At 44.3% G+C, this 60,948-nt stretch overlaps 3 protein-coding genes, 1 long non-coding RNA gene and 1 other non-coding gene across 11 annotated transcripts; 2 read left to right on the top strand and 3 right to left on the bottom strand.

The window, feature by feature from the left end:
• Nucleotides 1-14,123: 14,123 nt before the first annotated feature.
• On the top strand, nucleotides 14,124-26,495 carry LOC111096677. Of its 3 annotated transcripts, none has more exons than XR_005362161.1 (4): nucleotides 14,124-14,207; nucleotides 19,710-19,864; nucleotides 20,165-20,316; nucleotides 26,130-26,495. XR_005362161.1 is itself a non-coding variant. In XM_038542657.1 (3 exons), the coding sequence occupies exons 1-3, from the start codon at nucleotides 19,063-19,065 to the stop codon at nucleotides 20,232-20,234; spliced, it is 246 nt and encodes an 81-aa protein (XP_038398585.1). In that variant the 5' UTR covers nucleotides 18,916-19,062; the 3' UTR covers nucleotides 20,235-21,306. The 3 variants fall into 3 exon arrangements, 1 of the variants encoding a protein (XP_038398585.1); XR_005362162.1 differs by having other exon boundaries at nucleotides 26,137-26,495; XM_038542657.1 differs by lacking the exons at nucleotides 14,124-14,207; nucleotides 26,130-26,495 and adding an exon at nucleotides 18,916-19,083 and having other exon boundaries at nucleotides 20,165-21,306.
• Nucleotides 24,222-26,508, bottom strand: LOC119872534. The gene is made up of 3 exons (XR_005362163.1): nucleotides 26,371-26,508; nucleotides 25,514-25,607; nucleotides 24,222-25,184 (listed from the first exon to the last, which is right to left on the bottom strand). It is a non-coding gene; the product is annotated as an uncharacterized LOC119872534 (long non-coding RNA).
• Nucleotides 26,509-26,572: 64 nt separating this feature from the next.
• TADA1 (transcriptional adaptor 1) lies at nucleotides 26,573-43,191 on the top strand. Its single transcript, XM_038542658.1, has 8 exons — nucleotides 26,573-26,860; nucleotides 31,106-31,197; nucleotides 31,485-31,550; nucleotides 35,853-35,950; nucleotides 37,596-37,805; nucleotides 39,276-39,427; nucleotides 41,380-41,542; nucleotides 41,987-43,191. The coding sequence occupies exons 1-8, from the start codon at nucleotides 26,787-26,789 to the stop codon at nucleotides 42,137-42,139; spliced, it is 1,008 nt and encodes a 335-aa protein (XP_038398586.1). The 5' UTR covers nucleotides 26,573-26,786; the 3' UTR covers nucleotides 42,140-43,191.
• Nucleotides 43,192-44,928: 1,737 nt separating this feature from the next.
• Nucleotides 44,929-59,892, bottom strand: POGK (pogo transposable element derived with KRAB domain). Of its 5 annotated transcripts, XM_038542663.1 has the most exons (8): nucleotides 59,661-59,860; nucleotides 58,443-58,509; nucleotides 58,263-58,287; nucleotides 58,048-58,181; nucleotides 52,341-52,467; nucleotides 51,289-51,387; nucleotides 48,527-50,018; nucleotides 44,929-46,798 (listed from the first exon to the last, which is right to left on the bottom strand). In XM_038542663.1, exons 4-7 carry the CDS (start codon nucleotides 58,177-58,179, stop codon nucleotides 48,547-48,549), a joined length of 1,830 nt encoding a protein of 609 aa, XP_038398591.1. In that variant the 5' UTR covers nucleotides 58,180-58,181; nucleotides 58,263-58,287; nucleotides 58,443-58,509; nucleotides 59,661-59,860; the 3' UTR covers nucleotides 44,929-46,798; nucleotides 48,527-48,546. The 5 variants fall into 5 exon arrangements, with proteins under 5 accessions (XP_038398591.1, XP_038398588.1, XP_038398587.1 ...); XM_038542660.1 differs by lacking the exon at nucleotides 58,263-58,287 and having other exon boundaries at nucleotides 59,661-59,892; XM_038542659.1 differs by lacking the exons at nucleotides 58,263-58,287; nucleotides 58,443-58,509 and having other exon boundaries at nucleotides 59,661-59,814.
• LOC119872738 lies at nucleotides 56,902-57,036 on the bottom strand. The gene has a single exon (XR_005362769.1). It is a non-coding gene; the product is annotated as a small nucleolar RNA SNORA52 (small nucleolar RNA).
• Nucleotides 59,893-60,948: the final 1,056 nt, after the last annotated feature.

The raw sequence follows: 60,948 nt of genomic DNA on the forward strand, positions 1-60,948 counted from the left end.
TTTTTTTTTTTTTTTATTTATGACAGTCACACACACACACAGAGAGAGAGAGAGAGAGAGAGGCAGAGACACAAGCAGGCTCCATGCACCGGGAGCCCGACGTGGGATTCGATTCGATCCCGGGTCTCCAGGATCACGCCCTGGGCCAAAGGCAGGCGCCAAACCGCTGCGCCACCCAGGGATCCCAGAAAAGCCCCTTTTAATATCAAAGGGACCCACAGAGCAGACCTGCTGCCTGAATGATGTCATGTGAATATCAGTGACTTTATTTTTTTTAAGATTGTATTTATTTATTCATGAGAGACACACAGAGAGAGGCAGAGACATAGGCAGAGGGAGAAGCAGGCTCCCTGCGGGGGGAGCCTGATGCGGGACTTGACTCCAGGACCCCCAGGATCACGACCTAAGCGAAAGGCAGGCGCTCAACCACTGAGCCACCCAGGCACTCTATCAGTGACTTTATTACGGTGACACGAATATGCTGAGACTGATGCGTCCATGTTGCCCTGTAGGGGAGCCAGGCAAAAGGCAGCAAAATAAAACCCTTTGGCTCTGGTTTCCGGGTCTTAGAAACCCAGTCTTTTGGTCTGGAGAGTGATCACAAAGGATTCTAAAACTGTCTCGCTTTTTTTGTAAGTCAGGCCTGTAACATTTTCAGAAACCAGGCCTTGAATATAAAAAAAACAAACTGGGACTGTGCCATAGAGGTCAAAAGGAGCCTCAGTCCAGAATGAGGGAGGTATGAGGAGGGAACTTCCAAGAATAGTGCAGTATTATAAGCCACACCTACTCTCCAGGCAGGCCCAAACTGGGTGGGCTGCTTTCTTGGTTAAAGAGTCTTGTATGTATGTATGTATGTATGTATGTATGAATAAATAAACAGATAAATAAATAGTCTTGTCAAAAGCTATTCACAGTTGACTTTGGAGAGGAACCGTTAGGAGAAGGTTTTAGTTAACCTTTGTGATAACCCTGGAAGCACCAATGATTGTCATATTGATGTGGGTTGGGGTCATCTGTTTTCCCCCCCGAGAGGAAGAGAGCAGGGTTTATTTCCTGTCACAGGTGTTGCTGCCAAAAACCTAAGAAACTTAGGGGATGTGAGGCATTTGCACATCACCCAATTAGTTTGCATGAGACACACAGATTCTGAACCCTTTTAAGCCCCAGAGCATACCTCAAGCCATCAACCCCAATTGCTAAAGATACAAGTAGCCAAAGAAATGAGGAAAAGCTATGAAGCTATCAGTGCTTCAGTTCTGATTTTGAGTCTTCTTTGGGCATGCTCCATCTATCATTTTATATTTCTTCAGGAAGATTTTGGCATATTGAATTCTAAAAATGAGTTAACAGTTACTACAAAGGTTGAACAAAGAAGGTAGGAAATCAGAGAACAAGCAACTTTTATATTTAACCTTAGGAATGAACTGGGATTTGTTTTTTTTTTTTTTTTTTTTTTTTTTTTTAATTTTTATTTATTTATGATAGTCACAGAGAGAGAGAGAGAGAGGCAGAGACACAGGCAGAGGGAGAAGCAGGCTCCACGCACCGGGAGCCTGACGTGGGATTCGATCCCGGGTCTCCAGGATCGCGCCCTGGGCCAAAGGCAGGCGCTAAACCACTGCGCCACCCAGGGATCCCTGAACTGGGATTTGTAACGTGGAGTAACAGTAACTTAGCATTACCTAACACTGAAGGCCTGGCCTTTCACCTGTTTTTCCTGGCTGTGTTGACCTCACCAATCCCAGTTAGTTCACCTGAGCCCACAGTCAGACTTCTTCCGTTTAAATCCCATCGTTGCCACTTTACACCTCCTTGAATTTGGACAACATGCAGGACCTTTCTGAGCCTTGGTTTCCCCACTTTTGAATGAGAATAAGAACACTATCTACTTCATAGAGTAGAACAGGCCATGACACAAAGTAAGAATAAAATAAATGTCAAAGAATATTATGATTAACCAATCCATTACTGAGTTCTGTCGATTTTACCTTTTAAATATGTCATGCATTTGCCCTCCATGGCCATCTTAAAGTATGTGCAGTGAGATGAAAGGCTCTGTACTGAGGAAGCTGCTTGTTGTGGGAGGACAAATCAGAAGGAAATATGCTCACCGGTGGGCAGTGGTGGAGGGGCAGACATGGACAGCTCAGGCTTTCTGAAGGGGGTTCTTGTGAGGCAGCACTGAGGTGGTAGGTATGAAAGGACAACAGAGAGAAGAGAAGCTGAGGCTGGCAGGTGTGTGGAACTTTGAGGCAAGAGATGAGCATTTTTAAGAATTTTTCTTTCTGGGGGAACCGGGGTGGCTCAGTGGTTGAGCATCTGCCTCTGGCTCAGGTTGTGATCCTGGAGTCCTGGGAACAAGTCCCACATCAGGCTCTCCTCGGGGAACCTGCTTCTCCCTCTGCCCATGTCTCTGCTTCTCTCTGTGTCTCTCATGAATAAATAAATAAAATCTTTAAAATAATAAAAAGAATTTTTCTGTTAATTTTTCATATAAACATCTCTATTGTGACTTCCAGTAAACCTAGAGTGAAGACCTACATTATTTTTCTCTGATATTTCTTAATTTAATTTACATTCAATTAATTAATATATAGTGTATTGCTAATTTCAGAGACAGAAATCAGTGATTCATCAGTCATATATAACACCCAGTGTGGGGATCCCTGGGTGGCGCAGCGGTTTGGCGCCTGCCTTTGGCCCAGGGCGCGATCCTGGCGACCCGGGATCGAGTCCCACATCGGGCTCCCGGTGCATGGAGCCTGCTTCTCCCCCTCTGCCTGTGTCTCTGCCTCTCTCTCTCTCTCTCTCTGTGACTATCATAAATAAATAAATAAATAAATAAATAAATAAATAAATAAACCACCCAGTGCTCATACTTTTAAAGTAATTTGGGGCAATATTTGGATTTCTTCTACACATGGCACAGTCCAAGACTGTCTTTAATTGACCTATTTTATTTGGACCACATGCAGTGCCCAGAACAGAACACAGCACTCAGGGCATTCTCAGCAGCATAGGACAGTGGAAGACCATCATCTTGCCTGAACCAGAGACCAGACTTCTGCCAGCAGAGCCTAAGACCACACAGACTTCTGTGGCAGTCACATCACACTACTGACATATCGTCAACTAAAATCCTGTAAGCAGTATCACATATGCTGATACTTTTGTCTTTCATCATTCATTTTTCATATGGAAGCTTCAAAAAACCTATTCTAGTCGCACTGGCCTCCTTTCAGTTTCTTGAACAAAAATTATTATTCTTGATTCCTTCTCATTTTTAATGGCTCAATTTTAAATGTCCCTTCCTTGGAAAAGCCTTCCTGGTCAGTCTATCTGGTGCCTCTCTTCATCACCCTATTTCCTTAATGGTGCAAGGTGCTATCTCATTAGCTCGAATATTTATTTGTTACTTCTTTAAAAAAAATTAAGATTTTATTTATTTGAGAGAGAGAAAGAGAGAGAGAGAGAGTGCGCGCATAAGCAGTGGAAGCAGCAGAGGGAAAGGGAGAAGCAGACTCCTCACTGAGCAGGGAGCCCTATGTGGGACTTGATGTGGGGCTCGACCCCAGGACCCTAGGATCATGACCTGAACCAAAGGTAGACGCTTAACTGACTGAACCACCCAGGCACCCCTATTTGTTACTTCTTTATTGCCTCTCTTTTCCAGTAATATAAAATGTGAGCTTACATGGAATATAAGCTTTATGAGGGCAAGAATCTTATTATTTTATCACTGTATTCCAACACTTGCTGGGAATTGTGTCCTGGTGAAGTATTTGCTTAATTAATTAATTAATGTAAAAACAGCAAACCATAAAGATTAAAAGATTTTATTTTATTTTTTTTTGATTAAAAGATTTTAAAAAGCTATTTTAAAAAATAAGTACTTGAGAGTGTTTTATTTATATGTCTTACTCTGTGTAGAGACAGAGCTCTCAAGTAAAAGACTCTTAGAAGTCACAAAGTAATAGTGCTATAGTTGAAGAGATCTCATAGAGAGAAACCTAAGGCTTAGGGGTCTGCCCAGAGCCACACAGCTTGCTAGGGTCTATAGTGTGTTGACTGGTGGCTCCCCTCAAAATTTGTCTATATCCTAACCACAAAAATCTGTAAATGTAACTTTATTTTGGAAAAAAAAATCTTTGAATCTCTGGGTTGACTAACCTCTGGTACCTGAGTACCAGTGGAGGTTGCTGTGGGTCTGCTGGGTGGCAGAAGTTTCTTCCCGTTTGGTGTTCTTTACTGGCCACGCTTCTTGCTGCCCCCTGACTACGCAGACTGGTTTTCAGTGTGAAAGCCCCAGCTGCTGCCCAGGCCTGTCTACTGCCACCTGCTCTCCCAAGATCTCTCTCTCTCTTTTTTTTTTTTTTTTTTTTTTGAGATTTATTTATTCATTAGAGAGACAGACTGAGAGAGAGGCAAAGACACAGACAGAGGGAGGAGCAGGCTCCTCACAGGGAGCCTGATGCGGGACCCGATCCCGGACCCTGGGATCACGACCTGAGCTGAAGGCAGGCGCCCAACCACTGAGCCACCCAGGCGTCCCTCTCCCAAGATCTCTTAACCGTCCCAGTGATGGCCGAATTGGGGATGTAGTGCCGAGGGCCCTCTGTCCGGTGAAGGACCTGCTGCTACTTCTCTCTTTCCACCCCTCCTTGGCTGATGACCCAGAGCCCACTGATGATGGCATTCTCCTGGCAAGAGAAAAGCCCTGTTGGTGGGAATGTGAACTGGTGCAGCCACTCTGGAAAACTGTGTGGAGGTTCCTCAAAGAGTTAAAAATAGAACTGCCATATGACCCAGGAACTGCACTGCTAGGGATTTACCCCAAAGATACAGATGCAATGAAACGCCAGGACACCTGCACTCCGATGTTTATAGCAGCAATGTCCACAATAGCCAAAATGTGGAAGGAGCCTTGGTGTCCATCGAAAGATGAATGGAGGGATCCCTGGGTGGCGCAGTGGTTTGGCGCCTGCCTTTGGCCCAGGGTGCGATCCTGGAGACCCGGGATCAAATCCCACGTCGGGCTCCCGGTGCATGGAGCCTGCTTCTCCCTCTGCCTATGTCTCTGCCTCTTTCTCTCTCTCTCTGTATGACTATCATAAATAAAATTAAAAAAAAAAAAGAAAGAAAGAAAGATGAATGGATAAAGAAGATGTGGTCTATGTATACAATGGAATATCACTCAGCCATTAGGAAAGACAAATACCCATTTGCTTCGACGTGGATGGAACTGGAGGGTATTATGCTGAGTGAAGTAAGTCAATCAGAGAAGGACAAACATTACATGGTCTCATTCATTTGAGGAATATAAAAAATAGTGAAAGGGAATAAAGGGGAAAGGAGAAAAAATGAGTGGGAAATATCAGAAAGGGAGGCAGAACATGAGAGACTCCTAACTCTGGGAAACAAACAAGGGGTGGTGGAAAGGGAGGTGGGTGGGGGGTGGGGGTGACTGGGTGACGGGCACTGAGGGGGGCACCTGATGGGATGAGCACTGGGTGTTATGCTATATGTTGGCAAATTGAACTCCAATAAAAAATAATTATTAAAAAAATAAATGCTAGATGAGAAAAAAAAGAGAAAAGGACTTGACTAGCCTTTCTGAACTTGAACAGTTTCAGATTATATTATATTTTATTTTTTTGTACAGGTTCTGATTCTAATACATTTCAACATGTTTTTTTTTAAAAAAAAAAATCAGGAACCTGGTTCCTCAGAGTGACTGAATAATGATGATATAATCAAGTTCCAAGTGGCAAACCAAACCATTAGCACCCAAGTCTACAGGCATTTACTCAAAACAAGTTACATATCGAAATCCCAGGCAAAACCTTTAAGAGCTAAAATCTGAATTCTGAATCCAGGGAAAGTTGCTTTCTTAAGCCACCAAAAGAAGAAATAAACTGGACTCTAAAACAGTCCTGACATTCAGGTAGGGATGGGTGGGCCTTGTCGCTCATGGGACCACATTTCTTCCCCAAACTCTATTCCAAGAAATTGAAACATTAAGAAACTGAGCTCACTTTGCTCACGGCCAGCCTGAATACAAAGCCCATTTTTGTACAGTTATGCTGAGCAAAGGTCTGTCTTTCAAGATTCTTCTCTATATCTAAGGTAGGAGAATATGTTTGAGCCAGAGGTGGACTCTTCTCTCTACCAGCTCATTAAAAATGCTCACCATGGGGCGCCTGGGTGGCTCAGTCAGTTAAGTGTCTGCCTTCAGGTCAGGTCATGATCTTGGGGTCCTGGGATCCAGCCCCATGTCCGGCTTCCTGGTCAGCAGGGAGTCTGCTTCTCCTTCTGCCCCAAACCCCACTCATGTTTTCTCTCTATCAAAAAAAAAAAAAAAAAAAAAAAAAAAAAAGCTAATCATGACATCAAGAGTCTTTACCAAGCAGTCAGTGTTTACAAGGGATGAAACTTAATTTCCCTTGCATAATTATAGCATTTCACAGAATTCCACAGGAAATTCTCTGAGCAGTGCTTCTCAAACTTTATTGTGCATTTGAATCACCTAGTGATCTTGTTAAAAATTCAGATCCTGGGGAATGCTTGGCTGGTTCAGTCAGTGGAGCCTGTGACTCTTGATCTCAGGGTTGTGAGTTTGAGCTCCATGTTGGGTGTAGAGATTACTTCAAAATAAAAGCTTTCAAAATTTTTTCAGATTCTGATTCAATAGGTCTTTATAGGACCTGAGGCCCCACATTTCTAACAAAGCTCCCAGGTAATGTTGATGCTTTGAAAGGTCCAAAGCAGCAAAGGAATAGAGCTAATTCTTGCATCATCCTTTGACTTAAGTGGTGAACTTTGAAACTCCTATAGATCTGTTTGGATTACACTTTTATGGAGTTGTCCCAAAATAACTCTTTCTCTTTCCCTAGACCACTTGTCAATATTCATAGTAGTGCCAGAGCAAGGAGAAAGGGGTATGAGTAGGGAAAAGCTAGTATAAGTGTAGATAGATAGGATGTGAAAAATGCTAACAAACAAAAGAAATAAATATTTGGCATCCACTGAAAAACCAAAAATGAAGAAATATTTAATTTTCTGAAATCCAGCTTCTTCTACAGACAAATGCTTGAGAAGACATCAAAAAGGTTCATGACTCATCTTGAACATACTAACTCCTGTCAGCTTATAAAATGAATTTAAGGGATCCCTGGGTGGCGCAGCGGTTTGGCGCCTGCCTTTGGCCCAGGGCGCGATCCTGGAGACCCGGGATCGAATCCCACGTCGGGCTCCCGGTGCATGGAGCCTGCTTCTCCCTCTGCCTGTGTCTCTGCCTCTCTCTCTCTCTCTCTCTCTCTGACTATCATAAATAAATAAAAATTTAAAAAAAAAGAAATATTTAAAATGAATTTAAATTAGATAACCTCCTCAGTTACACTTTGTACATAATCACACGATCAAAAGAATTTGGTTAGCATATAAGTGTCTGAATTCCCTCAGACTGTAAATTCCTTGAAGATAGCAACCATGTCTTTTCATCTTTATATCTTTAACACTAAGCACCTATTAGGTGCTCAAATATTTGTTTGGAAAAAAATATAAATGCCTTTGGCGTTTAAAATAATGAACTATCTCATCATGTTATATAATGCACAAATGATGAGACAAGGTTAACCTTGGAAAGGTTCAAAGTTGTGCCCTCCCCACCTCAGCAAGAGTGAAAAGGGCAAGAGTCATGTAGGCAGATTATCAAATGAGAATCGGTGAGAGTAGAAGTGAACAGCACACATAGTGTGGAGGGTGTGTTTAGAGCCACCTGGTTATCTATCCTCTCTACATCATTGTCTTAACATTTGGGCAGGAAGACAGTTTTAGGATTACTTCAGGCCAAAGTGGGAAGAGGATGAAGAGGAAGGCATAACTTGGGCGGAGTTGTGAAAGGAAAGGCAAAGCACAGGATGATCTCTCTAGCCAGAGGACAGGAGATGGAAGGAGCAAGGGCTTTAAAGGACACGAAGGCAGGAAAAAAATCCTATTTCAACATCCTGAATATGGGGCACTCCTAAATCTTCTTCTGTAGCCCAGATTCTCTTCTGAACTCCAACTGTGTAGCTTCCTAGACATTGCAACCCTAAAGATAATAGACTCCTTAAAGTTGACAGGAATAGCACCCAATCCATCCTCCCCTGCTCTGACTCAGACCTGCATCTCCTATTGAGTTCCCTTTATTTTTAACTTAGAAACTGTACAGTCATCCTCAACCTGTTCTTTCACCCTGCAATGCAACCCTGACACTAGCTAGACAGAATTAGGTTAAATATCGCAGGTTAAGGGCACATCCCCTTATATGACTGCTCTCATTTCAGATGTCAACTACAACTGGCTAAAAATTGAGGGGTTTTCCAAAACCTTTTCAGGTTTGATAATTCACTAGAATGACTCACAGAACTCAGAAAGTGTTATATTTCTGATTAGAGTTTATTATAATAGGATACAAATCAGGACAAGTCCTCCAAATAGACCATAGTACAAGGTGTGGGGGGGTGTCCCACATGTAAAGTTTCTGTGTCCTTAGGACACAACACCCTTCCAGCCCACTAGTGTGAAGAAAACTCACTCAAGCCTCAGTGTCCAGAGTTTTTATTAGGGCTTTATTATATAGGCATGATTGCTTGAATCATTGGCCATGTGATTGACCTCTATCTCTAACCCTTCCATCCCTCCCCAAGGTTGGGAGGTCTGGCTGATAACACTTAGCTCAAAGTCCAACCCCCCAATCTTATGACTGGTCTTTCTGGCATGGCCAGCCCCATTCTGAATCTATCTAGGGGCTTACCATGAGCCACCTCCTTAGCATAACTCAGGTGTGGTCCAGGAGTCCACCATGAACAACAAAGACACTCCTATCACTTGGGAGATTTCCAGGATTTTGAGGTTACCTCCCAGGAACCAGGAACAAAATTAAATTTTTTATTGTACAACACACTCCCAGAGCCGTTACTAAGCCATGCCAACTTCCCTTCCTTTTTTTTTTTTTAAGATTTTATTTATTTATTCATGAGAGAGAGAGAGAGAGAGAGGCAGAGACACAGGCAGAGGGAGATGCAGGCTCCATGCAGGGAGCCTGACGTGGGACTTGATCCCGGGTCTCCAGGATCAGGCCCTGGGCTGAAGGCGGCGCTAAACCACTGAGCCACCCGGGCTGCCCCCCAACTTCCCTTCCTAAATATATTTTCAATATAGCCCCTCCATTCCATCTCTACTACTACTTCAGTTAGGTCCTTATTGGCTCTTAAGTGAACTATATCAATAGCCTTCTAGTTGGTTAGTCACCTTCCTCCTGGGCGCACTCACCCATCAATCCATCTTTCACTCCATTTGTAGTTATAAAACCCCAATTGATCACATTCTTTCCTTTGCACAAAAACTCTCAATGGCTCCCAACTGCCTATAGCAGCACTGTCCAAAATAAATATTACATGAGCTAAATACGTAATTTTAAAGGTTCTCACAGCCTCATTTAAAAAAAAAAGATCTATTTATTTGAGATGGGGCGGGGGGGGGGGTGTGGTGGACAAAAGGAGAGGGAGAAAAGGTCCTAAGCAGACACTGCACTGACCATGGAGACTGGCTTGGGGCTCTGATCCCAGGGTACTGAGATCATGATCTGAGCTAAAATCATGAGTTGGAGGCTTAATCAACTGAGCTACCCAGGCGCTCCAGCCTCATTTTTTAAAAGTAAAAAGAAATAGGTGAAATTAATTTTAATAATGTATTTTTTAAAAGATTTTATGTATTTATTCATGAGAGATACAGAGAGAGAGAGAGAGAGAGAGGCAGAGACACAGGCAGAGGGAGAAGCAGACTCCATGCAGGGAGCCTGATGTGGGACTTGATCCCGGGTCTCCAGGATCACACCTTGGGCTGAAGGCAGCACTAAACTGCTGAGCCACCTGGGCTACCCCTTAATAATGTATTTTATTTAACCCAGCATACCTAAAATATTATCAACATGTTATCTACCTCTATTTATTTTAGACTATTTTCATTTTTAAATCTAAAAAAATTCTGTCCCTCAGTTGTTCTAGCCACATTTCACATACTCAAGAGCTATGTTTCATTAGTGGCTATCCTACTGGACAGCACAGGCCTACCGTACAAGGTCAATTTCCTGCCCATGATGTACAAGTCCTTGACATGCTGCCCCCTTTAATCTTTTCTCCTACCATCCCCATCCCTCTCCTGCCCGCCCCCAGCACAGACACCTCTTCTTCTGGCCACCCCAAACCACTTGTTCTTCCTCCAAACAAACCATACTCTTTCCCACTTCCACACTCATGCACACACTTGACCTGTCTGCCCTCAAAGCTCCCTGTGCCCCAAAAAGTCACATAATTGGTTGAATACTTTGCCTTCTGTGTGAAAACTTCTCAGACCCTCCAGGCTGAGTCAGTCATGGTCACCACTGAACTTTGGTGGTGTTTTTATTCATCTGTTAGTGCAAACCATATTTTCTGCATCCAAGATGGCAACACAGAATTTGACACGTCAACTGACAACTAAGCAGACTATCTGAAAATCAACCACATTGTTTTTGCAATTAGAGTACTTATTGTGTTATATGGAAATTGTTTGTACATGCCTGGGTGGTGAGCTCAAGGACACAGACTGCTCCTCTTCACAGCTGTACACCCCCAGGTCCCTGCCTGGTGACTGCTAGCCCCTTCCCACCTTATTCAACAGGACAGATATCTCTCCCTGGGTACAGCAAACACTCCTAAGAGAGGAAGAAAATGGACCAGTTATATACACTGCTCTTCCCCTTAGCCATCACTCCATTTTGCTTCATCAATTTGGAATGGAATTGGAATGTTTACTCCTATTCAAGGTGTACCTAATTGATGACAGTGGAAATTGTGACCAATCGTAGAGGGGTTTGCATTTTGACAGAGTTCAAAGAGTCAAACTAAGAAGATGAAACATAAGGGCAGAGGGAGAGACATCTTCAGTGAGAGAGGAAGCACTGATCACTCAGGAAAGTTCTGGAGTGTCTGTATACCTCATATACGTATAGCTTGGGACAAGACTAAGTCACTTCAAAAATACAGTGTGCTGTACCACTTTTAAGTTTGGTGGTTTCTGACAAAACTAAACATAATCTTACCATAAAACCCAGCAATTTTACCACTTGGTATTTACTCGAAGGAGGTGAAAACTTATGTTCACACAAAAATCTACACATGCATGTTTGTAGCAGCTTTATTCATAATTGTCAAAACTTGGAAACAACCAAGATGTCCTTCAGTAGGGGAACAGATATATAAATGGTGGCACATCAGACAATGGAACATTATTCAGCGCTACAAAGAAATGAGCTATCAAGCCATGAAAGGAGATATTTAGGGAACTTAAATGCATATTTCTAAATGAAAGAAGGCAATCTAAAAAGGCTACATACTGTATATTCCAATTATATAACCTTCTGGAAAAGGCAAAACTAAGGAGACAATAGAAAGATCAATGATTGCCATGTATTAAGAGGCAGGGCACAGAGGATTTTTAAGGCAGTGAGACTATTCCGTATGGTACCACAATGATGGATATGTGTCATTATGCATTTGTCAAAACCCACAGAATGTACACCACTAAGAGTGAAAGCTAATGTAACCTATGGACTTTGGCTGATAAGGACAAGTACAATGATTGTTACAAAGTACCTCTCCAATGTAGGATGTTGATGGGGAGTATATTATGTACATATAGGGGCAAGGGGTTTTTGGAAACAGTACATTCTGCTCAGTTTTGTTGTGAACCTAAAACTGCTATAAAAAGTAAAGTCTATTTAAATAAACAAACAAACAAACGCTGTAAAATGAAGCCAATTCTGTCCATGCACTTCTGTGGTACTTGAGGAAAAAGACTCTACACTCTCCCAGGTTCAGAAGTCCCGGGAATACCATGGTGAACTCACTCCACTGACCACCCCGACCAGGTGGATTTACTCATTCATCTCCTCAGCTAGGCTGGAGCCTCTTGAGGGCAGGGACTGCATTTTTTTCAATGTTGCCTCCTCGTTTGCCTGGCACAAGGCTTGGCATCTGTTTGGTGCTCAATCAATGAATCAGAGTGTGGGCAGCTACTTAGCTATGAGATTTTATGCAGTACATCTTTACATGGAAATATGTGAATGACATATAAATTAGGAAAAGTGAATTGCAGAACTATCTAAATCCCATTTTTGTAACAAGAGAATACTGTAATTGTGCATATGCACAGATGCATGTTTGTACCTTCCTTGTCTACATATAGAAAAAAAAAAAACAATGAAAAAATATCTCTGGGCATTGCAGTTGGAGTAGAGAAAAGGAAACTCCTGATGTCAGTTTTTTAAAATGACATATACAAAACATGTATAAGATGGAAAATTTACCAAGTAAAAGATATAAAATGAAAGTAAAAATTTCTGCCCTTGGGACGCCTGGGTGGCTCAGTGGTTGAGCATCTGCCTTTGGCTCAGGTCATGATCTTGGGGTCCTAGGATCAAGTCCCACATCAGGATCCCTGCAGGGAGCCTGCTTCTCCCTCTGCCTAGGTCTCTGCTTCTCTCTTTGTGTCTCTCATGAATAAATAAATCTTTTTAAAAATTTTTATTTCCTTTTCTTCACACCAGGTCACGTCCACTAATAACTGTTTCCTGTAATTTATTGCCAAAAATATTTTAATGCATATATCCACATCATATATGGATCTTTTTGTCTATTCTTGTGAAAGTGTTACACATTGTCCTGCAACTTGGTCTTTTGAACCTTGAGCATATACAACTATTTTATTCTTTTCTCAGGGCGATCCTTATTCATCATATAGATTTACTGGAATTTAGTAAATTTGACCCCTATTTTTGAATGCTGAATGTTTCCATTTTTTTTTTGCTGCTTCACAATAATGTAGCAATAAATATTCTGGCACACACATTTTGCTAAACATCTGCAGCTATATATATTGGGCAAATTTAAGGCAGAGGGATTAGTAGTAAAAGGAGATGAGAATTTTGAGTGTTCTGATGGATATTGTCAAAGCATCCTCCAGAAAGAACACACCAACGTACATTTTCTCAACAATTTGAGAGTGCTCATTCTCTCCTCAGTCTTGCAGAAGCAGGCACCACTAAACATCAATATTTGCCAATTAGATCAGTGAACCAACAATCATATCTTTTTATTAACTGTAGCTTGTTTGCATTTATTTAATTATGAGTGAGGTTGTACATCTTGTCATTTGCTTTATGGACTATTGTTCCTTTTTTCTGCCAACAATTTCTTTTGGCCATTTTCCTCCTGGCTTGGTCATCTTTTTCATACTGATTCATATAAACTCTTTAATAATTAAAGAAGTTTAACTTTTTTAAAAGACTTTATTTATTTATTTGACAGAGAGTGCTTGTGCACAAGCAGGGGGAGCATTAGAGAGAGGGAGAGGCAGACCCCCTGCTGAGCAGGGAGCCAGATGTGGGACTTGATCCCAGGACCTGAGATCATGATCTGAACTGAAGGCAGATGCTTAACTGACTGAGCCACCCAGGCACCCCAGGAGGTTTAACTTTTTACCAGTTTTCTTTGTAAATACATTTCCCAGTTTTTCATTAGTCTTTTGGCTTTGTTTATGGCATTTTCCCCATGCAGCTTTAGAAATGTTTATATGGTCAAATACATTGTTTTTTGATGGCTTCTGGAATTTGTTCTTACTTAAAATGATCTTCCTTATCACAGATTATAAATTCTTCTAGGACTTTTATAATTTTTTATGTTTAAATCATTGATCCAGCCAGAATTTATTTTGGTAAGGAATGTTTACCTTAACTTTGTAGGCATCTGTATTATTTGAGTTGTCTAAAATGAGGATGTATTTGCTTTGGCAATTTAAAAATTCCACTTAAGGAAAAAAGAATATAAAGCATAAAAACACACAGGACAAAGCCTGGAGATAGAAATATCAGGTAAGAGCTATTTTAATACATTGACCACCTATTATTTGTCAGGCCCAGTGCTAGGTACTGAAGACATAATAAGGGCCTGGACTGCAGAACTGACAATGGTTATGGGAAGGAGGGGAAGGATTGATGGAAGTGTTTAGCTCAAGAATGATCACCATGGCAACAGGAGCCTGAATCATCACTATGGAGACAAAGTGCTTGAAATTATGACTAGAGGGATAGTGTGACTCTGTTGGTGAGGATTTTGAAAAAGGTAAATAGGTACATTACAGATGTTTCAAAATGACACTGTTTCTCTCAGTAGAGGTTATTGGCTTTTCCCCCAGTGTTTTACTTCAGGGAGGCTAGAGACAAAATAGTTCAAAGATGACATGGATTGAGACAAGCACAAGCTTTATTTGGTCATTGCTAGTCATGAATGTACCAGCCAGGGAACAGCCTTTTATTCAAAGAATTTAGTATCTAATATAACATGTATTACATATAAAGTGTCCTGATGTCTTAGAGCACTTATCCCCAGGATACCTTCCTTGCTGGGAGAGAATGCTCATATATTTTCTTCCCTGCAGCAACCAGAAAGATGTCCATCTAACACTAAAGGCCAAATAGAAACTTACATATGGTTGGGAGTGGGGCTTTGTTTTCATGGGAAATTTGAGTAGTGCTTGAGGTATACTCCTGAGCTATCAGATTATACCAATATGTGGTAGGCTTCACCGGTTCACCAGTATAGGTTATTATCAACGTCCAAATAATAATGCCTCTTTTCCCGTCTCTCCTACCCCTTCATATAGAACCTCCAGTCTCACTTTCAGTGGTGATGGGGACTCGGGAAGTCTCCGGGGCAGAAGGATCTGTACAGTGCCAGTCAATCTCTGACACCACTACATTACTGTCACTATTAGCTGTGGACACTGCTCCTTGCCTTGCCTGGGATCTCTGTTCATGCTATTGCTGACTCTTCTCCTGCAGTGCCCAGCCACCATGTTATCCTAAACAAGATTATCGCTCCTCTTTCACCAGTTCACCCTTAGACTACTTCAGGGAGGCTAGAGCACAGCTCAAACTAGACTTTCACTTTGGGTGTGTATTTTCATTAAGTTCAAGGATAACCAAAGGGCAGCTCAAAGTTAGTTGTCCAATGACACTACTTTTGGGGCCAAGGCTCAGTCTCAACTTCCACGATGTGACAAAGGCCAACTTACTTCCATCCTGGAATGCCCTCAACATGTCTATATTCCTTAGTATAAAATGATCCTATATAATTGATACCTGATTTGATCTGTAGCAAACATATTGGAACTTGCCTCTTTTAATTCAATCAGATCAGCATCCTCTCCCCAGGAACATTTGAGGTTCCAAGCCTACAGGCCTCTGCCCTAAGGTGCTGTAGGTACCCTGCACTGTAAGTCATGTTTAGGAGGGAAAGTATGAGGAATGGATGCACACTGACATCACTTGATTGGGGGATGGGGAGCTTTGAAAAATACTGGTACCTGGGTTTCATTTCCCAGACATTCTCATTTAATCAGTTTGGAGTGTGGCTTGTGTGTGGTTTTAACACCAAAGTTGAGAAACTATTTTTATCAAAGTTATATTGGGGGGCAAATTAAACAGAAATAATTCTCTGTTAGGGAAAGCAAATCTCAGTAATCTTTGGCCATATCAGGTCCCAGAAATGGAGGGTAGATACCCTTCCTGTCTTCCATAGGCCCCTTTGGGCTTCCCAAAGTAATCAACTGGAATTAACTCCATTGTCCTGGCCCAGTTGGTTCCTAGGTATCCCCTAATGACGTGGAAAACACTGGACTACATTAGACATTAGAGTGATTTGTGTGGACATATTAAGTGCTTGATAAATGTTTATTAGCAGTATTATCTGATCAGAAGCTGGCTGTGCTGGACATTAGAACACAACTGGCACAGGGAAGAAAAGGCTAAGGCCCCTTTTACTGGGATTCTACAAAACCCAGTCACCCCAGTGGCCCAGCGATGTAATAGGTACTTTGGGATGTGAGGCTGCTCAGCAGTCCCTCATAGCTAGTAAAGAAGTGACTTCCAGTTACTATCCATTTGGTATTAGACAGACATCCCTCAGTCACTTGTAACAGGAGCAGCCAAATTTCACTAATCTGTTTTTTTTTATTTTATTTATGATAGTCACAGAGAGAGAGGCAGAGACATAGGCAGAGGGAGAAGCAGGCTCCATGCACCCGGAGCCTGACGTGGGACTCGATCCCGGGTCTCCAGGATCGCGCCCTAGGCCAAAGGCAGGCGCTAAACCGCTGCGCCACCCAGGGATCCCCTCATTAATCTGGTTTACACTGTCTATAACCTTCTCCACACACCAATTTAATGTCATAGGGTCCCTACAGATCATAACGATGGAGAAGTAGCAAAAGGCAAACTTCTAACCTTTTTTATTTGCTTTTGTTTTTTTGTTTTGAAGTCCCAAGCCTGAAGAACCCTACTGGGGAACAGTAAGAGTAAAGCCAACTAGGTCATGCTCTACCATACAGATACAATACCAAAGTTTATTTCAAACAACACCTAGAAATGGTGGTAGTCGTACCTCCACATGGGAGAAGCCTGGGTGGGATCTGCCTCATGTTCCTGGACTGGAGTCAACCACTCAGATACTATTTTCTAGGTTTGGATTCTTCAGTACACTTGGTAATGGGGGCAGGGGGAGAGGCAATAAATCCAGGCCTCAGACATTTGTGCCAAAACAAAACAAAACAAAACAAAAGAAAAACAGAAAGAAAAGACTATTTTGCCCAAATCTCCTAACCTAGCTGATGTGCACAAGACGAGGTGCAGTGTGTAGAGGGGTCTCTCATAACATGGATGCAGGACATGCATGAACTCTGTCTCCACAGTACACAGGAATCATGGGGTTGCAAGGAGTTGTAATATGTGTAATGTAGATCATTGAAAGGATGGCATCAACTATAGTGGTTGGAAGGCATCAGGAATTTCACTCTTCCCTGGCTTGTCTCAGATGAAATCCTTGGGAAGAGGTGGCTGGAGGCACCTGTAATAGGGTGAGCACTAGAACATGGTAGCTAGTGTATGCACTTTGATGTGGGACTGTCTGGGCTCAACTCCAGCTATACCAGTGATCAGCCATATAACTGTAGGCAAGTTTCTTATCTCTTTATGACAGTTTATCTCCCTGTAAAATAGTGATGATAATAGTACCTACCTTGCTAGTATCCAAAATCTATAAACTCAACACTCAAAAAACAAAAAATCCAGTCAAGAAATGGGAAGAAGACTTGAACAGACATTTCTCCAAAGAAGACATACAAATGGAGGGACCCTGGGTGGCTCAGCAGTTTGACACCTGCCTGCGGGCCAGGGCATGATCCTGGAGTCCTGGGATCAAGTCCCACATCCCACGTCGGGCTCCCTGCATGGAGCCTGCTTCTCCCTCTGCCTGTGTCTCTGCCTCTCTCTCTCTATCTCTGTGTGTGTCTCATGAATAAATGAGTAAAATCTTAAAAAAAAAGACATAAAAATGGACAACAGACACATGAAAAAATGCTCAATATTACTCAGCATCAGGAATATACAAATCAAAACCACAGTGAGATATCACCTCACACCAGTCCGAATGGCTAAAATTAACAAGGCAGCAAACAGGTGTTGGCGAGGATACTGAGAAAGGGGAACCCTCTAACACTGTTGTGGGAATGTAAACTGGTGCAGTCACTCTGGAAAACAGTATGGAGGTTTCCGAAAAAGTTAAAAATAGAGCTACCCTACAACCCAGCAATTGCACTACTACTAGCCATTTATCCAAAGGATAAAAACATAGTGATTCGAAGGGGCACCTGCACCCCAGTGTTTATAGTAGCAATGTCCACAATGGCCTGGATAGAAACTATGTTAAGAGCCCAGATGTCCATGGATATGGATGAATGGATAAAGATGTGGTATATATATACAATAGGATGTTACTCAGCCATCAAAAAGAATGAAATCTTGCCATTTGCAATGACATGGATAGAACTAGAGAGTATTACACTAAGCAAAATAAGTCAATCAGAGAAAGACAAATACCATGACTTTACTCATGTGAAATTTAAGACACAAAACAGATGAACAAAGGGGAAGGGAAGAAAAAATCAGAAAAACAGAGAGAAAAGAGATTCCATAAGAGATGTTGAACTCTAGGAAACAAACTGAGGAGAGATGGGTGGGAGGAGATGGGGTAACTGGGTGATGAGCATTAGGAGGGCACTTAATGTAATGAGCATTGAGTGTTGTATGCAACTGATGAATCACCTCGTTCTACCCGATACTAATATTACACTGTATGTTAACTAAATTTAATTTAAATAAAAATATATTTTTTAAAGATTTTATTTATTTATTCATAGAGACACAGCTAGAGAGAGAGAGGCAGAGACACAGGCAGAGACACAGGCAGAGGGAGAAGCAGGCACCATGCAGGGAGCCTGATGTGGGACTCAATCCCGGGTCTCCAGGATCACACCCTGGGCTGCAGGCGGCGCTAAATCACTGCGCCACTGGGGCTGCCCTAAATAAAAATATTTAAAAATAATAGCACCTATCTTATAGGGTTGTGGTGACAATTAAAGAGAGTACTCTGGTAACAATAAGGTACTGTATGTGGGGTAACCCCCTTGGGTGGAGCTGGCAGTGTGGGTGGTGAAAGAATTCACCCAAGGCAAAGGACGAAGAGGATAGAAGTTTATTGAATACACTGCAAGGGAACAGCAGGCAGGACAGCAAAGAAGAGCGTCTGCCAAGAGGCAGTAGGAGGGGGCTGTGGCTAAAGGCCAAGTGAGGAGTTATGGGAATGTCTGGAACTATCCCTTTTTTGGTACTTTTTGGTACCTGTGCCTGGTTGCAAGTAGCCCATTGGCTAGTTAGGGCTTATGGCTACTTCCAAGTGGGTGGCTTAATGAGCCTATTTGCATTCAGCTCAGTGGGCCCTGTGGGCTGCTCTGCTTGCCCAGGAGTCCACGGCTCAGGTCTGTTGCTTAAAGGCAGCCTCTACATTATATAAAGTACTATGATAGTATAATAGTACTTTCCTCATAGGATTATTGTGAGAGTGAAATAAAGCATGCGAAGGGATGCCCAGGTGGCTCAGTCAGGTAAGCATCTGACTCTTGATTTCCACTCGGGTCTCAGGGAGGTGAGACCCAGCCCTCTCTGGCTCCGGGCTGGGCTGCCCTCTCTGGCTCCGGGCTCAGTGGGGAGTCTACCTGAGATTCTCTTTCTCCCTCTGTGCCCGCCCAATTAAATACATCTTTAAAAAAAAAAAAAAGCATTACAAAACATTCTGTTCCATGCTTGGCAGACATTAAATGCTCTGGGGAATTAACTTTTGTCATTATGGTTATCACAGCAGAGGGGATAAGCACAAAAACTAGTACCAGACTTGGGTTCCAGACTTTACCACTTATTTTATATCGTGGGGCAACTTGACTTTCCTGGGCCTCAGTTTCCTCACCTATGGCATGGGGAGAGCAGGAGTTAGGACCTCACCGAGTTATGTCAATAGCTCAGCCTGGCTCCTGGTGGGAGCTAGCTATCATTACTGATTAGGGTCTGATGAGAAAGGCATTCCACAATGGACTTTCTGCTCTCTCTCTCCTCCCGGACCCAAGCTATCAGGGTTGGGTCAGCTCTGCAGGCCTTCACCACCCCCGCCACCCCCAGCTCTAAGCCTCCTTTGGTCTTCAGCTCCTAAATGTGGCAATTCCATTTCTTCCTCTAGGTGACTACCTTGCGTAGAATATGGCAAGGATTCTCCAGCCCATTGCTGGCAGGGGCTTTATGGTGGCCGAGTGCACACCGTCAACCAGTTAAACTTGAACGCTCCATGGGGCAATGTCCTGCAACATTCCTGGAGACCACCTCTGACACCAAGATGTGAGTCGGAGGGCTTCTAATCCGTAGGAGGAGGGCGGCCACCTTTCAGAGGGCCACCCGAGCCCCGCTAGTGGCCGATGCAAGCTGCCGGGGGCGGCCCGGGGGTGCGGCGCTCGGGGCTGGGCTGCCTAAGACGCGGCATCCCCGCCAGCAGCCGCCCAACCCAGAGGCAGGATTAGGGCACATCACCCCCGTGTGGCCGTCGGCGGAAACCGGCCGCGGCCGCGGTCTCTCCCGGAGCGGCAGCGGGTCGCCTCGGCCACGGCGGCACTAGCTCCGAATCTCCGCTTTGCTTCTCAGGGACAGGCGCCCGCACAGTCGGGTCTCCGCGGGCCCCGCCGCCCCGCCGCCGCAGCAGGTGCGCTCTTGAACTGGACACAGCCCTGCACCCACCTGTGTCGCTGCCGGCGACATCCAACCTCGGCCAAGGGGACCAGGATGGCGGCCAGCAGGTAGGCCGGCCAGGGCGAAAGGCTGTTCACTGCCCTGGGCTACCCAGACCTGCGCGATGTCACCGCCCGTCCGCGCGCCGCTGGTCCCGGCTGGACCACCACCTCCTCGGGGAGAGGCAGGACCAGCCTGGACCCAGGGGGGAGGGGGGGAATCCGTTTTCTCCGCGCAGGAATTATTTGTGGCTGCTCCGAGAGGCCTTGGTGGGGTACCCTTGGGTGGGGCTGAACACAGACTTGCCAGGCCGGAGATCGCTCCAATGGCCCGAAGGAGACGGGGATCCAAATTGGATTTGCAAATCCAAGAGCCTCTTTATAAAAATGTTGTGGAAAAACTGGGACCCCAAAGTAGAGAACCCACAACCCCGGCTTTCCTTCATCATGTGACCCTCCTGAGTTTTCTTTGGAATAAAGTTTCCATGAATGAGGCCAGAGGTGGGGGCGATTCTTTGAAGTGTCAGGAAAATAGTGTTATCTCGCATCCACCAACATGCAAAGAAGGGGGATATGTTAATGGGATACTCATCCACCTTCGGCAGCCCATCCTGACCCCAGCAAAATAAGTACCTATCAACACAGAGCTCCTTTGAAAAACTTAGAGGAAATGGAAAAGTAGACAAAAACGCATCAATTAACAGAAGTAACTCGAGAAAAAAACAGGACACCCCAAAAATCAGAGAATGGAATTGGAAATTTTTAAAAACCTGCCCTCTTCTCCACCAGAGCGGGCTTGGATGATTTCACAGGGAAATTTTCTCAAACTTTAAAAGAACAGAGAAGCCCCTCTCCCTTTTTATGTTTTATTTTTTTTTCCCTCTCCCTTTTTAAACACTGTTTCAGAGACAGAAAAGCAGGAAAACTCCCCAACTCATTTATTGATGTAATGTTTATGCCCAAACAAGGACCATATTCAAAAGTTTTAGATTGATACTAATATTACTCAGAAGTATTATCAATAGATGCAAAAACTCCTAAACAAAATGTGATCAAATCAAATACGCTAGTGTATTTTAAAAATCTATCACAATCAAGGAGGATTTATTCCAGAAATATGAGTGGAGAAAAAAAATCAATCAGTGTAATTTACCACACCAAAAAAGTAAAGGAGAAAAAAACGGTACAATCCTTTGAATAGATGCAGAAGCACATTTATGCGTTCAATGATAATGCGTGGTAAAACTTTCAGTAAAGTAGAAATAAAGGGTATTTTTTCTAAATGTACAGCAAATATCATACCTACTGGTGAAATGTGAAAAGTGCCATAAAAACCAGGTGCAAGGCAAAGATACCCACTATGAACAGCCCTGTTCCACACAGTAATGGAGGGTCTGGCCTTGAGCTAGCTACTCAGTGACTGGAACTAGCCACAGGTGGTTTTTCAACTTTCAATGCAATAGATGAAAAAGATGTCTTTACAAAAGCAACAAAAATTTTTAAAGAAATCAGGCATAAATATAGAAAAGATATGTAAGACTAAGCTCCTTACTTTGGAGGAAGTGCTGACTCCCAGCGGGCTTACTGTTTCTGATAAGGATAGAGAGTGGACTCAGGGCTCCAGCAAGTGGATGGGATTGCAGCTATAACTCCAGGCAACAAATCACCTCCTGGATTTCAAACATTAAGCACGGGCCAAATCTTCAAAAATTTACGAATCAAGTTCGTTCCCTAGGGTCAGGCTTTTCAGGGCAACTGCAGGCAATTCACCTTTCTGGGTCAGCCCTGTGGCTTTCCCTCTGTCCGGAGGGTGAGGTGTGTAGTCTGGTCTCCATCCAGCACAGTCTGGATGTCATGAGCAACTCCAGTGCCAGTGTGTCAGGTGACATCTCCCCAAGTGGCCTCAAGTGCCAAAGATCTCTCTACTGCTTGACCTCCATCATCACTATACAAAAATATTTTTTAGCACCTGGAGAAACTCTTTAAAATTTTTTTTATTTATTTATGAGAGACACAGAGAGAAGCAGAGACATAGACAGAGGGAGAAGCAGGCTCCCTGCCAGGGAGCCTGATGGGGGACTAGATCCCAGTGCTGGGATCACACCCTGAGCCAAAGGCAACGGCTCAACCACTGAGCCACCCAGGTGTCCCAACACCCGGAGAAGCTCTTGTCCACTTTCTGAGTAGTGGCCAAAGGCTTCAGCTAAGTTTTCCAAATTTCAGCTTGACAAGCTGCTTACAGAAGTTTGAAGGGGTTGTTTCCCAGTATATGCAGTTTAATAATTCATGTTTTCCGAAGTTTAAAGGATGGCTCCACAAATACCATTGTTATGCCCAAACTAACTTCCTCCCTAATGGGAGGCTCTTTGAGCCATCTCTGTTTCCCTACAGTCCGTCTGTAGTGTTCTTACTACCATCACAGAAACAGAACCAAGAGGGTCTTTCTGTTAGGCTGTCAGAGTGAGAAAGGGCAAAAGAATGAAGAGCTGCTTCTGAGATTCCCTCCAAGGCACAGAAATATTCTAGCGAGACCTAAGAGGCTGTGCCCAAGGTTGGCTGCCTCTCTGTGTCCTCAGAAGCTAATCTGTGGTCCAGTTCTGTCCCCTATTCTGCCCTTTTAGCTGAGTAACAAACTCTACTGGGTGTCTATTCTCTGTTGATTGTCCTACCTCTAGCCATTGCATCTAAAGTCCTCTGCTCTACCAACTGAGCTATGGAAGGGCTCTCTGATTGTCCTAATTCTAAGTTGTTGTTTTGTTTTTTTTTGTTTTTTTTACAATACTTATATTTTTACTTACCCTCCCCTGAGAGGAAGGAAAATTGTTACAAAATAATTTTAAAAACAGATTTTAAAAACTAGACTAGCTAATGTTTGTAGAGTTATTTACATTTTATAATGTATAACATATGTACAGTTGACTATTTTTTTTAACACTTTTTAGAAATTTATTTATTCATAAGAGACACAGAGAAAGAGAGAGAGACAGAGAGAGACAGAGAGGCAGAGACATAGGCAGAGAGAGAAGCAGACTCCACACAGGGAGCGCGATGTGGGACTCAATCCTGGGACTTCAGGATTACACTCAGAGCCAAAGGCAGATGCTTAACCGCTGAGCCACCCAGGCGTCCCTACAGTTGACTCTCTTAATTATTGTCCATCTATATCACAGATCATGGTTCTTCCTTTCTATCCCTTATATTCTGAGACTATTTTAAAACTAACTCCAGCAAAAATGCTTTGATCAAGTCAACCATGACAGTATCAAAACATATGTAAAAACAGTGTTTACTTTTCAGTATTCTTAGGGTTGATTAGGTATCTTTCATTTACTAGAATCCCTAGATGTCTTCCATTTCTGAGAGTCCTAAAACTCTAATCTCCAAAAGATTAAGAAAGAATGGGAAACTCTTATTAACTTCCTGTAGTACTGTTTTGGACTGAATGTTTGCATCCCCCCCACCCCACCTCCAATTCATATTTTGAATCCCTAGCGCTCAGTGTGACCGTGTGTGGAGATGGGGCCTCTAAAGAAGTAATTAAGGTCAAATAAGGTCATAAGAGTGGGGCCCTGACCCAATAGGATTAGTGTCCTTACAAGCAGAGACCCCAGAGAGCTGCCATGCTTGTGCTCTCTCCCTCTTACCCTCCCTACACACACACATACACACTGAGGAAAGGCCTTGTGAAGCCATAGAAAGAGGATGGCCCTCTACAAGCCATGAACAGAGCTCTAACAAGAAACCAAACTTGATGGCATCTGAATCATGACTTCTAGCGTCCAGAACTAGGAGAAAATATATCTCGTTGTTTAAACCACTGTGGGGGATCCCTGAGTGACTCAGCGGCTTAGTGCCTGCCTTCGGCCCAGGGCATAATCCTGGAGTCTCCCGGGATCGAGTCCCGCATCGGGCTCCCTGCATGGAGCCTGCTTCTCCCTCTGTGTCTCTGCCCCTCTCGCTCTCTCTCTCTCTCTCTCTGTGTGTGTCTCTCATGAATAAATAAAATATTTAAAAATAAATAAAATATTACAAAAATAAAAATAAACCACTGTGATATTTTGTTATAGCAGCCTGAGGAATCTAAGTACTTATAAAGCTTCAGAGGGCTTTAAGCTGGGACTCAAGGCTAGAAGAGTTTCAATAAAATTGTTTAAAATGTAACCCTACATAGTTTATTTAGAAAGATTATTCTGAGAAGAGAAGGGCTGCAGAGGCTTTTCCAGACTGGCGATGAAATTCGTGGCATAAAAAAAGATTTAGAGCCTCTTCACCTCCTTCTGGCAGACATAAAATAAATATATGTGGTGTCAGGGTGACATGCCTCTCTAATTGTCTTCAGCCATAAATTTAACTTGGACCTAATATATTCTAGTCTATAAACTTTAACTGTATTAAAATTTGTACCTCAATATAGATAGAGATTTAAGAAGACCATTACATAGAATTTTCTAAAATATTTTATGCTGACAGACACATATGTTGAGTGTGAGCCACTGTGTACCACTGCGCATAACTATAAATATATACACACAAGTAGCCTAGTGTAGCACATAATAAGTATTACAAATTACAGTGAGCGTTATAGCGGTTAATTCAACAGGGCAACTAAAAATATTGTCAATAATATTTTAAAGCTGAATAAGAGTCTTTCCAAGTGAAGCAGAGCTGCTGATGTCTGAAATAGAACAACAGCTCACACATTTGCTGGCAGTGCTCTGGGAAAAAGCCTAATGAGCCAATGTTAATGAGTGGAGTAAGAAAGCCAATCAACAAGTATTTGTAAAGAGGGGGATGCCTGGGTGGCGCAGCGGTTTAGCGCCTGCCTTTGGCCCAGGGCGCGATCCTGGAGACCCGGGATCGAATCTCACATCGGGCTTCCGGTGCATGGAGCCTGCTTCTCCCTCTGCCTGAGTCTCTGCCTCTCTCTCTCTCTGTGACTATCATAAATAAATAAAAATTAAAAAAAAAATAAAAAAAAATAAAAAGTCAAAATTTCGGGGCACCTGGGGAGCTCAGTCAGTTAAAGGTCTGCCTTCAGCTTGGGTCATGATCCCAGGGACCTTGGGACTTGGGATAGAGCCCTGCATAGAGCCCTTCATTGGGCTCCCTGCTCAGTGTGTTGCCTGCTTCTCCCTCTCCCTTTGCCCCTTCTCCCCTGCTCAGCTTCTCTCCTGTTTACTCTCTAAATAAATAAAATCTTTTTTTTAAAAAAAAAAAAGGTCAAAACTTCTCTGGAGTTTTATGAACACAGATAGAAATACTTTACCTGGCTTGTTCATCTTTGTAAATCCAGCACATAAGAGTTCCCAGCACATAATAGGAGTGTATTTTGCTGAACAAATGAAGCAGCTTGAAGGGGCCTTCGTAGAGAAATTACACAAGATTTCAAAGCAATTAGGATTATTTTCCATCTTTGGAAGGCAATTTGACAATATACACCAAGATTCTTATAAATATTCCTATCATTTAAACCAGTAATTCTATTTGTGGGACTCTATCCTAAAGTGATAATCCTAAATGCAGAAAAGGTTTATGCAAAAAAGTTCATTACTTTACAAATTCGTTTTAATAGAGAAAAAAAAAACGGAAACAATCAGGCTAACAATTAGGAAACAAGTCACTGTGTACATTTTATCTGTGGGGTATTTGATAAGCTGTCATTAAAATGATTATAAAGACACTAAAATACCAGAGGAAAATATTTGTATTAGTATATTAAGCTTTAAAAACCCCCACCAAGATGCACAATAGAAGACAGAGCATGATTATAAATTATGGGGACTGTGGTGTGGGTAGAGGAGAAATCTCAGTTAAAGTTTGTCCGGAGGTAGTAAAACACATTTCTTTCTTTTTTCTTTTCTTTTCTTTTTTCTTTTTTTTAGTTTTTAGCCTTCTGTGTCTTTTCCTTATTTTCCACAATTACTTCATTCATTCCGCAAGTACTTACTGAGAGCCCAGTATGTGGGCAAACGGCAGCGAATAAAACACAATCCTGTCCACATGGAGCTTACAATTTAGCTGGAAGACGCAGAGAATTAAGACGAATCGCTTAAGTGGCATATTACACGATCGGTGCTTGGCGAAAAAATAAGTCGAAGGGAACCAAACAGATACTACACTTACTTTTTGACCTGCCGGGAAAGATAACTCCTGTAGGCGAGAGGACAGCGGGCCGAACCGGGAACTTGCCGGCGGGTCGCAGCCTGCAGGAGCCCAGAAGCACCAGCCCGGCAGGCGCCGCTGCAGCCCACGGCGGCCGCGGCGGCGGCGGCGGCGGCGGCGGGGGCGGGGCCTCACGCGATCACGTGACCCCAGGGGGCGGGGGCAGGAGGACTGAGAGAACAGCGAATTTGCCGCCTCACTTTCTCTTCAGGAAGGCCGGCGGAGCCGAAAACCAAACAAACGTCTTCTGAGCGATTGGGGGCGGGGCAGACGCCGGCGGACTGAGCCTCCAGCGCCGAGACTCTCGCCGCGTTGGCTTTTCGGTTGTTGGTCACCGTGGCAGAGCCGTCTGCGGTCGGGCTGAGACGTGGGGAGCAATGGCGACCTTTGTGAGCGAGCTGGAAGCGGCCAAGAAGAACTTGAGCGAGGCCCTGGGGGACAACGTGAAACAGTAAGAGCGGTTGTGGCGCAGCTTCCAGGTCTCCGCGCCTGTGCTCCCCTGGCTTCGGGCTGCCCCTGCGCCCCCGGAGACGCCCCTCGCCGCCCCGAGGCCTGCGCAGCCTCGCGTCCCGCGCGGCGGGGCCTCCGGGTTTCTTGGGCCAGCGCGGGGCTGGAGGGCCGGGCCTCCCTGCCTCCTGCGGGCCGCGGGCCGCGGGCCTCGGGGGGCGCCTTCGCCCGGGACTCCCCGCCCTGCGCGGGCGGGAGAGGCACGTTCCGTGCCTAAACGGTTGCAGGCCCGCATGCAGAGTTCGAGACCGGTGAGGCCTGCCCCGGGCCGGGTGGCCGCGAACGCGACGCTCCCCGGCGGGAGCGGGCACCGCGTGGGGCGGCGCGCCCCTGGAGGGCTTCCTGGAGGCGGAGGCTTCCTGAGATCCGGGCCCTGCGTAGACCCTGCGTTTTAGAGCGTTGACAGCAGTTTGGGAAGGCAGACGGCCCCGCGGGTAGAATACCGAACATCACAGCAGTGATAGTGAGGATCTCAGTAGGGGACATTAATTGAACACTTTTTAAGCACTCTCCAATGTACTATCTCATCTAATCCTCACAGCAGGGATGTGAGGTAGGTACGGTTACCCTTCTCATTTGATGAGAAGACTGAGATCTAGAGAAGTTAAGTCTTCAAAAGTCACTGGGCTCCCCGTGCCTAATTCCTGGCCCTGATACCTTACAAGGGTTTTTTTTTTTTTGTTTTTTTTTTTTTTAAGATTTATTTATTTATTCATGATACAGAGCGAGAGAGAGGCAGAGACACAGGCAGAGGGAGAAGCAGGCTCCATGCAGGGAGCCCAACGTGAGACTCGATCCCTGGTCTCCAGGACCACGCCCTGGGCCAGAGGCAGGCGCCAAACGGCTGAGCCACCCAGGGATTCCCCCCTTACGGGGGGTTCTAATTTTTTTTTTTAATTTTTTTTTATTTATTTGTGATAGTCACAGAGAGAGAGAGAGAGAGAGAGGCAGAGACACAGGCAGAGGGAGAAGCAGGCTCCATGCACCGGGAGCCCGACGTGGGATTCGATCCCGGGTCTCCAGGATCGCGCCCTGGGCCAAAGGCAGGCGCCAAACCGCTGCGCCACCCAGGGATCCCTTACGGGGGGTTCTAAAGGAGCCTGTGCCCAGCCAGGCGGACACAAGCAGGTCCGATGCGGAATGGCGGGATGGAAGATCAATACTTCATCCAAGGCCGAAGCCAAATATATTTCTGAAATAACAAGGAGGTGTTTTAGAAATTGTTGGAACATCAATTGTTATTACAATTTTACTTTTTAAATTTTTATTATTTTTTAAAGATCTCTTCATTCATTCATTCATTCAGAGAGACACAGAGAGGCAGAGACACAGGCAGCCCTCCCCCCACCCCCCACCCAGCCGAATTCGGGACTTGATCTCAGGACTCCGGGTTCATGACCTGAGCAGAAGGCAGACGCTCAACCACTGAGCCACCCGGGTGCCCCCTCTATTTGGTTAGTAAAGACCAATGCTGGCTATCAAATGTTGGTCAAATATAGATGCTAAAGCTAAATTTGGTGCATCTGTAGGGTGAATCACTATATTGCTCTAATATTGCAATCAAAATATGCTTTTGTGCCAGGAATAGTTAGTGGCACAGGGTTGGTATTTGTTTTTCCATTCTCTCGCTTTTTCCCCTGCTCCTTAAAAAGTGCCTTTTGGTTAAACACTCTGTACTATTGCTATACAGTAATTTCTCACATTTCCTTCATGAGTAGTTTGCTTTGGTTTATATAACCTGGCAGTTTAAACATGGTCCTGGGTGGTAGGTAAAACACAGAGAGTGTATAAGGAACCCAGATAAGAGTTGCTTTCTATTTATCTAGTGGTCCACATGTCCTTTATGTCAGGTTGCATGCCCACATCAGCTTCTAGAAAGACATGGCCTTTGCTAGCTAATTCACTTTGTGTAGTACCCAGGAAGGTGTCCTATTTAAAGTGTTGAATTTTTTTGGTGACTTGATCATATGTTATTTAGTTTTCTCTAAGTATCTCCAGTGCTTCCTAGTTTGACCCACTCCCATTTCTCTCCTATCATCCTCATTTTCATAGATGTTGACTCTGGTATTGTTGAGGAAAACAGTCATTTGTCCATGGCTGTACAGCAAGGTAATATAGGGACCAGGTTTGGGGAGCAGGTCTCCCAGATCTTTTGGGCTAGGAAGTTTGCCATTGGAGAAGATAAGTAGTATGTTGGCAGAGCTTCCTGTTAGAGCCTTGTTTTACATATAAGTTCACACTCAAAATTTTTGCATCATTCTTGCCAAATAGTGACACAGGGCTTTTAAATAATGAAATTTGTCTCATGTTACTATCCTCTTTTGTTGGATAGAATGGGCCAGGAAGAAACTTGTTTTTTCTGTAGAGCTTTATTTCCTGTCCTAAAACAAAACAAAACAAAACAAAACAAAACAAAACAAAACAAAAAACACAAGCATTTAGGTGTCTGTTGTTGAGAAGTTATTATTGACTAATGAGCGTGTGTGAGTATCAGGTGAAATGTCCTGCCAAGCTCTGAAACTAAACATTTTGCTGTTGAAATGGGTCTTGGGCAACTTTGACCCCATTAAAACTATAGTTTTCTCCTGGGGGGGAAAAAATGGATGTGAACCCAAAGCTTTGCATGCAGTTACATGCACACATATCCAGTTACATACAGAGGTACATACTAAGATGACTTGAAGGTAAGCTATGTGCAGGAGAAGCCCTGCCATGGGTATAATGCAGTGAGAGCATTAAACCATCTAATTTAGAAATCTTTCTTTTTTCTTTTCTGTTAGGAACTCAAATGAGAATTAGAAAATAGCTAAGTGTAAGTTGAAAGTGATAGTAAGACATGCACTGAGTAGTCAGTCTTTAATTCTCTTTGATGCACAAGGGCTGTGGATGTGAAAAGTCATGTTTTAGTGCTCTGATAATGTTGTTAAGGTCTAAGGGATCAAGTCTTTTTTTTTTTCCTCTCAGTTAACTGGTACCTTTTATGACTAGTGGTTGGTTTTCACTTTAAAAACCACTAAGTTTCTCATATCCACGGGTATTTTCTTTGTGGTGAGGTGTTTTAGAAACTCATTACTCCAGCCAGTTAGATTAAAACTTGAGTTCATTTGAAAGGAAAAAGTTTATCAGGATCAATATTAATGACTACTCCCCAACCCATAAAACACATACACCTTTTAAAATACAAATCTTTTTTTTTTAATTGAGGAATGATTGACATGTAACATTATATTAGTTTTGGGTGTGCAACAAGTATTCTATCTGTATACTGCAGAATTATCATGATGAGTCTAGTTCATATCTGTCATGACACATAGGTAAAAAAATTTTTAATGAACTTTTAAGATCTCTCAGCAAACTTCCAAATATACAATACAGTTTATTAACTATAGTTAATTATAAAAAATAATGTATTTGAAATTAATATTTAAAAGTTAATACTTTTAATAATAATACTTTTAAAATATATATCTCAAATGTAGGACTCTGGAGAGTAGGTCTTTTACAAAGGCAACAGAGAAGAAGGAAAGGTATGGCTGTGATTTTTGGCTAATTGACTCGTGAGTCCAATTGTGTGACTACCTATCAGTTCCTTTTTTGGAAGAACTTCTTCCTTTTCCTTCTGTTGGTTTTCTGATTCCTAAGTGTATTCATTTTCAAGGCTGCCATAACAAAATACCACAGATGGGGTGGCTCAAACAACATAGATTTGTTTTCTCCTAGTTCTGGAGGCCGGAAGTCTGACATCAGAGTATCCTCAGGATTGTTTTTTCTGAGGCCTCTCCCTTAGGCTTGTAGATGGCCACTGTCTGGGGTCACAGGTGTGTGTGTGTGTGTGTGTGTGTGTGTGTGTGTGTGTGTGTGTTCTTTCTGTCCTAATCTCTTTTACAAGGATACTCATCAAATTGGCTTAGGGCCCACCCCCACCCTGAAAAAAAAAAAAAAAAAAAACACGCCATTTTAATTTAATTACCTCTTTAAAAAGGTTTTGTCTCCAAATACAGTCACACCCTGGGTACTGGGGTAATGATTAGGGTTTCAACGTATGAATTTGGGGAGAAGTGTATGAACTCAGCTCACAATACAGTAGGAAATGCAAAATTTCCTTTCCTCGGTTTTGGAGCAGGTAAGGTGAATTTGGGAAGGAAAGAAGCAGACCCGTTGGTTCTTAATACTGCTTCTGCCTTTGCAGATACTGGGCTAATTTAAAGTTGTGGTTCAAGCAGAAGATCAGCAAAGAAGAGTTTGACCTTGAAGCCCATAGACTTCTCACGCAGGATAATGGTAAAATAATTATCTGGAGAGTTACTTTACTGTTCTGAAGTTTTCCCAGATTTGTAATAAATGACAAATAAATAATTGCATAAATAAATGGCAGTACATTTTGCAGTAAGTCTTTTAACTTAAAAAATAAAATTGGATTTAGTGTTGTGTAAGATTATTTTAATAATATGGATATTTGAAATAAAGTGTAAAGAATGGCAGGGTGGGGATAATCCAAAGTTAAATAATGGTTTCCTTACATTTTTAAATATTTCGTAATTTACTTGTGACAATCTTCCCTTTTTCAGTCCATTCTCACAACGATTTCCTCCTGGCTATTCTTACGCGTTGTCAGATTTTGGTGTCTACACCAGGTAAGGGAGTGGAAATACTTCCGGGGATGTCATTCAGCAGAGCCATGGAGCAGTGGGCTTTAGTTTCCTTTAACAGACACATCTGTTGTTTGCAAGTGAAATGTTCTTTGAACTGCTCAGAAGAAAACATTTATTATGTAGGTAAAGATGGTTTTATAGAACCTTTGTGAAGTAGATGATTTCCCTGTGTTTATATTGAATTTTGGTCTTTACTGTCCACTCAGCTTGATTTTATTTTATTTTATTATTATTATTTTTTAATAATAAATTTATTTTTTATTGGTGTTCAATTTGCCAACATACAGAATAACACCCAGTGCTCATCCCATCAAGTGCCCCCCTCAGTGCCCATCACCCATTCACTCCCAACCCCCGCCCTCCTCCCCTTCCACCACCCCTAGTTCGTTTCCCAGAGTTAGGAGTCTTTATGTTCTGTCTCTCTTTCTGATATTTCCCACACATTTCTTCTCCCTTCCCTTATATTCCCTTTTACTATTATTTATATTCCCCAAATGAATGAGAACATGTAATGTTTGTCCTTCTCCAATTGACTTATTTCACTCAGCTCAGCTTGATTTTAGATTGCATAAATGAGAGGCAAGAGGGTGAGCAATCAGGATGAAGAAGCCAAGGGCCGCTGGTGTTAGGAGAGGGTTTCTGTGATCTAGGGAAGATGAGTTAGGGTTAGGCGGAGGAGAAACCACAACGTGGCGAGAACCTGGACTTTGACTTGTATTCTCAGTAGGAGATTGGCACCTGGAAGGTTACAGCCTTAGCTTGTTGGGAAGGTAGGTAGGGGCTAATTCTGTCACTTTACCCGAAATAGATACAGATAAGAAACAGTGACTATTTTGCCCTAATTTTTTGGAGTTTAAGTGGTATAAGTCAGTTTTTTCAACCATCTTATTTTATTTTAATCAAGTGATCAAAAATAAATGCATTAAAATTTGCCTCACAATAAAACCTATACTGAGCTCTTGTTAGAAATTTGGATTTCTAGGTATCTCGTGCTGTAAATTAAGTTGAATATTTTTGTTTTTAAAGGACTTGTGGTGATTGTGATAATCTTTATGGAGAAATGGCTAGTACTTTCTGTCTTTTCTCTGCTAACCCTCTACTGTATAATAATGAACTCAGATGCAGTCTCCTAAAGTCCAAGTCCCCCACACTCAAAGAAGTTGTCATTGGTAAAGAGTAGTTAACAATGAGCATTTGTATATGGAGATTGGAGTTAATAGGGGCTGCTTCCCTTACCCCACACTGCCCTTTTCTGCACATTGTCACATGTATCTGATTTTGCATGTTCTGTTTTCTTTAAATAGAAGTGGACTTCAGCTAGTTAGATCATAGAGATGATCCAGTCCTTAGTGTAAAATTTAATTTGATCAGGAAAGACAGCATTGTGAGAACCAGATCTTGCTCTGTATATTCTAAAGTGGCATATGTGCAAAAGGTGAGTGGTATGTTTGGGGATAGAAACCCTGGTTGATTAGAGTCAAGAGACTTAGGTTCAAGTTTAGGTTTTGCCACTAGCTTAGGTAGTATAGTTAATTATTGGATGTTCTTAGCTTTTACATTACAGTAATATCTGCTCTACAGATATATATAGATAGACAGATAGATAATTATATTTATACATATATGGATGAAAGAACATATGAAAAAGTGCTCTTGAAAGTAAAAAAATGGCCAAACAAAATGAAGTGGTATTAGTTAGTGTAAGTGGCTGGTTTTAACTAAATAAAGCCTTTGATGTTCATGAACATTTGTTATTGATTATTTTAAAATAAATGACGAAATATTTGGAATTTGAGAGGTTATTTCTCTATCAAACACCAAAATATATTTCCTCAAAATGAAATTGATAGTTGCTAGCAACAAAGAGATGATTTCTATTAAAAGTGAAATAGAGGGCAACCCTGTTGGGACCTCTCTCACTTCTGAGAGCTTTCTCTGTATCTTTGCTTTACAAACTTCTATCCTTTTACTCAAAAAAAAAAAAAAGAAGAAGAAGAAGAAGAAAGAAAGAAATAGAGAAATAGTTCATTGTATGTATAATACTTAGGAGTGGGTTTTCTGTTTTTCTAAGTTAGGCAGGAAAGAGGATTTTAATTGAGTAACTGCAATGCAACACTTTCTGTGCATTCTTTTTAATTGTCACAACTCCTTAGGATAGGTCTTAACCTCCTCTTACGGATTAGGAAACAAACTTTAGAGAAAACAAAAAGAAAAGCAAAACTTACCTGACACTTTATCCAACTAGTAAGTGGAAGTGTTGGATCCACACTGAAATCTGCTTAGCGCTGGAAAGCTGTCCTCATTGTCAGTGAGTCCATACTCACCATGCTGTGCTTCCTTGCTTGGAGTATGCTCACACATCAGCAGTGTCATGGAACACTCAGGCCGACCAGCAGGAATAGGTTTCTCTGGGAGTCTTCTGGGATTGGCTGACCTCATCAGTGAGACCTGGGTATACCAAAGACATTTAAAGTGGTGGAGAGGAGGAACTTGATTTCCCAAACAGTTTTTTCCCCCCTAACTCTAGTCTAGTTAACATGCAGTGTTATATTAGTTTCAGGTGTACAATATAGTGATTCAACGATTCTGTACAGTATCTAGTGCTCATCATCATAAGTGTCCAAACAGCTCCTTTTTAACTGGCAAACTTGGAGTATTTTTTTTTTAAAGCTTTAAAAACTTCTTAAAAAAACATCAAAATGGAAATAATATTTTTTGCTTAGATGATGAGTGGGGTTTTTCTTCTGTCTTACAAAAATTTGGGGGAGTAATTTTTTTAAGTGTACTATAATGAGCTTAGATTACTTCAGTTTTTTTTTTTTTTTCTTTAAACTATATATGCATACACTCATGGTTAGAAATAATACAGAAGCTTTATAGTGAAATACTTCTTCCCCCTCCTGGACTTTTTCTCAAAGACACCTACTTTGTCTCTTGTTCCAGTAGGACTTCAGTAGCTCCTTACTGGAGCTTAAGTCTCTTTCTGCATTTACTGATTTTGGACATCTGTCTTCATGCTTTGTGTTTGTGAGATTTCCTCAGCTGTTTCAACCTTCCTGCCCAATGCGTTCTTTAATTCAGCAATTTTTATAATATCTTCTTTTTGTTTTATGGCTATATATCTTTCAGACTTCTGAAGGTACCAGTTAGAAATTACTTGAAGTCCTTTGTGTTGCCTGAATTCTTTAATCTGGGACCTTTATTTTCTGTTTGTTTAGCTTGGTCTTCTGATCATGTTACAGACTATTGTCAAATGTCTGGTGATTCATATTTAAGAATGAAGCATACAATGCTTGGGGCTCCTTAAATGGCAGCATACAGAGAGCTGTGCTCTAGAATGCCAACATCTATACCAACTACCTGAATAGATGCCAGAAATTTTGTTCAGCTTAAGTAGAGGAGAGTCGTCCATTCACTTGTCCCCTTCCCCTCTCTCCCCTGCTGTTGTAGTTACTGTTCTATGTATGGGCATGAGCCGGGCTGGCTTCAAGGCCTGTGAACTGCCCAGGAACTCAGATGGGCCCCATCCTTGGCTTAGTGCTCTAATGTGGTTGCCTTGAAATGGTAAATGTTTGCACAAGGGACCTGCATTTTTATTTTGTACCGTGCCCACTACTGGTGGTGATGATTTTTGAATATAGACCTTCCATTAATCTTACTTTTAGCTTTAATGATCCCTCCCTGGTTTCCACTGCACTTACCTCCTCCAAATCCAGAGTCTTTATAGATTTCTGCTATGCAGGTAGACTGGTTTCTGTATGTCCCAACCTTGCCTCGCCTAGGTTATAGCTTCCATATGTCTGCTTGTAAGTCAGACAGTTTTAGACCGTTGTTGAAATTTGTTGAGATATCATCTTGTTTCACTCATTTTCCTTTTTGTCGCTGTTGTGCATATGTGCTGTTTACTTTCCACTGTTATCATTTTTAGTAGGGTCTTAGAGAAATTCATGTGCTCTGTTCACCATCAACTAGAAAATTCTCGCTTACTTTTTTGATATTACTGCTACTTATAAGCAAGCAAAACACCCAATAAACATTAGAGTTGAAAATATGAAAAACAAATTGTCTTCATAAAGGAATAATTTTGGCTACAGCTGGAAAAAACATGCTTTGAGATGATTCATAATTTTGTTTAGAGAAAAAAGAGAAGATCTGAATTTAAGCATTTATTATTTATTTTCATTACTTGAGCATTCCATAATTTTTTAGCCCAAAATGAAAACAAACTTAGCAGTTGACACCTATCATTATTTTCTCTATGGTTATTATTTTTCTGTCTCACAGAGGGTGCTGGATCTTTGCACTGGACCGGGGGTTCTGCAGCTAAACCTGGAAAACCAAAGGGAAAGAAAAAACTTTCTTCTGTTCGTCAGAAATTTGATGTAGGTTGTTATTCAATAGATCTTGGTAACAACTGATTTAAATGCTGATGTGATGAAACTGGCCTTAGTTTTTAAATACATCTTAAAATACTAGTAGTAGAGTTGGAAAAAAGGGGGGCATGATTTGAGAAGGAATGTTACTGTATTTGAAGTTGATGAGAGTTTCAAAGATTGCGAGTCCCAGGTATCTGAATTTTTATAATTCTAGTTTGTTATCGCATACATATTAATATATTTTTGTTAATACCTAATGATTTTTTAATGATTCAAAAAATATACCTGTATTCTTTCTCCTCTTAAGTATTTTTCTGGAATGAATAATGTTTCTTATATTGAAGATTTGTGTTCCATGGCTCTAGGACGCTTGCCTCTGGCAGGATCCTGATGTTGCCCAACTAGGCCCTGAGCCTTTGGGGATCAGCAGAGAAGTCATGAAGGCATTTGGCTATAAAATTTGTAAACATTGTAGAATAACTTGCTTTTTTGTTTGTATTTGGAGAAGAAAGTTTCTCAAAAATACTCCTTTTATAGATTTGACTGGGTGTTAATAGCTTTATTGATTAACCTCAACAAATACTTATTGCTACCTTTGTTTTCTATGTATTCTATAAATAATACTCAATCTGGAAGGCATTGGTACCCCCAGAGAGGCATTCCTTGGTTTGAAAAGGGATATTTGATATAAAATACAGTTTTGTACTTGGAAAATGGAAAAACAACCAGTGTTTCCTTTTGCGATACAAACTTCAAACAGGGACAGGTCATGTTCGCTACTGTGGGTGTGTCTCACACTGACGATGGAGTATACAGATGGGCTTTCAGAGTCCACCAGAGGAAGGCAGAGGTTTTATGAGTGGGAAAAGGTTAAGAAACACTATGTTATTTTTTAAAGATTTATTTATTTTAGAGAGATAGAGTGCATGTGTGCACTCCTATGAATGGGGAGAGGGGCAGAGGGCCAAAGAATCTCAAGCAGACTCCCCACTGAGCGTAGAGCCCTATTTGGGGCTTGATCTCATGACCTGGAGATCATGACCTGAGCTGAAATCAAGAGTTGGATGCTTAACCAACTGAGCCACCCAGGTGCCCAAGAAAAATTATTTTAAATAATTAGAATGACTATGTTAGCAAGATTCTGTGTTGAGGATTGTAAGTAAAAGATTATATAAAATAGTTATACCGTCTGGTGTTCTTTTAGAATACCTGTTATTAAATCTGTTATGTCAGTTGGCTAGGCTTTTTACAGCATAATTGGAGTATTACTATATATTTCTACTTTCAGAACTTGCTTACTTACAAGTATATTTAAAATGCTCTGACTTGTTTGAAAATAATTTTATATCTTCTCCTTCCCCCTAATTGTTATTTTTAGCACAGAGCCATATATTCTGTGGTTACCAAGGTATTAATTGAATAGAATAAGCTGCTGTGCATACTACCATTATTCCCCTTAATTCATGTCTTCATTATGTAATGGATGTGAATCTGTGATTATTTGTACACAAGTTACTTTTTTTTTTTAAACCCCTCCGGTATGGTTTGGTGACAATTTGTGGGATCTCCAGTCCAATAAATTGGTTACTTTTGTTGTGTCTCATTACTTGCCACTGTGATGAATAATTTTGAAAAGTTTTCTTACCCATAGCATAGATTCCAGCCTCAAAATCCCCTCTCGGGAGCCCAGCAGTTTGTGGCAAAGGATCCCCAAGATGATGATGACTTGAAACTTTGTTCCCACACAATGATGCTTCCCACTCGGGGTCAGCTGGAAGGGAGAATGATAGTGACTGCTTATGAGCACGGGTTGGACAACGTCACCGAGGAGGCAGTCTCAGCTGTTGTCTATGCGGTGGAGGTTGGTTTGCTGGTGGCAGAAAGAGTTTTACAGGTTGAATGTAACAAGCTTGTGTGTGTTGTTAATTTGATCCTGCAAGAAAAGAACCAAAATGTCATGATCTGAGAATTGTTGTCTTGAAATGGTTTTCTTTTGAGGGGAGAAACACCTCATAGTCCAAGCAGTTGCCTTTAGTTAATAGACTAAGCTTTTCAGAAAACTTACTTATGGCCTAACACTTCAGCTTAATTTGGTGTTTAATTTGTTAATAAGGGAGCAGTTTTTGCCTTTTTTTTTTTAAGATTTTATTTATTTATTCATAAGAGACACACAGAGAGAGAGAGAGGCAGAGACACAGGCAGAGGGAGAAGCAGGCTCCATGCAGGGAGCCCGATGTGGGACTGGATCCTGGGTCTCCAGGATCATGCCCTGGGCTGAAGGCGGCACCAAACCACTCAGCCACCCGGGCTGCCCCAATAAGGGAGCAGGTTTTAAGGAAAAAATTGAGATGTAGAATCCTAAAGATTAAAATCACTGATTTTTGCTGTAGCACAGCATTTAAAGAGTCTAAACAGTGAGATTCTTGTCTCAGCACACTCTTTCACTGATCCATTCACTTTATTCATTTAATTATTTGACAAAATATATTGGGATCTATAGTGTGTAGGTATGCCAGATGATACTGGGTAATTCCCGATACTTGGGGCCTCCATTTGCTCTCATGTACTCCAGAGATTATAATAGCTGTCTCATCAAGTTGTACACATTAAATGAATTTGGTATGTGGAAATGACAAATTGTATCATGAAAGCCTGGATATGAAATTATTTTACTGGTATAGTTGAAACACCAGGCCTAATACTGACTCCCCTGTTATTAATAGTAGACTGGGACCAGCTCTGCCTCTTTATTTTCACATTTTCCATTCCTCTCTAATGTACTTGGCTCTCCTTAAGAGATATTAAATACCTAATTTTTGTTTCTTTTCTATATATCTGTTATGTATGTGGCTTTATGGGGAGAGCCAAGGTTCTTTAACGCAAGAATTTTAGTAGATTGGGCATTGTAACCAATAAATTTTAGATCTTGAAACTTTCTGTCCTATTTTAAAACAGGTTTCAAATTAATTTGCCTCCTTTTTAAAATTTTATGTATTTGTTTTTGTACTTTAAGGCTATCTGAAAATCCTTTTCTGAGAGGAGCCAATTTGGAGATATAAATAACTTCTTTAATAAATTTCATGTAGAGTAAGCCCATGTTAAATTGAACTAAATAAAAATAGCACATCTCCCTCTTTCCTTTACCCTCCTACTCTGGTGTGGCTTTGTGGCTCTTTGGTAAATAAATATTCATTTGGTTCCAACATATGCTAGCTTGTCTCATATCTCCATCCACTAAATGCTAGTAAACATTTTTTGGTCAATGGAAGTTCTATGATTTGCTTTTAAACAAGAGTTCATGCTATTTTTCTTTTCTTTTTTGTTTTTACAGAATCACCTTAAAGATATATTGACATCAGTTGTGTCAAGAAGGAAAGCTTATCGGTTACGTGATGGTCACTTTAAGTATGCCTTTGGTAGTAATGTAACCCCACAGCCATACCTGAAGAATAGTGTAGTAGCTTACAACAACTTAATAGAAAGGTATATGAAGTTTCTTGTGATTTTTGCATCCATCCTTTCCTTTCTGGTTGGTATACTACTGTTACGCATTAGACCACTGTTAAATAATTGTTTATTATGTTTCTGTAAGTCTCAGGTACCTTTGAGGACAGTGCAGTTTTATTTTTTTTGGTGCATCCTTGGTGATAACTAATTAATTGTTTGGTACTGTGTATCAGAAGGGAAGTTGCAGAGTTTGGCTGCCACAAGTAGTTTACTGTGAGTGTGCCCCACTTTCTGAGGTGGATGGAGTGGTTCCCTGGGGTGGTGCATTCTGATGGCTCTTAACGGGCCAGCATCTGCCTGGTGGTAGAAGTGGGCCTGCTCTGGGTCAGAAGTGAAGCCTGAGATTGTTGGCTCAGGGTTGGGTATCGAAGATGGGAGGAGGGCTGGGAGGCATTTCTCTATAGCTTCTGTAGCTATAGCTCAAGGGAGTGGCCTATGCTGGGTGTCATCAGATTGTTCTCGGCATGCCATTGTGCAGACCTGGTCTCTCAGCCCCACACCTGGGATTCCTCTGTCCGCCCTCCACAGAGGGGGCTCCCAAGACGTCTAAGGTCCTCCTGAGTCATCACTTTATGAGACAGCCTGGATCACCTTTCATCTCATCCGTGTGTTGTCTGATTTCACCTCTCCACCTTTCTTCCTTTTCCACAGATAATTTAGTCCACATATTGTAAGCCTTTGGGAAAGAAAAAGGAATGATGTGATTTTTCTTGTGGTAACTGAAGTGACTGAATTTCCTTGGGCGCCAGTTATCTGGTTGTTTAGGGAGATGACAGGAGGTCCAAGTTCAGAGCAAAAAAAGTGTGACTGGAAGGACTGGCAGGAGTGATGATGGTGAAGAAGGAATAGGAAGGGAACGTAGGAGACGTGGTAGGAAAGCTGAGAAGAGAGTTGGACACAACAGGGAGGGGGTTGTACCTACTTCATGGCTGAAGACCTTTAGGTGGCTCACAAGACCCATTTTGAAGAGCCCCATCTTAAATTAGGTTCACTATTTTTATTTAGATTGCCAAATGTGAAGATTTACATTCTCAGTCTCATTCAGGCCTATCCTGTGTGGGAGTATTCTCTTTGTAAGTCATTCTTTTCTGGAAAAAAAACAAACCAAAAACAGGGAGAGGGGGCTCCTTTTAGTGGCCGAATGCTGGGAGCAGCCTATCTGACCCTGCTAGGCCTCCCGAGCTGCCTCTCTCCCCCGCTGGCGGGCCCACAGGGCGTCACCTCAGTGTCGGGGCATCACCTCACTGTCGGCGCTTGTTTCTCCAACAGGGCTGCCTTTGTCTCATGCCCATACCCACGCACATACGCGCTTGTGCTTTGGTCTGAGTTACCTCCTCGTTGTTTTACCTCCTAGATGTTCTTGAGAACTGTAAAGGTCATCTCCTACAGTATTATGATACAAAAATTATGCCTGACTTCCCTGCTGATACTATATCTGGATCCTGTTTTCGGAAATTGGCAAGATTTGGGTTTTCTCCGTCCCCCGTTTTTGCCTGCTGCTTATTGTGTGCTGTATCTTCTTTTCTTACATGTTAATTTTCAATCCTGTCGCCTCCAGTTACATTTTATCTTCCTTTCCCAAGTCAGTTTTTCAATTTCATTCTCCTTTAATTAAGGTCTGTTTTTCTTCCCCCTGACTAGAAGCACTTTAAGGGCAGGAAACAATTTTGGTTCAGTATCTTGAGCTCAGTAAATATTTTATGTGTTTATGTTTTGTTTCCAGCCTGACGGATGGGCTGCCTATGATAATTAAAATTAGAGGCTACTCATGTATATGCTAGCTAAAAAAATAATTAGATTTGTAATTGGGTTTTTTTGTTCCTTTTAAGATATTTTTAATAAGCTGTATTAAAGCCCATTTCTACTCTAGCTGTTCAGTTGTCTCCTTCCTAGTTACTGGGAATGTTTTTAAAATACTTTGTCTTCAGCCCTCCAGCCTTCTCTGCTCCTTGTGCTGGTCAGAACCCAGCTTCCCACCCGCCCCCTGATGACGCGGAGCAGCAAGCTGCACTCCTCCTGGCATGCTCTGGGGATACCCTCCCTGCGTCTTTGCCTCCGGTCAACATGTACGACCTTTTTGAAGCTTTGCAGGTAACTCTTGGCCCCTTGAGGTTTATCTAGATTTATGGTTCAAAGTTCACTTGAGTTTACAAAGATAATTTGGTAGCTTTTCCTCCTCCTGGTTTTGGTTTTCAGTTTCTATTGTTTGTTATTAAAGCCATTAATACTATCCTCACTTTTCAAATCCAGGGCCCAGGCCTCCTTCCTAAAACTTACCTCTTCCAGCCCCCATGTCCCCAGTGAAAGAAAGAAAAGAAAAAAAAAATTTATTCCCTTACTCCTATTTCAGAAGCTTGTTATTTCTTTGTTTTCTTGCGATCTAGTTTGAGCTTTATCATTAGGCATTGGCTTATAGTTTATAGGTATGTGCATCTTTTGTGTGTTTTGTTGACATAAACCTTACTTTTTAATTTATAAAATGTTGGAAAAATATACTGAAACGTAATTGGAGTCATGCTAATATTTTAATCACAGGTACACAGGGAAGTCATTCCTACACATACTGTATACGCTCTCAACATTGAAAGGATCATCATGAAACTCTGGCATCCAAATCATGAAGAACTGCAGCAAGACAAAGTCCACCGCCAGCGCCTGGCAGCCAAGGAAGGGCTTTTGCTCTGCTGAATTAAGGTGATTTGAGGGCATGGGACCCTCAGCAAATTCATTGGTTAGAGAATTGAATGTTTTTTGGGTCCACACTTCAAAACTGAAGTGTATAGTGTAAATATAAACTTTCCTATGGAAATGTGACACTGAGTACATTTTGCGTTGCTACTGTGAAGCCATTAATATAAATCTGACTTTGATAATGACCCATATCTCTGTATGTATGTATGTATGTACGTGTGTGTGTGTTCCCAGTTATGGGAGTAAGCACTGATAAAATCCTGTGCCTAGAATGGAGATGTTTTTAGGCATCTGAGGCTTAGTATCCTGTGGTCTGTTTATGAGGTAGATGACATTCTAGAACAAAGAAGCTTTTATAACTTAGTTCCCATGATCAGCAGGACATCTGTGTGTTCAATGACAGCATATATTCTGTTATCTGGCAAGCCTAAAATTTTTGCCTTTTCCTAAAGAACTGTGCTCTTGGATTTGGGTTGAAATAATCCACAGTGTTAAAAATCATATACCTCCTTTAGTGAGCAGATATAGGTATATCCCCCCAAATTCATTACAACTCTATAGAAAATAGGACTTAGAAATACTATACTGTTAGACAAAATAAAGTCCTTTCTTTGCATTAAAAACCAAAATAAAAACTATGGAATGTAACAAAGTTTTTTCTCATAACTTACGTTTCTTTTATACTTAATATGCCCAAAGACTGGCAAAATTCATCTCTTGATTATTCCTATAGAATAGGTTTTAAGAAGCCCATGTAGACATACTGGATTTATACTTAGAAATTCCCCACTTCCTGTGCAGTATCTGTTCTGTCCTTCCAAATGATAAAGTGCAAATAATTTACATTTAGCAGTGTTACTAATAATAAAGTTTGTTTTTTTAGAGGTGATGCTTTTTACTCAGAAGATAGTGTTGGTGACTAGATTAGAAGGTACAGATGGGTTGTGTAGGTCTAAGTAATATGTATAGATATGTATACATGGTTCAATATTTGTGTATTTGATTTTGTACTTCAAATGTGACAAATAAACCTTTTGGGAGAAAACTTTCCTCTTGTGTACTTATTAAACATATAAGGAATACTGCCGCCTTTCGAAGTTTGAAAAGCCCTGCTCTGTGAGATTTAGAAGACTGTTCAGAGAGGGATGTGGTGGATTTGAAAGATTAAAAAACAGGTTCCAACTTAGGTATGTAGGTCATTTCTTCCTTTTGTGATGTGTGGACTGAAAAGAAAAATTAAACACCTTAGTTTCAGTTCTTGGTGCAAGTCTGAAAAGTCCTTTAGAGTTTTAGATAATTTTTCAGGTTTAGAAGAATTTGGACGGATACTCAGCTGTATGTAATGATTTGGTTTGGGGCTATTCGTAGATCTGGGGCCTTACTGCTGAGTATGTGTTAAATTCCATGCAGTCCTTCGATGGAAAGCAGCCAGGAGCCTCAGCTGGCTGCCTGTTGCAATGGCAGCTCCCATGGAAGTCCTGCTGCTCCCTAGTGTGTGGTCCACATCCTCAGCCACCTACCCTGGTGGGACCACAGGACACCAGAGGACTCTGTTTGCCTCATGTCTCTTGTGCCTACATGAAAATCTACTTTCTGTGCCAGTTTTCCTCCGGAATCATTTTGTAAAGTGAAAGATGGTGTTGAAGGTAGAGGGATACTTAGGCTTTTTCAAGAGATGCCCTGAAAGATGTGAACACCTGTGTTCCACCGAAGGTTGGTTCCAACTCCCAACTGTTGCCAACTGTGGGATCCAAAGTGAAATCGTGACTGCTTATTACCAAGCATTTAAAAAAGTAACTCTCCCAGTGAGGAAAAAGCTGTTAGAAACTAGGTAATTTCGAAATTAGAATAAAGCTTATTTTTCCTGCAGGAATGTAATGGCCTTTTAGCTACAGGTGTGTCACTATGTAAACCAGGTTGGATAAGGCCCACCTTACATTATACCAGGCATCCCATGCTGGATTTGCACATATTCTCATTGCCTTGATCACCCCCTGCTGGGACCAAGTACAGGTTCCTCAGACACTACCCACCCTGACCCCCCACCATTGCCTGAAGCGATCTGGATGTTTCTGACTGCACCTCACAATTAACTTCTAAAGGATTACTGTTTGACCATTAGATAAATGCCTGTGTTCCATCATATTTTGGCTCCTGCCAAAATGCCTTTAGGATGCAGAATAAGGGTAAGGAAGCTTGGTTTTAGGAGTCAGACTTAGGTGCTGTGGCCAACAGATTGGTTCAGTGCTGGATTCTGATGGCTTAAACAAAGGAAAAATGTCTGGATTGTTCTTAGATAGTAGACTACTAATTTCATTGAATCTGTGGGTATGGTAGATCATCAGGACTTATTTGATTTAAAGCACACCATGAAAAGGGATGTAGGTTCTTCATGCTTTCGTTTTTTCAAGAAATTTATGAAAACAGGATACTGAGTTTTCTTCTCTGTTCATCAACTTCCTAGCATGCCCTCACTGAGATTAATATCCCTTTATGGATTTCCTCCATGTGATTTGGTAACGTACCATCCCTGAGAGCATCTGAGATGTGACTGAGGAAAAAAGCTATTCATGCCAGGCATCCCAACACCTCCTGCCTTTTAATTCAGTTTGAAACCATATATACCATTTTCCTTTGTCTTCAGACACCAACATTTATGTTACCATCCCAGGATATTACATACACAAACATACCCCAAACTGAATGGAGAATAAAGCGTAAATGATTGTTTGAAGTGTGACCTTTCACAATGCTAGCAGGTAAATAAATAAAACCACCATAGCCCATTGTCTTTATTATCAAAGTTTATTGTTGGGGTCGATTTCTATCTACTGGGGAGTACAACTATGTCTCAATATGTGCTATAGTAATTCTAGGGTAATAGCCATTCTGCAAAATAGTTGTACTGGGACTCTGTTAAGCATAGATCATAATTAAGTCTGGAAGAATGAGCCCAGAAAAACCCTGACAGTAGAGCCATTACTCTAGGAAAGTTCCAGTGCTATGCAACCTGTAAGGCATCATCTATCAGCTGATGATGAGACTCAAGAAGGTGTTGGTGGAATGAAATAGGACTTGAGCCCATTTTCTACTCTTTTCCGTAAGAAAACTATGGCTCCAGTACAGGAACCCAAAATTAGGTCTTATAAAATCATTTAAGCTCCCAAAGCAAGTAAAACAGGACGTAAGAGGAAGGGCCAGGAACCAGGACAGTGGAGGAGAAATTAAGTGGAAGTGGAGGGGATGGAAACTTCTGGAATGCAAAGTAGTGGGATTTGGATGCCATTTGTGGTAACACAATTCAGTATTGGTGAAAGCAAATGGGGAGACAATTCAAACACTGAAAGTTATTCAGATACCAGAAACTAAGTGAAAGTATCTCCCCCATCCCCACAACTCCCTTGGAGGAAAACTGGTTTTAAAAAAATGAGAAAGGTGAATCACTAATAGGAAAATGAGTACCTGAGTAGAAATAGGTGTTTCAAGATGCCAAGAACAGTATGATCTATAAATGAGCTGAGTCTACAAGGAAAAGTGGTTACTGTTACTCAGATCTGACATTGGAATGACATTTCTAGCAGTGGCTTTGTCTATAAGGTCCTGGCATATTTTTTGTAGCACAGATAAGCTTAGAAGGAATGTTCTCATGACAACTTATGTGGGAATGCAAATTTCTATAATGTAAAAATTCAAAGACCTCCCATCTATTCCTGCAGGGTAGAGATTTAAAGTACTGAAACAGCTTGTGGCTAAAGGCCCATGTCCTCTCATACCCTTGTGATAAAAATATTAAAGAAATGAACAAAACAAGTATCAGATGAGTCAATGAGCCTTGTACCATGTAGACAGCAGATAATTTATGGTGACTTCTTCTGCAGGCAGCCTGAGAAACAGAAGAGCTTGTGTACTAAATGCTGCCCTATCATTAAGTATAATGACAAACAGAGCCATTAAAGAAGACCCTAAAAAATTCTAGCTGCCGACCAGATTAGGAAGATAAATAAAACAGCACAGTTTATTTTAACCTGTATCTTCCACACTAACCTAATTTGTCTGTAGAAAAGCCATCTGCTGGCACCAGGCCAGTATGTCTGAATTTTGCTATCATTAGTATTTTCATTTTTCCAAAAGAGGAAATGTATAAGTAGCAGGTATACATAAAAGACTCATTTCCATAAAGCCTTTTCTGTAGTTTTAACCTGTGTGGGGACAGGTTCTACTCTTGGAAGCATTTTTAAAGGCAAAAGAAAACATTTACTTGAGGTTTGCTCCACAGAAAGGACACCAGTGGAGTTGGGCCCATATGAGTCTCTTGTTGGTGTTGAACAAATGGTCTCTTCTCCAGGAAATACCTTTGTTCATTCATATTTACAGGGTTTTTTAGTGGACACATGGATTAATCTCTAAACAAAAAATGGGGCAGAAGCAGTTTCTCCCTAATCATGTCTCTGCTGAAATCGAGGGTCCCAGACACCTTTTCTGACACCTTGTGGATGTGGGGCGGGGTTAGGCTGTATCACAGGATGGGGTACACAGGCTGCTGTCCAGACGGGCTTGTTCCGAGCCCTGTGGCCTTTTGCTGTTCCCTGTGCATCCACACTTTGAGGAATCTTCTTGAGGATTTTCCTCCTCACCTGTTTCAAATAGTTCCATTTGCTGGAAAACAGAGAGAACCTAAGTATGAATTAACCCTTAGATTTTGGATTTTAGAAATCATATACATTTTAACAAACACAATTATTCCATTAGTCAGACTTCCAAAGACATGAGTAGAGGCAGTTTTATGGCCGTCTATCCCCTCCTAAAACTCCTGCTTCCTGAGAATCCCTACTTCTATCACTTCTTCAGCTCACAAAAGTGCAGCTGTAGAGAGAAGTGGTGGTCATGATGGGCAAAAAAGGTCACATTTGGTATCGGACGTACATGCCTACCTTCACAGCTGCAGCCTAGCCCTGTCTCTTCCCTCTCCTCTTTTGGTAGTAAAGAGCTTAGAAAAGAAAAAAATGTTATCTAACAAGGAAGGGGGTGCAGAAAAAAGTAAAATGAGAAAATTAAAAATTCACTATAACTCAAAGTTTGATATCCAGCGGAGGTTGGTTAGCAGAAAAGGAGGTGGAATTCATGAAGAGAGAGGGAAGGGACGTGAGGGGGGAGAAAGCAGTTTCGGTGATATGAATGGAACAGTAAGAACACTCTGCTGGAGGACTGACAGAACTCCCAGTGGAGACAGCATCTAGGGGTCTCAGAATCACAGTGGGGTTCAGTAGTATGCGTACGATTCGATCTGAGGGCAGGGACAGAGACAGAAGTCACTCTTGCACTTATACAGCAAGGAGTGGGATGAAAGATTTGAGTTAGCACTTCCCTTGAAGAAAACAGCAAGTAGGATGGAACGTGGAGTTACGCCACAAAAGAAATGTCAAGGTAGTTTTGGGTCCTCTGTAGAAAATGGAATGACCCTTCATATTAAATAGGGAAATAAATTGACCATCAGGGAGACAAGAGCAAGAGGGTAAAATGAATTGTATGTTCTTTCCACATGTTCCCTCAGTGTACCTGGTTGGCCGCTCTCTCATCTCAAGGTGTGTGTGTGTGTGTGTGTGTGGTGTAGACTTGCCTCCACCAGTGGTGTGTTCATCTGCACTCCCCGATTCCTCTTAAAGCTGCTCCCCTTCTATATTCAACTCTGAAAATTCCAGGCCTTGGACTTTATTCACTGTAGTCCCAGATATGTGCCCTGTTTTCTTTTCTTTTTTTGGTGCAAAGATTCAATTTAGAAATATCTCCCTTCAGACATCAGTGGGCTATAAGAAATTATTGCAATTGCTCATTCCATCCATGTGAAGGTCATGATGAGACTAAGAGATGTTTTAAAAACACTTTTGAACTTCATGGGAAAAGCAAGTCTAAGCTACCGTTTTCACACCCCCGTGGGCTTCTGCAGACCACTCAAGCATGGAGGTGAGGCCCACAGCACACAGTGCTCTCCCCTACACCAGAGTGTTCTCCCTACATCATGGTCCTACAGGCCAGTCGGCTTTCTGGCAAAACCTCTTGCTAACTATGCTCTTTCAGGCCCAAATCATTTCTTTGAGCACGATGGCTCTCAGATGAAATGTTCCGGTAACTCTCTCTTGGCTCATGTTATGTACTATACAAGTGCTCCCAGGTCCGGGCCTCAGAGCAAAACACCCACAGAGTAAGCCACGCAACACAAGACTGACATAAAGGAGAGGCTGCTGGCCTGTTACGTAGGGTACTATACCATAGGCTTGAGAGTTCTCGGAAGCACAAGAAAGTAACGGCAAGAGGAAGGGTATCTGTGGACCACAAACCGGGCCGTCAGTGCGGGCGCCAGGTATGTGCCGATGGCTGCCTGGTTACCTTAGCTCTCCCCTCGGCTGTCAGTTGCCCTCCGGCGCACTCTCCGTATCGCATTCTTTGGGCGCCTCCCCTCCTCCTGGAAGCTCACTCTCAATCTCCCACAGGACGTCATCTTCATCTTCCAAATTGCTGGAGATGTGGCACTTCTTGAACCCCTGGACGATGGATTCACTGGAGATGCTATTCCACGCCACCATGACCCACTCGAGGAAGAGCCCCAGGGGCGGCTTCTTGGCATTGCCAGTGGGGCTCAGTGCCAGGTTCCCTGCCAGAAGCCAGTTGGAGTACTGGGCCCGGACGCTGTCATTTAGCGGCTTGTAGACCACTACATCCAACACCTGCAGCTGCGAGGTCAGGCCCCCAGGGATGATAACCATGTCGGTGTTCATGCTCTCCATGGAGCTCTTCACAGAATCAGTGGCGTGGCCACGGAAGCCGTTCAGGATCAGCATCCCACGCTGTTTGGGTGCTGCACCCGTCCTCCGCCGCCACACTACCTCCAACCAGTCCTGCATCAAGTCCTCTGTCATCCACCCGTACCGGTGGCAGCGGATTTCCATCCCACTGGGGAACTTCCCGGGGGGGATGTACGTGCCCCTCAAAATGATGTACGGAGGCAGCTTCCTCCCATCTGCCAAGACACCGAGCATCGCTGTGATTTTTAGTTTCTCCCTGCCAGGCGTCTTGACCAAGACAGGCTTTTCGCCCTGGTTGTCCACAGTCACCCGCGACGGCACCTCTAGACAAATGGGCGTCTCGTCGGCATTGCCCATCTGAGCCACCTGGTAGTCGTGCGCCCTGCGCAGCGCCAGGACACTCCGCTGGTATGTGACAAGCTTCTCGGTCAGGTCTTCGGGCAGCTGCTGGGGCACAGGCACTTTATGCCTCAGGGACAAGTCATACCTTCGCATCATTCTTCGACACCAGCCCAAGCTAGCCTTGAACCCCTTCTCCGGAATGTTCATTTCTTGGGCGATCTCGAGAGCTTTCAGCTGCATCGCTTCCCTGGTGATTGGGTCCCCTTTGGCCTGCATGTACCTGACATACTCGGCCACACGCTGGTCCACCAGGGCGAAGCGACCGTTTTTGGGACCGCGGAAGGCCCGCCGCATGGCATGGGCGTTCTGGAGCTGCGGCTTCACTTTGCGCCAGTCTCGCACATTCTTTTCCAGCACTCCAAACTGCTTGGCCGCCTGGCAGTTGTTGGTGCTCTCGGCATACTCCACCACCATTAACTTGAATCCCGCGTCGTAACTGCGCCGCATGCCCCTGCTGAACTGGAGCTTCCCGGCAATCTCGTCCGCCGAGAGGTCATACCCTGGGAAGCCCATGGCCATGTAGAAGGGGTACCCCTCACTCCACTCGGGCAGATCCGTGAGGTCTCGAGGCAGGCGGAGGCCAAACCCGTCTAGGTGCTGGGGCTGAGCAAACTGTGGGGTGGCATGCATCTGGCCGGCCCAGTCTGGGGGCTTGACATCAGACTCCTCATTTTCTGGGAGACAAACGGGGAGGGGCAAAGATAATGACAGTACTTATAATAGTTTCTGGCCAGTTCCCTGATTTTTTGGATTCAAATACTAAGAATATCTTAATCTGAAGTTTACCCAAAGCAGTAACTTTAATAACAGATAGCATTTCCTAAGTCCTTACTCACATGCCAATTCTTACGGACTGCTACATCCAATTCCAATAATACCTATATATCATCATTACTCCTGCTTTGCAGATGAAGCTGAAGTGATAAATCCAGGTAGGTGAGCTAGAAAGTGCCAGAGTGGGGAACTGAACACAGGTAAAACCTGGATCACATGGTTGCTCTGTGGGCCATGTTTGGGTCAAAATATTTTTATGTGGGGGAGAAGTCAAATAAAACCCATACTACCATATAAGAGTCCAGAATTTAGATGCATCATGGCCTGCATCATATTCCTTAAACCAAAAAAATCTATGGCAAAACCATACTTAGCACAGCTAAGCTTTTAAGGCAGAAAACTAGTTCCTTCTACTAATGTCAGAACTGGGTTTCATTGTATACATGTATTTAGAAGGTGGTCACAGAAACTGAATAGGACTTGGAAAATTATCCTATCTCACCAAAACTAAGATGCCATCAGTTGTAAGATATACCACTAAAAAAGGAAAAAATGCCATTAATTCTAAGAGGCATTCTTAATTTCAGAGATGTTAACAAGATGGGGTGGGGGGGAAAGCACGTCTTAGAATCAATGAAATGTGGCATTTTAAACTCTTAGCTATAGAGAAGGTGAATAAAACCAGTGGCTGCTTGAAAGCTGTATTTATCCAACTGTTGTCCTAACTATGATGCCTGATAAAGGACCATGTGCTTCTCAGATATATTTGCTCACATATGTACTACATTTGCTCTTGCTGGCCACATGCTTCGTCATGTGATTTTCCTTGGCTTTCAGAGGTACTTGGTGTACTACTGAGGTGGCCTCCTTCCCCTAGGATGTGCGCTGGACCAGATGCCATACAAGCTTCAGTATGCTGCATGCACATACAACACTGCACATTGAGACATATCACCCACAGCTGACAGAGGAAGGAATGGAGGCTCAGAGAGGTGAATGAAATGGCCTAAAGTCACACAGCACTGGAAAGATTTTGAAACTCCAAAGCCCATAATCATTCTGCCTCATAACCCTGCCTTACTGTTAAATACACCACACAACGTATATGGAAGATCCAGCCTCACAATGCTCCCCTATTGGATGGATGCTGGAGTGGTTTAATTGTAGTACCTGCAAAGGTTCCTCCATGGAGCTGCCATTCATCAGAATTCTGAGACTCCTCGTCCCCTTCCAATCGAGTGATCATGTCTGGCTTAGGGAATGGGAATTCTGTTTATAGGAAATAAAACAGGTAACAGCTGTGTGTTACTGTCTTGAAACACTGCCAAAAGTAGTACTTTATAATACTTAAGAAATACCCTCCCATGCACATGCTATTCTCAATGTGGAGATACACAAAAGATGGGGGAAAGGGCTCAGGGGTACTTAAAGAAAAAATATAATAGGAAGTTAGTCTGTCCAAGGGAATTTATGGATCTTTGCTAAGGAGGGCTGGTACTAGCAACAACAAAAAAAGAGCTGCATTTAGCAGGGACTTGGTGGATCCAGTGACATTCTGGTACATGTATGAGCAACTCAGGAAATGCTTCCAACTGGTTACACTCTAACTATGTAGATTATCAATGCTGGGAGGGGAACCAGGATTCTCTGGTGGTATGTTCCCACGCAACTGAGGCTGGACAGGGCAAGAATGAGGCTTCCTAAGGAATATATGGAACACAGGTCCAGACTTGTGGTGACATTTCTTAGGTTATGTCTTTTTTTTTTTTTTTAAGATTTATTTATTTATTTGAGAGAGAAAGAGAATGCGTGCACGAGCATGTGGTGGGTAGGGGGCAGAGGGAGAGGGAGAGAAAGTTTTAAGCAGACACCACACAGAGCCCGATGCAGGGCTCTGATCTCACGACCCTGATCTCATGACCTGAGATGAAATCAAGAGGCGGACCCTTAACCGACTGAGCCACCCAGATGCCCCAGGTTATGACTCTATGTGAACACCTGGGTTGAATGAGGATGGTTCAGAGAGCTGGCACAAGTTGCTGAGTAGGAGGACACAATATTTATATCCTGCCTAAAGCAAAAACAGGAAATTAAACGGGCACAGGCATCAAGGGGACAGAATCCAAGTTCAGGAGAAAGGGATGTTGGACACCAGAGAAGAGACATGGAAACAATTCTCTGGGCTCAGGGCTTCCAGGAGACAAAGGAAAACAAAGCTTTACCCAGGGACAGGACAGTTTCATAATTCATCCTCATGACTTCCCGGTAGAGGGCCTTTTGTTGCTCCGTCAAAACTTCCCACTCCTCGTCGGAAAAATATATGGCCACCTCATCGAATAGGGCGGGCACCTGAAATAGCGAACAGGCCTTTCTCAACGACTAACAGGCACACGCAGACACAGACTCACACCCTTTCATCCTAGAAGGGAGGGGCCTCGACATGCTCCATCACATTCACCACAGCTCCTAGAGGCACCCTAGGACACAGCACAGGCCCCGCCTGCCCTGCTGAGTACCCATCACTGCCTTGGCCCACAGACAGGCAGAGCAGCACCCCGAGGAGAAAAACTCCCCAGCACAGATCACCAGGTCACCAGGCGGGGACATCCACTGCGGGGACAGCTGGTCTTGGCTTAGCCCCCCCACTCTGGAGCCAGGAGCACCCACACCCAAGCAGACACCCTGGGGCAGTTCCCCCACCAAGACAACACGTCCCCTGCCTTTTCTCATCTGCAGATCCCTAGCCCAGTGGGGGCGGGGGAGGGGGGACGGGGGGGGGGCGGGGGGGGGGTCCTGGGTACTGTTTCCTTTTCCAGGGGCACCAGCCTTAGCGTTTGACTCAGAACCCAAAGCCCGGGGAGGAACCAGTGAGGGGGCCTCATTTGGCCTTTTCCAACCTACGATCTGAGAGGAGAGCTAATTAGAGCTTAAATTTATGTAATGAGACACCAGAGCAAACTAGTTTGCTTTCATGCCTAGACCTTCTGCAGAAAGCCCTAAGGGCAGAGAAGGCAGCTCCAAGGCTCTCCCCACTGTTCCCCCTCCCCCAGCACTGTGGGAGGGGACACAGTGGGAGGGGGCACCGGCAGCTAGGCCACCCACACCAACCTCCTCTTGCTCATCCAACTACATATCTTTTTTTTTTAACCATGATGTTTCTTTCAGTCACTAAAAAGCCTCCAAAGTTCATCATATTCAGTGATCGGAGATCACTGGGCCAGGGTTTTGGGCTGGTTTCTTTGCATTACTGCATTCAAAGCTATTCTCCAAGGCTGAATCCAGAGCCTGGGTGATGATGAACCCAGTTTTCATCAGCTTAGAAAATTCATGTCTGCACTGTCTGTAGCTTCTTCAGGTGTCCAGCCATCAGTCATGTGACTGGCATGACATACTGGCATTTCCCCTTATTCCCAAAGTCCACATCCTCCCTTCCCACTCTCAGCACCCTATATGCAGGGAGCACTTCTTAGGGAAAGGCCCCTGTAACTGCTTTATCTGTTTTTTCCAACAACCCCATTTAATCAAGAAGGAAATGGGCTCGGAGAGGCCTTGCTGCTGGTCAAAGTCACACGGCCAATAAATGGCAGGGTGGAGATTTGGACCTGGCACTCTCTGGGTTCAAGGCTCCAGCCCCTACAAAGTAAACTGTCCTCCCTGATGGCCAGCCGCCCCCTCTCCCCCACCTCCGTGCACAGCTATACTCCATGCTTACTCTTTGACCTTTCACGTCCCTGCACATTGCTCTCCCACTGCCTCAGAGCTCCTCCTCATTCTTGATCCGGCTAACACCCACACATCCCCCCCGTCCCACCCATCTTCCAAGACTTAGCCTAGATGTCCTGTTCCCTGGGAAGCCCACCCTGACCTGGGCTGTGTGCCCACCTACACGTTCCCATGATACCTGGGCTCAACACTACGGTGGCACTTATCACAACGCAGTATTCTTTTGGTTTCCTTGTCAGCTTCTTCTTCTGCAGTACAAGCTCACTGAGTGCAAAACCTATGGTTATTCCATTTCCCTCAGCCTAACACACTTCTCGTAGACAGTAATCACTTAAAAATGTCCTTTTGATTTAAGCAAACAATATCCGAATTTCCCTTCCCTTATTCCACTTAGAACGGCTTCAAATGATCATTAAATTTTATCTGTCACAGAAGTAAGCCTCCCCTTTGGAGTATGTGTGAGACACTAGGAGGTAAAAGTGGACGGATCTCTAGGCCTTCCGCAGGCTTCATCAATCTGGAAAGCCAGGCAGCCAGGGATTCTCTACCCCACCCCTGCCCACTTCCCAGACTTTTGAACAACCCTCCCTCTGGCCTTTTCTCTCCCTAGGAAATTCCAGATCTAGGCCAGACCTATTTATAGTCCCTTTCCCTTTGCTGATAAAATGGGACACAGGACTAGCCATGCCTGTCATTTCAGAGGGGCTATCGATACTCAGAAAGGTAACACATCCTTGGCCTGGTAAAAACACCAGGAGCCCTGATGTTGTGAGAAGGTGGCTAGAGGCTGGCTGGGGCCAGATTCGTCTCCTCATACACTTATGACTGATCCACAGAGGATCTTCAAACAAGCCCACATTATGCTCTGGAGACACACAGTACAGTGGCTTAGAAATTCCCCTCACAGCAACCCTCTGTGAGAATTGAGCAAGCCTTCAGCCAGGCCCTGTGGTGCATGCCTCCCCTCTCTCCACAGAGGCTTTTCATCTGGCTAAGCACAGCAGAAGGTAAACAGGGCCAGCCCTGGGCCACACTCAGAAGTCAGGCAGCCTGTGTTCAATCCCCAGATACCCTTTCTTGGCCCCCGTCCCCTTTCCTTTCCTCAGAAGATCCAGGACACATCAGATAGGCACTCCTGCCTCTAGCCGTGTACTGCCTTACTCTGCTGGCAAGCTGGCGTTCTAATGCTCATCTCCAAGGGTAACACTGCACAGCCTCACTGATGAAGTGGCCTAACTACCCAATGAGGGTGGCAGGGATCTCAGGGCAAGGGGTTGTTACCAGTGCACCAAGATGGTGCCTGCTGGATGTCAGACACCGGGCAGGGCGCTCCTTCTTACACGCTTAAATAGATTACCTTGTTGAACCCTTTATCTTATTGAATCCTTTAAATAATATTAAGATATGAGAATCACTACCCACTATTTATTATGAGTGAGGAAACAGCTGCTAAGTAACTTGCCTGCAGTCAGAGTTAGAGAGTCTGACTTCCAAAGCCCATGCTTTTTCAGCAGGCCACTTAGCTACAGGGGCTGCTCCTAACTGCACACAGCTTTCCTCTCCGATGCTTTTGCATATGCTTTCGGGAGTCTGGAGTGCAGGCCCTGTCCCTCCCCCTGGCCAGTGCCACTCGTAAGATTCAGTTCAAGGCGTGTTTTTCCTTTTCTCTACTTGAAACTCTATTTCTACTCCAACTCTCCTATGGAATATTATCCTAATACGTAGCAAGGTTCTTATGTTGGAAGGGCTTTTATTGATCACCCTAACACAATTCTCTACAACCAAAATATCTATTTAAGGAACAGATTCATTTCTTTTCTTCCCCTAGCGTAATGTCCTAAAGAAGGGTTTTTCAACCTTGGCATGAATGACATTTTGAGCCAGATAATTCTTTGTGGTGGGGGCTGTCCTGGGTACTATAGATGGATTAGCAGTGTTCTGGGGAGAGGCCTAGTAGGATCTTCCACTCCCCAACCCCTATCCAAATCATGAGAGCCAAAAATGTCTCCAGATATTGCCAAATGTCCCCAGGAGGGGATGGGCCTGGGAGTCAACCTGCCTACTGCTCAAGACTAGGTAGGTCCATGCTTCCCTTCTGCCAAGAGTCTCTTGAGTTCTCCAGTCTGAATGACACCCCACACCTGAGCCAACTTCCCCCACTACACTCTGAATACCATACTATGAATTGCATTCACTTCCCTACCTTCCTCACAAGAGTGGCAACTGCAGGAGACTAGAGATCTTGTCCTAAGAACATCACCACTGTGCTCAGTAACTACAGATGGCCTGGAGGCCCCAAAAGCCAGGCCCCTGCCTCCTTTCTCAGCCAAGCATGGTCTTCACCTTGATCTCTTCTCGCTGTCCTGCCATACTTCAATGTCCACCATCCCTGTACTCATTTTCTAAGGTTTTCCATGCTATCAAGATGTTCTGGGATAGCCAATTTAGCCTTAAAGTCCGAGGTCTCTACTGCCGGGAAGTCTTGCTCCATGCTACATGGGAGGGACTCCTGTCTTCAAGGTCTCCCCAGCTGCAAGGGATCAGGCCAGGGAGAAGGATGGGATAGGGAGAGAACACAAAAAGACAAGGGCAATGCAGCCTACAGAGCCAGGCTGCAAGCCCAGGGGCTGGTAGTGTATTATTATTTTTTCTTTTTTTAAATTGAGGTATAACATACAACAAAATGCACTACTCTTAAGAGTCCAGCTCAACAGGCATTTTTAAGAACAAATGTCAGTGTGCATGCGTATCCTTGGGGCAAAGTAGATAACTCATCTGCTCCCCAATTCCCTCGTGTGGGAGGGGAGCTGGGCGGGACATTTGGGAGTACCAGGATTCTATGAATACACATCTCCTATTGGAAACAAAGAATATAACGGATACTGATAATGTTCACACATAGAACTAAGCAGAGAAAAGAAATGTCAATTTGTTGCATGTTTAAGATTTTCACCATTCATGCCCAAATGTCAGGGTGTCCAGTATGTACTATGAATAATCATACGCAATTATAACAATAATTCTCTATTACACCACCACCACCACCAGCCACCCGCCCCGGTGTTTCCTGAAGCGCCCCTGGCACAAGCCCACTGCAGCCCTGCTCACTTCTTTGGGTGAGGCTTCCAGAGTGCTCCGTGCCCACAGGTGCAACCTGGTGGGCCACAGCAGACAGGCAGAGATCGGGACGGACAATGCTGCGTCTACATGTTCATGAATGTACTCTGCTTCTATCAACTTTTCTGTTTGAGTATGTTCCAGATTCTCTGCTGCCCATCACCCCAACCCTTCAATTCAGGCCTGCTGGATGTACAGCTCTCCTGAGTGTGCTAACACAAGAGATGTTCGCACAGAACCAATTGTCCTCACCTCCTGCAGCTCTCATGTCAGCTCAACGCCCCAAGTCTTATTTAAAATGATTCCCTTCAAGCAGCAGCAGACTCTCTCCTTCCCCAACTTTAGTCTGAACCCTCTTCTCCACCAGGCTACCATGTGGGCGCCCCTCCTGTCCTCAGCTAGCCCAGCCCAATCTTAGTAAGAATCCTGCTAAGTCACTTTAGAAAGAGTCCCCCACCCCCTGACATGTGATCAACCTAGCCTGCCTTTAGCAAGAATCTTGTTAAGTCAGTTTAGCAAGAATCCCCCCATTCTTGAAGTTTCCTCTTAGTAATTTTCTGTCCCCTGACCCCTCCACTCTGGAGGATTTTCTGGTTAGAAATCCCCGCTCGCCTCACTGTATTCAGTGTTGACCCCAGCTCCCCAGCTCCCTCCTCTACTGCAACAGTCCTGACACCTGACTCAACAGTCCTGAACAGAATTTTTCTTACCATCTTCACAAACGTCAGAATATTTTTTTCTTGAACATAGGTCAGCAAACATTTAGTTGGTGTCTGCAGCATGCCTGGCACTGAGCAGGATGTAGGGGATTCAGGGGTAGGACAGAGAGATAAGCTCTCTCTGCCTCTCGGATTTCCACCCCGAAGGATGATAAGCTACATGGCTGGAGACTGTTCCCATAACCAGCTCCTCCATTCTTCACAGTGCCTTTTAAAGCCACAGGACTGTTTTCTCAGGAATGCAAACATACCGGGCTGGGCTGGGCTATTTTTACTTCCTATGTCTGCCTGAGGAGGAGACTTAACACAAGCCTGGCTCAGGCCTGCTTCTCTCCTCAGAGCTGTGTGGACCTCACACCTTCTTACTTACCCATCCACCCTCTGAGCAGATCCGGACTTTCTGCATATCTGTGGGGCCATCCTCCAGCTCCCGGCTCTGAATCTCTTCTTCCTCTTCTTCTTCTTTTAGGGTCAGGTTGAGAGTGTAGGCTGTGGACTCCATCTCTGCAAGCAAGATTCAGTTGAGAAAAATCAGGTACGAGTGTACACTCTTCAAAGGCTAGGATGGGGGCAGCGTGCACAAACCTCTTAGCCTGGAGCACTCTTCAGGCTGGAGTAAGGGAAGGAAACAGAGTCAGGTCAGGTCTGGGGAGGAATAGATTCAGGAAAAGCACTAGGAAGCTGGAAGGTGACGTATTTAATTATGAGAAGAGGGGCTGCAGGCAGACAGCATACCTGACTGTCTTCAAATATTTAAAAAGCTACCTGTGGAAGAGACCAGACTGGTTCTGTAGAGACCCAGCAGCGGAACAGGCCTGGTGGGTAAACATTCCTGGAAGAGGTTTTAAAGAGCACTGCAAGCCAGAACTTTCTCACAGCCAGTGCCACCCAAACGCGAAATAAGTGGCGGGAAAGGGGTGTTGGCTTCCTATCGATGAAGGTGCTGGAATACAGACAGGGCGGACACTTGCTCAACGGGGTTGTCTCCACGGCCCGGTTCGGCACTGGGGGGTTGGTAGGCCCGGCCCGGAACACCCATCACCCGGATTTTCCAAAGTCAAAGATTCTGTCCATGAGCTGGTCCAGGACACAGAGCCGCTCTGCCTGCCTTCAGGGATCTTCCGAGCCCGAGCCTCAGGGGCACCTAGTGAGGCGCGCCCCGAGCGCCCGCGGAGAGGCAGAGGCAGCCACGGCCGGGGCCCACCCGCGCCGGGCAGCGCCTCGGGGCCGCGGACGCCCTCCCGGCCGGGCCGAGCCGCGGGCGCGTACAAAGGGCCGAGCTCCTGCCCTCTAGGGGCGCGGGCAACTCCTGGGGGCGGGCGGGCGCGTCTCGGGGCCGCCGCGGCGAAGACCCCCGCAGAGCGCAAAGTAGGCTTTCTTCGAGATTTCCAGAAAGGACGGGCGAAGGCGGCGGGTCTGGGGAAGAGCGGGCCGGGCTTCGGGGCCCCGGGGCCCGGGCCCCAACTTGGCCGCGGCCTGCCCCGCCCGCTCCGGCGCGCGAGGCGGGGGCGGGGGCGGGGGCGGGGGAGGCGACAGCGCCCCGCAGCGACAGTGCCCCCGGCGCGGTGCCCTCTGCCGCCCGCCGCCCCCGGCCCCGCGCCCCCGGCCCCGCGCCCCCGCGCCCCCGGCCCCGCCTGCGGCCGCCGCGCCCCCGGGCGCGCTCGGGTTTCTCGGGTTTCTCCAGCCATCTTGTCCCATTTCCCTTTCTCCGCGGCCCCGCGCCCGCAGCGCTCCCGCCGCCCCCGGCCCCCACCCGGCTCGGCCCTTCTCGCCGCCCGGCCCCCTCCCCGGCCCCGCGCACCTGCCGGGCGGCGGGAGCCGGCGCCGCCTGCCACCCGGGCGGGCCCGCAACAAAGGCGGCGGCGCCCGCCGCGGCTCCAGCCCCGCGCCCCCGCCCCCGCCGGCGCCGGAACGCCCCGGAGCCGCGGGAAGGGCCGCGCCGCCCCGCGCCCGCCGCCCGCCGCCCGCCGCCCGCGCACTCACCGAGCGGCCGGGCGCCGGCCGGGGCCGCGGGGGGACGCCGAGGGCTCCGAGCCGGCTGTCACAGCGCCATCCCGGCCGCCTCTCCGGCTTCCCGTGCGCGCGGCCCCTCGGGAGGGAGCGGGGAGGACACGTGGTGGGAGGAGGAGGGTCCGGCCGCGAGCTGAGGGTGTTGGGAGGCGAGGGGAGGAGCGCGGCTGATGTCAGCGGGCTCGGCGGCGCCGGCTCCGGACACTCCTCCCCGCGCGGTTTCCGGCAGTCGCCGCCGCACGGTCCTCCCTGCCGAGCCCGGGACCGTCCTCGGGTCCCCCGGCCGGCCTGGCCGCCGCGCCCCCGCGCCCCCGCGCCCCCCGGCTCTCCCCGGCCCCGGCCCCCGCCCCCACCCCCGCCCCGGGGACCGTCGGCTTCGAGCGCTCAGGGCGCCCTCCGCGGGCAGCAGGCGGGAAGGGCCCGGCTCTGCTTTAACCGCGCGTGACCCGGGGTGCGCCGTCCCGACGCTTATTTGCATTCTGCGGGGGTTTGCATTTGCTTAGCTGAGCCCTCGAGGCGCTCTCCCCACGCTTCAAGGAATGCATTGCGAAGAGTAGACCGGCAGGGGACCGGCGGGGACTAAGGAGGGGTCCAGGGTCTTTGGGGAAGCATGCTTGCATGCTGGCAAGCCCACGTGCAGAACTTCCATCGCTGTCTACGTGGGCAAGGAACTTCCTGGCATGTGCAGTTGTTACCTGTTAAATAAAGCAAGCCCTACCCCCCTCCCCCACCTCCCCTCCAACAATCCGCAGTTTGTTTCCTATAGTCAAGAGCTTCTTTCTCATGGTTTGTCTCCTCTCTCATCACAAGTGATCTCGTGGAAGTAGCTCTATATAGAAGGATCTTCTCCGAAACGTTCAAAGGACAGCTCTGTGGACCATGAGCACACAAGCCCCGCCCGTGCCCGTTCTCATTCCAGAAATAAAGATTCTGGGTTTGGGTTTTTGTTGGGAAGTCGTTAAAGAAAGAAAGAAAGAAAAATTACTCTGGCACTTGTTAAAATGGAAAGGAAGACTATATTCAGAAATATGGAAGTAGGTGTCAAGACTGTCACACGAGGAGAGAGCTGTAGACTGGACTCTCGATACAGCAAAGACGAGTTGGGGAAGTATAGCCCACGGACCGAGTGAGGGAGTCGGGTGGAAATTTATTCAGAGGTGACAGTAAAGGGAGAGGATTCTTGCTGAAGGCAGGCCAGGCCGATGAGCTATCCAGGGTGGGGCGAGTTCTCCCTAAACTGACTCAGGAGGGTTCTTGCTAA

The sequence above is a fragment of the Canis lupus genome, chromosome 7 (genome assembly GCF_011100685.1).
Source record: "Canis lupus familiaris isolate Mischka breed German Shepherd chromosome 7, alternate assembly UU_Cfam_GSD_1.0, whole genome shotgun sequence".
NCBI classification, from domain to species: Eukaryota; Metazoa; Chordata; class Mammalia; order Carnivora; family Canidae; genus Canis; species Canis lupus.

Coding starts and splice junctions, on each gene's coding strand:
- TADA1 (XM_038542658.1), top strand. CDS start 26,787: ATGGCGACCTTTGTGAGCGAGCTGGAAGCGGCCAAGAAGAACTTGAGC. Junction 31,198..31,484: donor ACTTCTCACGCAGGATAATG/GTAAAATAATTA, acceptor TCCCTTTTTCAG/TCCATTCTCACAACGATTTC. Junction 37,806..39,275: donor CTGTTGTCTATGCGGTGGAG/GTTGGTTTGCTG, acceptor TTGTTTTTACAG/AATCACCTTAAAGATATATT.
- POGK (XM_038542660.1), bottom strand. CDS start 58,179: ATGGAGTCCACAGCCTACACTCTCAACCTGACCCTAAAAGAAGAAGAA. Junction 52,468..58,047: donor TCTGCTCAGAGGGTGGATGG/GTAAGTAAGAAG, acceptor TCGCTATTTCAG/GTGCCCGCCCTATTCGATGA. Junction 51,388..52,340: donor TGAAACTGTCCTGTCCCTGG/GTAAAGCTTTGT, acceptor TCCTATAAACAG/AATTCCCATTCCCTAAGCCA.
- LOC111096677 (XM_038542657.1), top strand. CDS start 19,063: ATGCCCAGGTGGCTCAGTCAG. Junction 19,084..19,709: donor TGCCCAGGTGGCTCAGTCAG/GTAAGCATCTGA, acceptor TTCTTCCTCTAG/GTGACTACCTTGCGTAGAAT. Junction 19,865..20,164: donor ACCACCTCTGACACCAAGAT/GTGAGTCGGAGG, acceptor TTTGCTTCTCAG/GGACAGGCGCCCGCACAGTC.